The 72,089-nt window shown below is 37.3% G+C and overlaps 1 non-coding gene and 2 pseudogenes across 1 annotated transcript; all 3 read left to right on the top strand.

The window, feature by feature from the left end:
* Positions 1 to 21,553: 21,553 nt before the first annotated feature.
* LOC120268453 lies at positions 21,554 to 21,659 on the top strand. Its single transcript, XR_005538946.1, has one exon. It is a non-coding gene; the product is annotated as a small nucleolar RNA R71 (small nucleolar RNA).
* A 30,343-nt stretch (positions 21,660 to 52,002) lies between these two features.
* LOC120265159 lies at positions 52,003 to 52,337 on the top strand (annotated as a pseudogene).
* Positions 52,338 to 65,677: 13,340 nt separating this feature from the next.
* Positions 65,678 to 66,018, top strand: LOC120265153 (annotated as a pseudogene).
* The last annotated feature ends 6,071 nt before the right edge of the window (positions 66,019 to 72,089 follow it).

Here is a 72,089-nt window from a genome sequence, read left to right as displayed (position 1 = left end):
CCTCTTGAGGCACACAGCGTGGGTAATTTCCACACGCCCATGTGGATGTGTAGGATACAAAAGGCCACGAATTTTTTTCAATACCTATTTGCGCCTTTTCAAATCTAAATGCCTCCACACCAATGAACACATCCCTCTCATGCTCCCGACCTTCTCTTCATCTATTTAAAGTGACTTTGGGTTTTTTCCCAGCCGTATTCCAAGTTTTTGATTTCTATTTCATCAGTAAGCTTCTTCTTCCTTTTTCTTTGCCAATCTTCTATTCTTTTACTTGTTTTGGTCAATTTTACTTGGATTTCATGATTGGAATGCTTGTAAAGAAATGTAGAGTATGTGTAGAGGCTTTTAAGATGTATTGAAAATTTTTTGGAGCTTTGGCCTCACTGTTGTCGTGCAATGAAGATCCACAGGACCGTGTAGATTTCTACATAATTGGTTTTTAAGTTTCAATTGATGATTTCTTTTAATTTTTGTAGGAATGGCTCCCCGATTGAAGAAAGCAACAGGTAAACGCACCCATGAGCCCTCACTTGAGTAGCTTAAGTTCGCTATTCCCAAATATCAAGCACATTTTGAGCGTTTGTTGAAGCTAAAGTTTGGCTAGTCTCGATTTCCCAATTGGAGAGCATTGAGAGAGATACAGTTGGGAGACAAGATGGCATAGGAGGTCGACGAGTTGTTTTTTGTGGGTAGCTGGCATCGGTTATTGTTTATTAAAGTGCTAGCTATGCATTTTTTGACGTTGGAGGTACTCGCATCATTCGAGTTTGACTGATCGTACAACAGTTTTATGAGGATTGACGCTATTTAGTTTCTTTCTTTCGGTCAGTATCATAGCATAAGTGTGACGCAATTTTCTTTCTGATTCAGTTTGTATGATGAGGACTACATTGATACTGAGGAGTATGAGCAGTTAACAATAAATTATCCTCACAGTTTGACTCCACATCGCACATATAGGATGTTGTGTGGCTAGGGTTAGTACGAGCCAGGGATCTACAAGGCTACGTGCCTTTCTCGACCGGCCTACAAATATATCCAGGCCATTCTCATCAGATCAGCAAATGGATGTCATGAAAGTATAGGGGTCCTCAGTTGTTAGGAGCTATTATATTTGTATTCTATGGTATAGAGTGAGCCCCTCCACTTGGAACATATCATTGTCGAGTATCTGTGTCATCAGGGCCAATATGCAAGGGTTGGAGTGTTATTCTCAGGCTTGTACATTACTAGACTCATCATGGCGATGGGTTTACTTAATGTGATCAGAGAGGCTGAGAAGACCATTGTTCCATCCCCTCTCTGACTTGAGACTATGATATTGATGGGTATGGTGCGCAGATATGGACCGAGCACTTATGTGTTGATCATGGCATCACCAAAGGCGTCGGAGGGTGAGCATGATGAGATAGAGGGTTCTCAGCCTCTGCCACAGCTAAAGAAGGAGCCGATGGACACCGAGGCACCCCTTGTGGCACAAGAACCCCCTCTAGTGCGTATCTTCTCTCCATCTTGAGCCCATGATCATTTTAAGGCTCGAGAGTGATGTAGGGGTATTATAGACGGACTTGGCAGAGGTTCACGTGACTCAGGTTGCGAACCACGCTGAGGTGGTGGCACGTCTCACTACACTCTAGCAGATTCTTGAGTGAGACATGACTTCGCCATTTGTTATGCGACCATGAGCATTGCCATCACTATCATATCCAGTAGCACCAGTGTCACCTACAGCAGTACCACAACTACCAGCATACGACACTGATGCTTGAGGTGTCTTTATCATTTTGTTTCTTTATGTTTCTGTTATTTCATTTTAGTGTTTTATTTTAGACTTGTACTACTCAGAAAGGTTCTTCCTTTTGAGTTTATCTTATTGCTTTTTATGTGTATCAAGTTGTATTTCATTTTCATATCTTTATAGACTCAATTTACTTTGTTTTTAGATTGAGCTTTACTGAACCCCCTTGTATATAGGTCCAGATGGTCTTGTGAGTATTGGAATTGAGGATTAGTCATTGGCACGGTCATGTGGCATTCCATATGGCCGTGTGTGCTCCACAACCTATTAAAACTCAACTCTCCATGAATACGACTCCACCAATTGAACATTAGGAGTCCAGGGAAGTATTGTTTCAGTTGCCCATATTCACACACATGTTCTGATTGTTTTAAATCTTTATTGCGCTTGCATGCATACATTGAGGGCAATGTATATCTTAAGTGTGGGGGAGAGTTCACATTACACATGTTCTACACTTATGCATTCTATGTTCATGCTCATGTAGCCAATGGTGGTTCACCTTAGTTACAATGGTTGTATTATGCTCTAGTTTTACTTGAATTTTAAGGAATTTTTGCTTGATTATCTCTTGTTGCACTACTCATTCATTAAACTATGTGGAAACTCAAGTTCAACACTTAAGAGACTGTTTTAGCATTGTCTTAGTCTAAATTTCTGTGAAAAAAAGAAGTGGTATTTTGTTTGTGCATTGGGGGTGGAAAGAGCTACCACCTATGAAGTATGAAGCTACTCTCATAAGTCGGATACTAGTTATGCCCTAATGAAAGAGAGAGCTATCTAATAAGATGAGTGAAAGCTTGTACCATAGTAGAAAGAGCTACCACCTAGAAAGTGTGAAAGCCACCTTGGCGGCTGCCTAGGAAAGGGGTACCTTCGAGGATGTGTAAAGCTACTGCCATCTCTTTTTTTGTGTATAAATAAGTCCTCTTTAATAAGAAATTCGAGGAGTACATGTTGGGTTGACTTGAGTGAGTTTACACACACTTACACAATATCGTGTTTATTGTCCTTTTTTATTTAAGTTTTTAGCTAGAGCAATTACTTTTCTTATTTGATGTTTGCATTTTCCTTGCTTCTAGAATGCCTCTTTTACATACTTTTGGTAAGCTTAAGGCCAAGCACTTTGAATTTTTCTTCTTCGATGCTTAAATGTTTATTTTTTGCTTGAAGACAAGTAAAAGCTTAAGTGTGGGGGAGTTTGATAAGTGCTTGTCGATAAGTATTACGAAGCATACTTTTCTTACATTAAGCATCACTTTTATCAGATTTTATGGCTCATTTGTGTCTATTTGTGTTCTTATGTGCATTTAAGGTTGTGGAGACAAGTTTAGAAGAAAGAAAGCAAAAATAGATTATGGACACGATTTTTTGAGGGACCTCTTACATTGAACAAGGATCAAGGAACAAGTTGTGATTACATGCATGTGGGTGTTGCCAACCTCCAAAACTGTTCAAATGAATCTATAAATTGGAGGGGCACAAAGACAATCACACTCATATGTTCCAACTTGTGTAATATTGTCAAGAGCTTCATCAATGTGTTTGAAAAGTGAAGATATGACGTGAACTACCACGTGGATGTGTGCCCAACTGTGTGGCCTCTATGAAGAAAATAAATTCAGGAGTACTTTGGCAAAAGTGCTGTAGAAGTTTAATGTAGTAAATCACTGCAGCAAATTATCATAGCGATTACTGTTCACTGTGCGGAGAAAATGAGAAGCCTAGAAATTCACACGCCCATGTAGGATTTCCACATGGGTGTATGAAATCCTGATTCCAGCCCTTTAAATACCGCTTTGTGAGTTTGTTTTGGGGATCTTTTGCCTATCTTTTGGAAAGAGCACGGCTAGAGTTTGGAGAGATTTTTGCTGGGATTTTGGAGCATTTCTAAAACATTCGACATCGATTTCTTTCGGAGGAGAGTTATTGGGGGAGCTTCTGACGTCCTTGATTGGGTGGGGTGTGACCTAGGCTTGAGGAATGAGTCCTTGGAAAAGAAGAAGCGACTCCTTAAGACCATCGCCATGGAACGCAAAGGGGTTATCTTTATTGAGTTTTAGCATTCACATTTTGATGTCATCTTTGATTTTATATTGCTCCATGGAGAGCTAAACCCTTAGTGGATGCTTGGACTTGTAAACCCTAAGATAATTTGGTTTCATTGACTTTTATTATGTTTCCTTTAATTGATGTTTTAATTAAGTTTCAATCTTGTGTATTTATTGATTTGATTTTCTTTTAGAGTGACACTAGGGTTGAGAATTTATTTAAGTAATCCTTTGAATGGGTGACAACTTCATAAGTGTTAGACTTAACAAAATTGAACAGGGTTGAGACGGTGAGTAGAGAGGTAGCGGAACATCCCCTTTCCACTCGAACGTGATTTATCTTACCTCCATATTCCAAGAGTTCTTTGCAATCATGATAAAGTGAAGTGTTATTAGATCTTTTCCATTGGGGCTTAATTGCGCAAATAATAGAGTGAATTGTTGAGAAATCTTTAGTGTTGGGGCTTAATTGTGATTAGAGATTTTTCGCCTAGACCAAAGGGTTTGATCTACATTAGGGAATAAGGTTCATCGCTTAGAATCCCTAGAGCCTCAAGCAGTCCCACACAAAGTGAGGTTTTGAGAGTATCACTTTTCGCCAAGGCATAGTGTAGAGGGCTAGTCACGGTTGACCTTAGGTTTTTAACTGTGTGTCTTTGGATTTCCATGACTCATTAAACTCTAATTAGGAGGCATAATATTAGTTTTACACTTGAAACAATAGTCCTAGGATGAGCATTGTCTGGGTACCCTATTTTACCGTTGGTTACTTCCTCTAATTAAGCTTGCTTGCTCTCTTTTCTCTTTCACTTTTATTTATTGTCGTTAATCATTTGAATCATAATCACCAACCAATTTTCACTCTAGTTAAATAGCAATACTACTTGTTTCTAAGCATCTATTCCCTGTGGATTCGACTACCCTCCCGTTGGGTACTTTATTACTTCAACAACCCGTGCACTTCCGGTACACACACGCAATGAGGTGTGTCAAAGGCCTTCCAGCTTAGAATACCTCCATCAAAGATCAGGTATATTAGGCTAGTGAGGTAAAACAAGTGCTTCTTAGGAGACAACCTAAGTTTTCCATTTAGTTTAGACTATTTGCAAATTTTCATTCAAAATATTTCATGCGTTGAATGTCTATCCTTCAATCATTTTCAAATTAGTATTTTGGTGTTGGTTTCAAACTTTGGGTGTGTATAGAGTGTATTCCATGTGTTTTCTTCAGTTTAATATAGTGGAGTTACGATTTCTAGGTTTTTCTGTAGATGTACATAACTAGACACACGGGTGTTATGAGTGCCCCTTGTGCCTAAGAAATTGGCCAAAACTATAGTCAAGGATGACACAAGGGCAACCACATACCGTGTGACTGCTCTTGTGCCTCTTTGGAGCTTTACACTGGCTTGTACAAGCATGTGTGAGTGCTAGTGTGATGATTGATAAGTGCTTGTGTATTAGTAACACGAAGTATTCTTTTCTTACATTGAGCATATACTTTTCTCAGATTTTATGGTTATGCATGTGTATTTGTGTTCTTTTGTGCATATAGGGTTGTGGAGACAATAGTGGATGAAAGAAACCAAAAGTAGATCGTGGATGCAATTAATGATGAAGTCTTGGATTGAACAAATGTAAAGACACAAGTTTTGCTAAAAGTCATATGAGTGTGTGCCAACCTCAATTGTGCTCGAGTGAACATACAAATTGGAGGGGCACAAAGGCAGACACACTCATGTGTTCTGGCTTGTACTATACCAGCAAAATCTTCGTCAAATATGTTTTTATTGAAGTCGCAACGCGATCGACCACATGGATGTGTGCCCATTCATGTGGTCTCGATGAAAAGTGTGGATTCGGAAGTATTTTGGCGAAGCACTGTAGTAACTATTGTAGTAAATCACTGTAGCAAAAGTACTATAGCAGTAATTATTTACAGCTCGCAGGAATTCTATTCCTAGAAGTTCACACTGCCATGTGGAAATTCCACATGCATGTGTGCATGCTCAATTCGAGCCCAATTTAAGCCACGATTTCAGACGTTTTAATAGATCTTTTTCCCATCTTTCCCCCATCTTAAGAGGCGCTTGTAGCTAGGGTTTGGAGAGTCTTTGGCTAGGTTTTTGGAGTAGTTCTACAGCCTTCAACACCACGTTCACTTAGAAGATACTTGTTGGGAGAGCTTTCATCGGCATCGATTCGTTGAGGTGTGCCCTAGGCTTGACGAGGGAACCTTTGGAGAAGATACGGCTACTCCACAAGACCATCGCTACAGACTTCAAGGGGGTTTTACTTATGGATTGCATGTTTTTACTTTCAATTTCATTATTGATTGTATCTTGCTCCATGGAGAGCTAAACCCCTAGTGGGTGCTTGGACTTGATAAACCCTAGGATGATTTTTGTTTCATTGACCTTTCATTATGTTTTCTGTAATTGATGTTCTAATTTAGTTCCAATCTTGAATGCTTGTTGAAGTGATTTTCCCTTAGAGTGACACTAGGGTTGGGAATCCATCTTGGTAATCCTTGTGGATGAGTGACACACCATGAGGTTTAGACAAAGCTAGATTGGAGAGGGTTGAGAGGGTGTGTCGAGAGGTACTGGAACGTACCCTTTCCCTTTCGATGTGATTTATCCTACCTCCGTGTTCCAAGAGTTCTTTGCGGTCATAATAGAGTGAAGTGCTAAGAGAGGAACTCCGCTCAGGCTTAGTTGCACGAGTAATAGTGTGAAGCATTGAAGTAATCCTTAGTGCTGGGGTTTAATTGTGACTAGGGGTCTTTTCACCTGGACCAAAAGGTTAGATCTATCTTAGGGAATAGGGTTTATCACTTGGAGTCACAGTGTGAGGCGTCGAGAGTACTCCTCTCCGGCAGGGCATAGTGTAGGGTTAGTCACAGTTAGCCTTAAGTTTGGGACCGTGTGTTATAGGATTTCTAAGACTCATTAAACATCAGTTAGGAGATATAATGATTGGTTTTGCACTTGAAACAATAGTACTAGGCAGAGCAATGTCCGGGTGCCCCACATTCTATCAATTGTCTCTCCTATTATTCTCTTACATCTATTTCTTATTTTCTTTTATTTCTGTTAGCATTGATATTGTTCGCACCACTCTTGAATCATCTTCATCATAGTTAGAAATTCTTGTGTTTATAATCACTATTCCTTTTGTGTATGACTACCCATTCACCACGGTACGTTATTACTTCAACAACCCCTACACTTGTGGTACACATATGCAAAGTGTGTGTCAATGATTTTTTGGATGGATAACAGGTAACAAGGGCTATCACACGCCCCTGTGATAGCCTATAACTATATAAAGGGTCACACAGGCATATGAGGGTATGCATAAGAAGAGACTTCATCAGACACACCTCCTTGTCTCCCATAACCATTCCTTCATATTTTTATAGGATTCTAAGACTCCTCCAAACTTCAAAATCTAGCTTTAGCATCATTCTCTTATTCATAAGGTCTAACCCCTCTCTAAGAGACAATTTGTTTTTCTTTTGAAAATCTATCAATGATTTCTTGTCTATAATAGGTTTTACAAGTAGAAAATACCTTTACATTCTAGTATAGAGAAATTTATGGCCAATTTTTGAGTTTGTTGCCAGATCCAACTGAGGATCGGGTATCCACACTACATGGTACATGGTCATATGCCAATTCATGTGATATGGAGAGAAAACAATAAGGTTCACATGGCTTTGTGAACCATACACATAGCTTGTGTCCCTCTAAATAGGGTATATTTGATGATTTTGCTTGTTTTCTTCTCTGGAAATATGATGTACTCTTGACAAGCACATAGATCATAATAAATAATAAAGTGGTTGTGGTACCCTGTCTTGACAATTTTCAACCGCAGGCCTTTTTGACATAGCCCTTTTGCGTGTTAACCGCAAGTGCACGGGTTTGTCAAAGTAATAATACCCCGGTGAGAAGGTAGTTGAATCCTCAGGGAATAGTGCTTAGAAACACAAATATTGCTATTTAACTAGAATGAAAATGAGTCGATGGTGATGTCAAAACAAATTAATGCAAGTAAAAATAAGAAAATAAGAAAGAGGTACAAATAAAAGATAGGAGAGGCAATCGACAATAAATGGGGCACCTGGACATTGCTCACCCTAAGACTATTGTTTCAAGTGCAAAACCAATCATTAAACTTTCTAACTGATGTCTAACGAGTCATGGAGATCCTTAAAAACACGATCCCAAAACTTAAAGTCAACCGTGACTAACTCTACACTATGCCCTAGTGGAGAAATCTCAAATTGTGCTAGGTTGCTTTAGACTCTAGGAATTCCAAGTGATAAACCATATTCCCTAATATAGATCTAACCCTTTGGTCCAAGCAAAAGACCTCTAGTCACAATTAATCCCCAGATACTAAGGATTACTTCAATGCTTTACTCTGTTGCTTGCGCAACTAAGCCCCAGCGGAGTTCATCTCTTACCACTGCACTCTATTATGACTGCAAAGAACTCTTGGAACATGGAGGTAGGATAAATCTCAACATAGGGGAAAGGGGACGTTCCACTACCTCTCGACTCATCCTTTCAACACTCTCCAATCTAGCATTGTCTAACCCTTATAGTGTGTCACTCATCCATAAGGTGTACCAACATGGATTCTCAACCCTAGTGTCTCTCTAAGGCAAAAATCAACTTAACAAGCATTCAAGATTGTAACTCAATTAAAAACATCAATTAAGGAAAGCATAATAAAAGGTCAAAGAAATAATATCATCCTAGGGTTTACAAGTCCAAGCACCCACTAAGGGTTTAGCTTTCCATGGAGCAAAATACAATCAACAATGAAGTCAAAAGTAAAGAGATGTAATCCATGAATAAAACCTCCTTGGTGTTTCATGTCCGTGGTCTTGAGGGAGTGGTTGGATATTCTTTAAAGGTCCCCTTGTCAAGGCTAGGGCACACCTCACATGATCTGTGCCGACGAAAGCTCCCCCAATAACTCTCTTCCCAAGGAAACGCGGTGTCAAAGGCCATGAACCTCTCCAAAAGCCTAGCCAAAGCCTCTCCAAAACCCTAGCCGCAGGTGCCTCCAAAGATGGAGAAAAACATGCCAAAAGATGGGTAAAGATGGAAAAAAGGATACTGAAATGGGGCTGAATCGCGGCTTTATATAGGGTTGAATCTGGGAATCCACACGGCATATGGAATTTTCACATGTCTGTGTGAATCTATAGAGCTTGGGTTTTTTAGCGGCCTGTAAACAGTAACTACTATAGTAAATTACTACAATGATTTGCTACAACACCTGCTCAGTACTCCGCCAAAAACACTCCCGAATCCACATTTTTCATCGAGGCAACATAAACGGGCACACGTCTATGCCAGTAGATTGCGTCGCTTCTTCAATAAGGGATAACATTGACGAAGATCTTGCTAGTATTGCACAAGGAAGAATACTCAAATGTGACTACCATTGTGCTCCTCCAAACAATTTAATTGCTTGAGCGCATGGAGGTTGGCAAACATTAATGTATCTTCGAGCACAACTTGTGTCTTCACATTTTGTTCACTCCAAGATTCCATCAACAAAATGCAATCACAATCTACTTTGGCTTCCTTCCTCTATATTTGGCTCCACAACCCTACATGCACACAAATAACACAAATACACATATATTAGCGCTAAAATCTGATAAAAGCAATGCTCATCGTAAGAAAAGAATACTTCGTATTTCTAATACATAAGCACTTATCATTTTGTCAAATTTTTTTGTGCATGCATTAGGAGTAAAATGGTCATTTAGCACTAGTGGCATCCTTGCATGATTGTTGATAAGTGATTGTGTATTAGTAATATGAAGTATTCTTTTCTTACCATAAGCATTACTTTTATCATATTTTAGCACTAATACATGTGTATTTGTGAACTTTCGTGCATGAAGGATTGTTAAGCCAAATATGAAAGAATGAAGCCAATGTAGATTGCGATTGTACTTTGTTGATGAAGCCTTGGAGTGAACAAATGTGAAGACACAAGTTGTGATTGAAGATACATAAATGTGTGCTAACTTCCATGCGATCAAGCAATTACATGGTTTGGAGGGGAACAAAGGCAGTTACATTTGCGTATTCCGACTTAGTGCAATATTAGCAAGATCTTCACCAATATGGCATTTTATTGAATAAGAGATGTGATCTACGGCATAGACGTGTGCCCGTTTATATTACCTTGATGAAAAGTGTGGATTCGGGAGCATTTTGACGGAGTACTGTAGCCGATACCACGTTGTAGCAATTTACTGTAGCAATTACTGTTTACAGCCTGTAGAAAATAAGATTTCTAGAAATCTACATGGGCGTGTGGAATATCCACATGCCCGTGTGGATGCCCGATTCTAGCCCTTTATAAAGCCGCGACTTGTACCGATTTGGGGATCCATCTTTCATCATTTCTTCTATCTTTTCTCTAACTTTTGGAAGGCCTGCGGCTAGGGTTTAGAGAGGCTTTGGCAAGGCTTTTAGAGTGGTTCTATGACTTTGACACTGCATTTCTCTTGGAAGATAATTATTGGGAGAGCTTTCGTCGGCACCGATCCGGCGAGGTGTATCCTAGGCTTGACAAGGGGACCTTTGCAGACGACGAGGCTACTCCACAAGATCATTGACATGAATACCGAGGGGGTTTTACTATGAATTGCATGTTTTTTTACTTTTCAATTCTATCATTGATTGTATATTGCTCCATGGAGAGCTAAACCCCTAGTGGGTACTTGGATTTGTGAACCGTAGGATGTATTTGTTTCATTAACCTTTTATTATGCTTTACTTAATTGATGTCTTTAATTGAGTTCCAATCTTGAATGCTTGTTGAATGATTTCTTCCTAAGAGTGACACTAGGGTTAAGAGTCTACATTGGTAATCCTTGTGAGTGAGTGACACACCATGAGGGTTAGACAAAGCAAGATTGGAGAGGGTCGAGAGGGTTAGTCGAGAGGTAATCGAGCGTCCCTTTCCCCTCCGGTGTGATTTATTCTTCCTCCACATTCCAAGAGGTCTTTGCGGTCACAACAGAGTGAAGTGCTAAGAGAGGAACTCTGTTGGGGCTTAGTTGTGTGAGCAACAGAGTGAATCGTTGAAATGACTTTAACACCTAGGGCTTAATTATGACTAGTAGTCTTTCGCCTGGACCAAAGAGTTAGATCTACATATAGAAATAGGGTTTATCACTTGGAATCCCTAGAGCTTCTTGCAAATTTACACAGTGTGAGGTGTTGAGACTGGTTGATTTCTCTGCTGGGGCATAGTTTAGAGTTAGTCACGGTTGACCTTAGGTTTGGGACCATGTATTTAAGGATGTCCATGACTCATTAAGCTATTAGTTAGGAAGCATAATAGTTGGTTTTGCACTTGAAGCAATAATCCTAGGAGGAACAATATCCGAGTACCCCACTTTTATCGAATGCCTTTCCTCTCATTTTATTGTGCCTCTCTTTCTTATTTTCTTTAGTTTGTTTTCATCGATCTTTATCAACACCATAATTGTTTCATCTCCACTTAGTAAAGTAGCAATTTTGGTATTTCTATTCCTTATTCCATGTGGATACAATACCCAGCTCAAATGTGATTTATTACTTCGACAAACCAGTGCACTTGCGGGTCACATGCAAGGGGCGTTATCAATTGCACAGTAGGATGTGTGTGAAAATCAGTCAAATGCCAAGGGTAAAATGGTCATTTGGACTCATTTATTTCTATTTTCTATTATTAAGGGCATTTTGGTGATTTCTCTTTTGTCTTAAAAAAGGAAAAAGGAATTGAATGTGGATAAGAGAAGCAACGTGGCTGGCTTCTCATTCTCTCATTCTTTTCTTCTTCTTTGTTTTTATTCCTTCTTCTTCCTTTTGGCAGAACAACATCTTTGAAAAACAAAATTCTTCGGCGAGCTTTTTCAGCTAATTAAAGCTCCTATTCTCTTCCTCTCATTCTCTTGAGCTTGGTAAGGCTTCGATCCAAGGTTTTTCCTTTGTATTTTCTTCGTATTTCATCATTTTTGAAATCTTCAAAACACTAGAAATAAACCTTGGTTTGAGTTATTTTTAGGCTCAAATCAAAGCCAGTGTCATGGTTATTCATTTGTGTGTATGTTTCTAATGAAATTTTGTAATTTGATGTTGTAAATCGGCATGAAACCATTGTTTAAGGATGGTTTTACTCTAGCAGCACTGTATCAATCCCGAAATTATTGTAGCTTAAAAAAACTTGGCCTTTCTTGTATTTCTTTGGTCCAAATCGAAACCCTTCTTAATTGGTATCCATTGGAACTAGTTTTACTTCTTTTTGAGGTCGTTTGGGTCCAAAAAAATGTTGTTTAACCCTAAAACCCTAGAGTTACATGTTCGACATGTAACATTGCATTCACATGCATTTTAGTTTCGATTCTTGTGTTTATGGTTCTTAGATTCCCTTCTTGATTCTAGGTGGCGAGACATCTTTTAAGGGGAGAGAAACTGCAGACTAGTGAGCAGCGTCTCGAGACGAGACGACTGGTTCAGTGATTGGTTTGATTGTTAATTGCATAGATTTAATAAGAGTATTATAGTATTTCTTTACATGTGGTTTTATCATAAATTTGATTATAAATCATATTTCATTCGATTGATATATATATATATATATATATATATGGATAAATATATAGCATGGAGTTATCTGGCAAAGATGATGATAGTATACTTATACATATTTATTTTGAAAGAAACATGTCTACATGTAAACGTATTTACATGCATGAATATGGTTTGAGGTGTATATTTCCGTATTTGCAAATAATATGCTTGATTCCTCGAGTTGGAATTGGAAAGAATTGTATTGTGGCATTTGGATTTTGATGGTGATAGCGGACTTCAATCCGGCACTACAGTGTGGAGTTCCACGGTCTGGCCTAATTGGAGGTGGCGTGGTCATCCCTGAGTTTACCCTGGTCAAGAGGTGCTCAGAGCCATTCACTGGGGGTCTTGTATGTGAGAAACTCGGGGTCACCACACGGGAATCTCAGTGGCCAACACCAAGGAAGGCAGCGTTTTTGAATTTTAAAAATCTTAAAACACCTTGGTGGTCCCGTAGCTAGTCGTGGCCACGATTAGATTGGGAATTGTTTGAGACCAACCTGTATTTTGAGGAGTGCTCAATGTGTTGAAAATATTTTACTTACCTGTACTATTGATGAAACATTGTGTTATCTGTTAACTTGTTAAATACTTGGAGCTACGTTTATATGTTATTATTATTATGGTTACTACTATCGGAAATACTTTATTACTCTGTTATATCTATACTGACATTGACACACCCCTTGCGTGTGACCCTCAAGTGCATGGGTTTGTCGAGTAATAAATCCCAAGTGAGTGGGTTATCGTATTCACAGGGAATAGTAAATAGAAACACAACAATTGCTACTTAACTAAGTGAAAATGAAACAGTAATGGTGTGGATAAATTCAATATGAACGAGACTAAAGAGAATAAGAAAGAGACGCATGATAAAATGAAAGGAAAGTCAATTGATAGAAAATGGTACACTCGGACATTGCTCTCCCTAGGGTTAATGCTTCAAGTGCAAGACCAACTATTATATCTCCTAACTGATGCTTAATGAGTTGTGAAAATCCTAAAATATATGGTCCCAAACCTAAGGTCAACCGTGACTAACTCTACACTACGTCCTGGTGGAGAAATCACTCAGTCTCAACACCTCACATAGTGCAAAGTTGCAAGAAATTCTAGGGACTCCAAGTGATAAATCCTATTCCTATATGTAGATCTAACACTTTGGTCAAGGTGAAAGATCCCTAGTCGTGATTAAGCCCCAGATACTAAGGATTACATCAATGGTTTACTCTATTGCTCACGCAACTAAGCCCCAGCGGAGTTCCTCTCTTAGCACTTCACTCTATTGTGACCTCAAAGAACTCTAGAAAATAGAGATAGGATAAATCATACTGGAGAAGAAAGGGGACGCTCCGCAACCTCTCGACTCATCCTCTCGACCCTCTCCAATCTTGGTTTGTCTAAATCTCATGGTGTGTCACTCACTCACAACGATTATGGAACTCAAGTGTCACTATAAGGGAGAAATCGATCAACAAGCATTCAAGGTTGGAACTCAATTAAAGACATCAATTATGGAAAACATAATAAAAGGTCAATGAAACAATAGTATCCTAGGGTTTACAAGTCCAAGTACCCACTAGGGGATTTAGCTATCCATAAAGCAAGATACAATCAATAATAAAATCTAAAGTAAAAACATGCAATCTATAAGAAAACCCACTCTGTATTCGTGTCGATGGTCTTGTGGAATAGCCTCGTCCTCTCTAAAGGTCCCCTTGTCAAGCCTAGGGCACACCTCGCCGGATCGGTGCCGACGAAAGCTCCCCTAATAATTATCTTCCAAGAGAAAAATGGTGTCAAAGCCATAGAAGCACTCCAAAAGCATTGCCAAAGCCCCCTAAACCCTAGCTGCAAGCCTCTCAAAAGATGGAGAAAAGATGGAAAGAAAGATTCTCAAATCAGGCTGAATAGCGGCTTTAAATTGGGCTGGAATCATAAATCCACACGGGCGTGTGGAATTTCCACACACCCATGTGAATTTGCAGGAACCTGATTTTCTGCGGCCTGTAAACAGTAATTGCCACAGTACCTTCTATAGTATTCCACCAAAAACACTCCCAAATCCACATTTTTCATCGAGGCAACATAAACGGGCACACGTCTATGCCGTAGATTGCGTCGCTTCTTCAATAAGGGATGACATTGCTGAAAATCTTTCTACCATTGCACAAGTTGGAACATATAAGTATGACTGTCTTTGTGGCCCTCCAATTTACATATTCCATCAAGCATAATGGATGTTGGCACAACTTACGTCTTCTCGTGTGTCCACTTCAAGATTCCATCATTATAATGCATTTGCAATCTACTTTGGCTCCTTTCTTCTCTATTCAGCTCCACAACCCTATATGCACAAAAGAACACAAAAACACAAGTATTAGCTATAAAACCTGATAAAAGTAATGCTCATTGTAAGAAAAGAATACTTCGTATTCTTAGTACACAAGCACTTATGAGACACCACTTACTAGGTAACACCTGTTACTCACCACTCTTTTTCTTCTTTCTTAGACTGTGACGTTGGATTGGGTTATGCTGGGCAAGCAGTAGAGTGACCTATCATTTCCCCCTTATTTAGGTTTGTGTGCAGTGTGCATATAAACTTTATGGATCCACTAAACTTACATTTGGTTTCAACTAACTAAAGTGAATTGAAATAAGAAGGATGAAAGATAGGTAAAGACATATAAGATTTACTGATAATGAGAAGTAATGCCTCAGACTAATTCCCAAGTGCATTAGTGTACTGACTTGCTTCCAAAGATTATTAGGTATATTTCAAGGTTCTTATGCGTGCTCAAAAGTAATGATGTACCTATGGCTTTCCTACACGTCAAGTTTTGTAATTATGATTACGAGTCTCTTAGACATCAACTTTTGCACTCACACGAGATGAATACAACTATGGCAATTAACAAATGTCAAGTTTTACAACTACAACTTCACAAATCAAGCTTATCAAGTTATACAACACAAGATTTAACATAAAAACACAATAAAAGTCCATAATCATTAAGAACTAGTAAGTCAAAGTACACTAAGCAGCAAGGTTCATAGCCTATGGCACCGTAGAATGGTTAGCCCTTCATGAGTTCATATAACAAAAAGAGAAAAAGAGGTACAAAAACATAAGAAATCATGACTCAATCTTTCTAGCAAAATCTCCTCAATCGGACTCGAAGAACACCTCAAATTGGCTAGCTCCAGTCCTAAAACATGCCTCCAATGCTATCTTAATGTCCACAGAAGTTGCGGTGAAGACTAGTCTTGACCTTTGGTGTATATCCAAAAGTGGCTCTCCAAACCCTTGTCAAGCTCTCCTTAACAAAAACCTAGATCGGGGAAATAAAAGAACCTTTCAAGCTCAACACAACCTAAGCACGGGTGTGCTAAAGCTTTTCTTCTCTTACCGCTTTGGTGGAAATCAACTAAGTATCCAGGTAGAGAGGTGCATAGGGAGAGCACGATTGTGCTCTGGCGTGTTCAACCAAGCATGCTTGTGAAGGGAACATTAAACTTGTGCTTCAGCTAAGTGTAGAAAACCCTAGAAATCCTTAGAAATGCATGGGGAGAGCATGGTTATGCTCTAACTGTGCTCAGACCAAGCATGCTCGTGAAAGAGATATTGTAACTGCGCTTGACCTAAAAGGAAAAACCTTCCGAATCCATAAAAAAAGCAAGTGGAAGAAACAACCATGTGCTTCACCCGTACTTGCCCTGGAGCATACTCATGCTTGCGTTATAGCTCAACTATCCTGTAGACCATAATAAGCACTGGGCATACTGCTCTTAAGTCGTGCTTAGCTTGGACACTTAGAATAATATTATTCTTCTACCAATTTTCATTCGATTCCATTCCTATTACTTTTGAACCCTAGAATTCTGTATAATAAATAAACTATACCTAGAATAGCACGAAATATGATAAAAGAATACTTAATGACAAGATAAAATATAATTTGGAGCTATATAAAACATGATATGAAATGTACTCATCAAAATGGTACCATGCATAAAGCAAGTGGGCCACAAGTGAAGCATGCATGTTCAAAAGAGTGATTCCTGACACGCCCCTTGTGTGTGTGTACCGCAAGTGCATGGGTTGTCGAAGTAATAAAATACCCTATTGAGTGTGTAGTCGTATCCATGGGGAATAATGCTTGGAAACACAAGAATTGATATTTAACTATAGTGAAGATGATTCAAGAGTGGTGTGAACAATATCAATGCAAATAGAAACAAAGAAAATAAGAAAGAGATGCAATAGAATGGTAGGAGAGACAATCTATAGAAAATGGGGCACTCAGATATTGCTCACCATAGGACTATTGTTTCAAGTGCAAGACTAATCATTATGTCTCCTAACTGATGCATAATAAGTTATAGAAATCCTAAAACACACGGTCCCAAATCTAAGGTTAACCGTGACTAACCCTACACTATGCCCGATGAAAGGGAATACTTTCGACGCCTCACACTGTGCAAGATTGCTTAACTCTATAGGGACTCCAAGTGATAAACCCTATTCTGAAATATAGATCTAACCCTTTGGTCCAGGCGAAAGACCCCTAGTCACAATTAAGCCCAGCACTAAGGATTACTTCAATAGTTTATCCTATTGCTCGTGCAACTAAGTCCCCAGTGGAGTTCGTCTCTTAGCACTTCACTTTATTATGACCAGTAAAGAACTCTTGAAATGTGGAGGTAGGATAAATCACATCGGAAGAGAAAGGGAACGTTCCGCTACCTCTCGACTCTCTCCAACCAAGCTCTGTCAAATCCTAATGAAGTGTCGCTCATTCACAAGGATTACCAATAAAGATTCTCAACACTTGTGTCACTTTAAGGGAAAATCAAATCAACAAGCATTCAAGGTTGGAGCTCAATTAAAACATCAATTAAAGAAACATAATAAAAGGTCAATGAAACAAAATCATCCTAGTGTTTGCAGGTCCAAGCACCCACTGGGGATTTAGCTCTCCATGGAGCAATATGCAATCACAATGAGATCGAATCTAAAAGCATGTAATCCATAAGTAAAACCTAATCGTAATCCGTATTGACGGTCTTGTGGAGTCACCTCGTCTTCTCCAAGGGTTCCCTCGTCAAGCCTAGGGCACACCTCACCGAATCGATGCTGACGAAAGTACCCCCGATAACTATCTTCTGAAGGAATGCGGTGTCAAAGGCCGTAGAACCACTCCAAAGACCTAGCCAACACCTTTTCCAAATCCTAACTGCGAGCGCCTCTAAAGATCAGTAAAAGATGAGAAAAAGATAGGAAGAGATTCCTTCAAAATGTCAAAAATCACAGTATTAATAGTCGCTGGAATTTGGTATCCATGAAAAGCGTGAGGAATTTCCCGAAGTTGATTTCCTACAAGCTGTAAACATTAACTGCTACAGTGATTTTCGGTAGAATTAGTTGCTACAGTACTTTACCAAAAATACTATTAAATCCACACTTATCATCGAGTTCACATGAATGGGCACACATCCATGCGGTAGATTGCGTTGTGTCTTCAATAAAATCATATTGACGAAGATCTTGCTAGTATTGCACAAGTTGGAACACATGAGTGTGACTGCCTTTGTTCCCCTCCAAATTGTATATTCGCTCAAGCACAATGAAGGTTGGCACACACCTTTTCTTTTCAGAGAAATTAAAACAAGAAACAAACTAAAATAGTCCCTTTAAACGTGAAAATTGAGTTTCCAGAAGGTTTAGATGAGTGAGTAGTGCACTAAGTGTCAATCGGGCAAAAAGTTCCTAAAAATTAAAAAAACAAACTAGAGCATGAGAACATTCAATGTTAAAAATTTTCCTAAACTCAAGAATACAACTATTACAAATAAGGTGAACCTCTATTGACTACATGAGCATAAACATTAAATGCATAAGTATAGAACATGTGTAATGTGAACTCCCCCCCTCTCCCTCCCCTCTTAACACTTAAGATTTACGTTGCCCTCAATGTTCACATACAAGCACAATAAAGAAGTATAACAATCAAAAACATGTGTGGAGATGGGAAACTAAATCAATACTTCCATGAACGCCCAATGGTATGTTTGATGGAGCTTTATTCATTGAGAGTTGAGTTCCAACGGGTTATGGAGCACACACAGCCATGTGAATGTCACATTGACCGTGCCAATAACTATTCCTCAAATTCCAGACAGACAAGACCATCTGCACGTATACACAAGGGAGTTCAGTGAAGCTCAACAAAAATAAAATAACTCGAGTCTATAAAGAAATGAAAATGAAATACAACTCAAAACAACTAAAAAAAAAAGATAAACTCAGAAGGAAGATCCTTTCTGAGGAGTACAAGTCCAAAATAAGTTGCAGATATAAAAATACAAAAAACATAAAGACAAACAAAGGTAAAGACACCTCAAGCATCAATGTCCTGCTCGGTCGGCTCTATTGCTGCTATGGGTGGATCAACTAGTGCTAGTGGTGGTGGTGATGTAGCTGGTGGTGCTGGGGATGCTGGAGGAATCCGGGGTCTCCTCACAAATGGGGAGGTCGCGTCTCGCTCTAGGATCGACTATAGTGTTCGAGACACGTCATTACCTCTGCATGGTTCGCCGCTTATATCACATGAACCTCAGCTAGATCTGCTTGTAGTACCCCTACAGCACTATTGAGCCTCTCAAAATGATCATGGGCTTGAGAAGGAGAAAAGATCTACACTGGTGGTAGCTCCTGTGTTGTAGGGGGTACATCGGTCTCCATATGCTCCTGATGCGGCTCCTGCATAGGCTGAGATCCCTCGGCTGCAACTTTCCTCTTCCTTTGCCATCTCTGATGGGGGAATGACTATCACGTAGACACTCGGCCTATACCTGTGCACCATCCCCATCAATCTCATCGTCTCTATACCAATGGGAGATGGAAAGACCATCTTCTCGACCCCTTAAATAGCGTCCATCAGACCCATGCCCATGATAAGTCTGGTAATGTATGGGCCCGAGAAAATCAACCCGACACTGACTTACTGGCCTTGGTGTTGTAAATATTCGGCTAAAATGTGTCCCAAGTGAATCGGCTCACTCTGTACCATGGAGTACAAATATAACAGTTCATGTTTGCTCAAAACTCCGGTGATGTCGCCACGGCCGTTCACTGACTTGCTCAGAATGGCATGGATATATCTATATGCTGGCCGAGAAAGGCATGTGGCCTTGGACACCTCTGGCTCATACTGTCCCTGTCCACACAATGCCCTATAGGCACACTACTGCGATCAAACTACAGGTGTAGTCTTTCTGGAGCTGCTCATACTCATCTGTATCAAGAAAAGCCTCATCGTAAAGCCCCAGTCGGATAGAGAACTGAGTGACGCACATGCTATAGCATTGTCCAAATGCTCTGAACTGTATAGTATCGATGCTTGAGAAACTATTGTATGAACGATCGAAACTCGAATGAAGAAAGCACCTCTAAAGTGAGCATACGAATAGATAGCTCTCTAATCGACAGTAATCTACAATAGCCACCAACTGATAGGAGCTTATCAACCTCCTCAATCACCTCATCTCCTCACTAGATCTCTCTAAGTGCACTCAAGTCCAAGAAACGTAACTACCCAAACTTAAGCTTCCATAGACGCTCGAACTGAACCTAGTGTTTGGGGATGGCAAACACTAACTGCTCTAGTTCAGGAGACGACTCACGTGGATATTTGTCAGCCTATTTCTTTGTTCCGGGGAATATATCTGCAAGAATTAAAAATGAATCGCTCAAATAAGCTCAAGAATACAACTCGGCAGAAATCCACAAGCTCGTGTGGATCTTTGAGGTGTGAAAGCCTCATGACCAAGATGCAAAAATCCCAAAAATACATCAATAATTCATTCTAAATTATTTCTGAAAAGCAAACACCAATCATTTAAACATGAAATTGATTCAAAATCACTAGAATAATCGAAAGAAATAAAGATCGGGTGAAGGAAAAAAAGGAAAAGAGGCTTACCGACAAAATGAGAACAAAAATCCTTGAATTTGATCGGAAAACTCAACGAAATTCATTTAAAAAGATAGTGAGAGGTCGGCAGAGTGAAGAGAGACGATCCCAAGAACTTCTTATATTGCTCATCATTTTGGTCATTTTTCAATCTTAATGGATACGGGATTCTTGGCTTGTAAGGTGGGGGTGCCACCTCCTTCTCTTTGGCTATCTCCTCACCCTCCATGACCTTGGGTGACTCAACATTGGTCTTCTCACTAGGGAGCCTACTCTCAACTTCACAACCACTTCTCAAAGTGATTACTTTCACATGATTTCTTGGATTGGTATTCGTATTGCATGGCAAACTCCCTTGAGGTCTTTCCGAAAAAGTAACATCAAAATTTGGCCCACTTGGTTCTCCAAGTTTTGCGATGATATGGTGTGGTTGCAAAGTATGGCTTCAACCGATTGAAATGTTGTATCCGATGATTGAATGAACTTGGTCAAAGCCTTCTCTAAATCAGTCATCCGGTTCTCCAACCCTTAAACTCGATTCTCCATGTTTGGGGCTTGTTATTATTGTTGGAAACCTGGTGGTGCTGTAGTCTTCTATTGCCCTTGATTACTGTAAGAAAGGTTTGGGTGGCTCCTCCACCCCGGATTGTAGGTATTGCTATACGGATTTCCTTAACCTCTCATTGCATTGCCTACAAAATCCACCTGTTCCACTGAAGATGTACCGCCAATAGCAATCGGCCAATCAGATGAAGCATGTCCTCCTCCACACCTAGTGCAACTCATCACGGCCGAAACTTTAGGAGAAGTTAGAGAGTCTAACTTCCTGCTCAATGACTCAACCTAGGCCGCCAATGATGTGATTGCATCAATCTCATGAAGTCTGCCTACATTCTTTCTGTCTCGTGTATTCCACTAATAACTATTCATTATCATCTCTTTAATGAGATGTCGGGCTTCTTTAGGGGTCTTACTTCCAAAGGTACCGCCTACTGCTGCATCAAGCAACTACTTTGAGCTTGGATTCAAACCATTGTAGAAAGGTTGAATAATCATCCACTCGGGCAACCCATGCTGAGGACATTTCCGCAGGAGATCCTTCAACCTATCCTATGTCTCAAAAAGAGACTCCAATTCAATTTACACAAAAGAGGATATTCATTCCTAAGCTTCAGAGATTTTCTAGGAGGAAATTATCGGGCAAGAAAATCTTCTACCATCTCTTCTACCTATGTCTCAAAAAGATTCCAAGTCTCAGCTTAAATAGTGCTGGAATCGGGCCTCCACACGGGTGTGTGGAATTTCCACACGGGTTTGTGGAATTTCCACACGCCAGTGTGAATCTCTAGGAATTGAATTTCTGGGAGCTATGAACAGTAAATGCTACAGTGATTTACTACAGTACGCTGCTACAATACTTCACCAAAATTCTCCTAAATCCACACTTTTCATCTAGGCCATATGAATGAGCACCCATTCATGTTGTAGATCGCATTGCGTCTTCAATAAAATCACATTGATGAAGATTTTGCTAGCATTGCACAAGTCAGAACACATGAGTGTGACTGCCTTTGCACCACTTCAAATTATATATTCGCTCGAGCACAATGGAGGTTGGCACAGACTCACATGTCTTTGAGCACAACTTGTGTCTTCACATTTGTTCACTTAAAGATTTAATCAAAAAAATGCATCCACGATCTACTTTTGGTTCCTTATTTCCATACTTGTCTCCACAACCCTTCATGCACAAGAGAACACAAATACACATGCATAAGCAATAAAATTTGAGAAAATTAGTGCTCAACGTAAGAAAAGAATACTTCGTATTGCTAATACACAAGCACTAATCAATGGTTCACACTCTAGAGTTAATGGTTAAAATTTTTTGTCTTAAGATGGCTTCGAACACTAGGTGTCATCCTCACTCTAGTATTTATCAATTTTTCAAAAGTTTTGTCCGATTGTTTCATGATGCACTTCACCCACTCATTACAACCTTGTATAATCAAATTTTAGTTGAAAAGAGGTCTAGTTGTATGTTGAGTTTCTGAAAAAAAAAATTGTGCATATGGAGGCAAAAAAAGCTACCAAATATGCAATATGTAGTTATTCTCATAAAGTTAGGTACTATGTATGCTTAATGATAGAAAGAGTTATCTTATAGGATGTGTGAAAGCTTCCACCTTGAGAAAAGATTGTAGAAAGAGCTACCACTTGTAAAGCGTTAAAGCCCCTTGAGTGGCTACCCTGGAAATGACTACCTCAGAGGATGTGTACAATTACTACTATTTAGATACAAATTCTTTGATAGTTAAGTAATTAATAAGTCTCTTGTATTATAAACTTCAAGTAATGAACAAGGGGGTGACATGGGTCTAGTTCTCACACTCACGTTGTTTTATTTTATTTTTTGAAATGATTATTTTCTAGAGCAATGGTTTGTGATAATTGGTGTGAAACATACATCTCCTAGATTTTAGAAGTTTGCTTTTGTACCCTCTTGTAAACCATAGACCAAGCTTGTCTATATTTCATTCTTTAGTGGAGGTAGGTTGTGTGTAGGTCATTTTACAAGAAAGAAAGCAAAGATGGAGGTATAGAGCACTTTTGGAGCCTTTATAAAAGCCACAAGGGCATTTACACATGCTCAAGAGATTTACATGGGAGTTTCAGAGTAATTTTCCATAGCTAGAAGGACACAGGGGTGGTTACAAGGCAATGTACCAACTAGTGTACATTTTCCATAAGAGGAGTACAAGATTTTAGCAAGACAACACGCCAAACACCGCACCACACAACCATGTTCCAGGCCGTGTAACCACACAACCATTTGATAGGTCATGTGCCCCAATACGAGCATCCACACAGCCTTTACATGACTATGCCTCCACATAGATAGTCACAAAGGCACTCATGCTCCCATAAATAACCCCGATAACAAGTTATTCAATGAGTCAATTTTCATTACCACTACAACAAAGTTGGCCTATAGTGACTAATTTTAGCGGAAAATTCAAAAATTTGTCATTATAAATCTCTATAACGGTCGATTTTTTTATGGTAGACATTATAAATGTGTTTTTAGTGGAAAATTTTTGAATTAGCTACTATAGACTAAAGATTATTTATTATTTTTTAACAATAGTTTTATAGCAACAAATCCATGCATTAGCCGTCTATATATATGTTAAATTTAAAAAATTTATAATTAAGGGATCTTCGCTATTTTTTTTATCATTTATTTCATTAAAAATTATTAACGAAAAAATATATTATTCCAAATTTTATGGAGAATTTTATATTTCAAAAACTTTTAACGAACATTAAATACTTTTGAAATTTTTGCTTATTTATTTATTTATTTATTTTAAATATTTTATTATTATGTATTTTATGGATAATTTTTTATTTTAGTAAGTTTGTTATGCTGTCGGCGTATAACCATTAGGCTTTAAGAAATCCCCTAAATATATTTTTTTCAATTTATTTATATTATAACGATATTCTTTTCTGTATATAAACAATGGTTTTTATCATGTGTGTGTGCTCATATTGTCTGTATTTCATTCTTTAGTTCAGTTAGGTTGTGTGAGAGTTATTTTAGAAAAAAGAAAGCAAAGATAGAGGTATGGAGCACTTTTAGAGCTTTTCTACAAGCCAGAGGGGCATTTAGACAAGCTCAGGAGATTTACATAGGAGTTTCAGAGCAATTTCCCATAGCTAGAATGGCACAAAGGTGGTTACAAGGCAATTTACCAACCGGTGTACATTTTCTATAAGAGAAGTCCAAGAATTTGGCAAGACAACGTCACACATTGCACTACACAACCATGCGACAGGCCGTGTGCCCCTATACGAGCATCCACACAGCTTGCACATGACTGTGTGGCTCCACACAGATAGTCACACACGCACTTATGCTCCCATAAAGAACCCCGACAACAAGTTATAAAAGGAGTCAGTCTTTATTGTCAATATAATAAGGTTGGCCTATAGTGACTAAATTTAGTGGCAGATTTATAAATTTGTCATTATAAATCACTATTGTGATGGATTTTTTATATTAGCCGCTATAAATGTGTTTCTAGTGGCAAATTTTTAAATTAGCTACTATAGACACAGGTTTACTTATTATTTTTTTAACAATAGTTTTTATTGCTTAAAATCTGATAAGCACAACTTATATCATGTTTTTCTTACTCCCAAGTCATACTTTTGCTTGCCTTTTAGCACATTTTTTATATATTCGGTGTTGCTCTAAGTGTTTTCCTTCATAGTAAAGGAAATTAGGGCTTAATGCAATGAGGACTAAATTCGAGGATAAAACGAGGAAGGAATGAAAGATTTTTCTAAGTGTCCAAGCCTAGCATAGGAAAAGCACGATCGTGCTTTGCCTTAATGATTACTACTATCTAAAGTTTCTTGAGTAGCTGGATAAGTAAGGGAGTGCTTCCAGGGCATGCACTACTGAGACATGGTCATGTCTGCTCCCGTGGTTTCCTCTAGAATCGCAGCTTCATTTGCTCACAGGGTAAGCATGCCCCAGATGCTCCTTCCACGGCCTGCTCAAGCGAAGCATAGGTGAAGCATGATCGTGCTTCCTCCCCATGAATATCTTTGGTTGACACTTAACTGATTCACTTAGAGCCTCTTAGAGAAGCACGGTATGAGCACAACCATGATTAGACCGTGTTGAGCCCAAAAACACCCTTTTAACTACAACTTTTAGGGTTTCTCCTCATCTTTTGTTTGGGAATTCTTTTTCTCCACCGGGGGAGCACTGATAAGTATGAAGATTAAGCTTCACCGCACCACCTAAGGGGACCAAAGTAGAGTTGGAGGGTCAAGGGAAGTAAAGTTAGCTCACCCATGAAGTTCTAAAGCACATTTGAGAAGAGATTTGTTAAGAGGGAGATCATGATTTCTTCTCCTAGTTCTCCCTTTCCTTCTTCTCATTTGTATCAAATCATGAGGGGCTAACCATTTCACAGTGCCTCAGAATGTTCAATTATGTTGTTCTTGATGCTTTGAATACTTGCTATTTTTTCCCTATGGAGTTTTAATGCATTCTTGTGTTTTTTATGTGTTTGCATAACTTATGTGGTTGATTTGTGTAGATGCTTGCATAAAATTTGACGTGTGTGGATTGCCATTGTTGCGATTACCTAGCGTAGTTGCAAAACTTGATGTGTATGAAACCCGTAGTTACACTGGCAGCCCTTGACGTAATTGAGGGTCATAGATGCAACATAGCTTTTGAGCACCCACAAGTATTTTAGAATGTACCGTGGTCGGCATTATATCCAAATCAATATCTCGAACACATAGGAAACGTCCCGAGGCATTGTTCTCTTGTTACCAAAAACTCGATCCTAGTCTACCTGTTGATTCCACCTTTATCTTGTTATTCTTTTCCAACCTTTGTAATTTTTTAAACCAATTATGTGATTTGCTATACATTGGAAGAATAATTAGTACTAAAATTTCACTCCCTGTGGTTCGACAACCCTACTCCGTGGGGGGTACCACTCTATTATTTGTAACGATCCGTGCACTTACGGAGAGTACGTCAAAATCCATGCATTATCCGCTATATATATATATATATATTAAATTTAAAAAATTTATATTTCAAGTATCTCCACTATTTTTTTTATCATTTATTTAATTAAAAATTATTAACAAAAAAATCTATTATACCAAATTTTATGGGTGATTTTTATTTCAGAAAATTTTAACAAACTTTAAATACTTTTTAAATTTTTATTTATTTATTTATTTTAAATATTTTACTATCCTGAATTTTATGGATAATTTTTTATTTTAGTAAGTTTGTGATGTTGTCCGCACCTAGCCATTATACTTTAAAAAATCACTAAATATATTTATTTTATTTTATTTATTCATAAATAAATCATAACAACATAATAGAGCTGTCACTATAAGAAATCAAGGATAAAAGCAATGGAAATCTGCTATGGAAATATTCCATTGTTATTAGTAGATATTGTTGACGGAATTAGTGTATGATTACCATCAAACCAAGCAGCCCATATGTCATAGATATATACACACACACACATATATATATATATACTATTTCATTTAACCTCCGATATTCTATTAAGTAAAAATAAATAAATTGTTGTGGTTAGTATTTTATTTAAACAACAGTCTAACATGTCACCACACCTCTAATAGAATTAATTCATACAATTTAATTATATATTTTTTTTTTTTTAAATGTAATAATTCATAAAAATTAATTATAGATACCCCAATTTTTTATGAATAATATAATTACATCACAACCCCACCTACTCATTTTTATTTTTGCCATATATAGTTTTTGTATTTTTAAATAAAAAATTATTTATTTATATTTAGTAAAATATTTATTTATTTACTTATATTCCAATGACCAAAAAAATAAAAAGAAAGAAAAAGGAAAAGGCAGAAAGAGAAGAAGAGAGGAAGTGAGAGAGAGAGAGAGAGAGAGAGAGAGAGAGAGCAATGAGAGAAGGGAACAAGAGGGCTCTAGCTTGTTTCTCTGTTCCTTTAGGTGCTTTCTCCAACTGAGCCTTGATCTCATTGCCACATACGTTCTCCGGCAGCTCAAACCTCCGTGAGAAATCCCGTTCACTCTCTCTACTAAGTGAAGTGTGACACCGCCTCCTTCCCCTATCGCTACTCCTCTTTCGATGCCGGCGATTCCCCTCTAATGTGGAGTATGTTCACCTCGATATTTTATCTCGCCCTTTTTTGGGATCTCGCTTATAAATTTTGTATCAGATCTAGTTCATTTTGCTATTTTTTTCATCTTATTCTTTTGATACTAGTATCATGTTATTTGATCAGTGAACTAATGGAATTATTGTTGTAAATCCTTAATGATGCTAGTTGAACCTTAGATCATTGATGGTCTCTGTGTTTTTGAGTTGTTGTGAAGGATTTAGATTTTGTTTTGGATCTGGTTTGCAAATCATGAAAAATTTGTGGCGAACTGTTCATTCTTAGTTTGATTTGGCTTGGATCATAGATATGTTGATTATTTACTTGAAATTCATGTGATTTTTTCTCTATTTGAATTGTAGATAATAAAAAAAATCATCTCCCATGGTGATTTGTAAATATTTGTATTCATACATTGAATTCTTTGTTTAGATTAAATATAATTATGATTTCATCTTCAAATTGAGTTGAATTTTAAGTCGATTCACCAAATTTTTAGAAAGAAAGAATGATGTTTAAGTTAATAGTTAGCACGATATGAAAAGAATCGACTGATTAGACTTTGTAAAATGCTCTTCTTCCAAACTAGAACAAAGATGAGTAAGTGTGTAAGATGATGCTTGACCTGTCTGAAGGGCCATTTTCATAAACAAAATAATGCTTGTTTATCGTAATGCTTTTACAGCAACACGTGATAGATTACAAATAGCGGACTTAAGATTTTGTGGATCTAAAGAACAAAGCCTTGCTACATTGAGAGGGGCTCTTTCTCCAGGGTTTGTCATGTCTTTATTTAGTTCCTTTCTATTGTTGATTGAGAAAAACCATGTATGATAACTACAAAAAGATTGCAGATAAATTTACTAACAAGGCCTTTGAAGAGGTGTCAGCCCTTTTAAGTTATTTAAGAGTGTGGGGGATTGAGAAAAATATTCCTGCAGATGTACTCCTACCCCCTTCTAAAGATTATTATATGGATCTCTATTTTCAAGTGAGAGACTGTGCCATGCCCGCACCTTTTCCTTTATGGTGCATTATTTCTTGAAAATTTTCTTTTAGAAGATTATATAGCAATCTTCATTTTAGAATCAAGGACCATGCCCCTTTTATATTCTTATATAAATCCAAATGATGCATAGCAGGGCATGTGGTCATCTATTTGTATTCCTAGGAAGGAGAATGTTTGTTGTGTTGATGTCAACCTGGAGTTAGCTTGTGTTTGTGTCAGCATGAGTGTGACAATTTCATCTCAAAATTTCCCCATGTTTTCAGTCCTTATTTTTCTTAGTGTTACTTTGTTAGAAAATCTACCTTTTTAAAGGTTTGGTAACTTGTTATGGGAATATAGACTTGACTTTCCTTCTCCTTTTCCCTTTTAGCATGATTTTGAAGTTTAGATCTACAAGATGATTAGTATACTTTGTTTTTTTATGAAATGCGATAATGATGATATTGTTGGGTCATTATCTTTTATATTATCATTTAATTTTGCCATAATGCTATAAGCTATCAGTGCCTCCAGACAAAATTTGAGTTTATAAATAAAAAACCTATTTGAGATTGAGCTTTATGGGCATCGGATTAATATCTCTTGCATTTGCTTAGAGGATTAGTTGAGATCTAAAATTCATTAGAATAAAATAAAATCAGTTTAATTGTCCTTCAAAGAAATCAACGTATATGCTTGATTCTATTCCAATGTTTTTGTGTTTGAATGATTAAATTTTGCTAATAAGCTCTTAGAAAATGCTATATCTGGTTGTATACCATTAGCAAGAAGCATTGGTGCCCTCAATAACACTAGTGTATGGTCTTTCATGATTGAGACGCTATTTATCGCTTTTTCTTAAAATTCAGAATAAATCTTTATTTATATCAAGCAATTTCACAACCATAGGGATATTATAAGGATACTGAAATGGATATGCTTTATCCCTGTAAAATGATTTTAAAACCTTTTTAAAAAAAGATAAGTTCATTAAAAAAGCAAATGTTTAATTTTTTTAAAAACTAAATCTCCAGGCTGACTGTTTCAAAAAATAAAATAAAATCACCAAGCTGAGACAATTTTTTTTTTTCCTAAAATCTTTGATTTCAACTTTCTTTATTTCTTTAAATAGCTTATTGCTTTTGGAAGTTTTTCTGGAGCTGTGACAATATTTAAGCCATTACCATAGATAACAACTATAATAGGCACATAGCACTTTTATAATCTAGATTAGTAAACTGGGTTATTTTATATTATCTTTCAAAAGATATTCATTGAGGTGATTTTATCACATATGTTGAGATTGTTTTAGGGGTGGTAACTAGGTGTGGGAGGATGGGGAGGGGCCTCACCTACTTATATGTTAAGTCTTGAATGCCATTTATTATGCTTTATGCCATCTATTTGCACGTCTTTATTTGTGCCTATGATAGACCATTCTCTCTATTCAATTAAAACATAGGAATTGGGTATGAAAGAATTTGAAAATTTCTAGATTTAGCATTATATATTAATTATTGATCAGAAGTTTTAATGGTCTTTCGTAATAACATCTTAACTTGAAAATCCACCGATCTTTGGTCAAAAGAGTTCATTACTCATTCTAGAGAGAGTAAAGGTGTGTTCTTCAATATATTTTGGGTTCTTTATATCTATAGTATTATGTTCCATTTTTTTTATTTCTATAATTTTCTTTTCCCCATATTTTGTTCTTTCTTTGCTCTACTTTCTCTTTTATTCTATATTTGTTTATCGTGAAAGATATGAGTAAGTCCTAATTAGCCATGTTCCTGTGAACGTTGTGAGGTATTTATTCATATGGTCATAGCCCTTATTACTTTGCAACCATGACGCCCAAATTGCAAATTTTTTAATTAGGAATTTGGTGATTAAACAGCCATGAAGTACAACTCACCCTCCTCTATGGAAAATTTACAAGGATAATCAATGGTAAAGTTATATCTTTGGCCAAATCTAACATAAAATAGGTATGTCCAGTCACACTTACTTAAATAAGGACCAAAATATAAGTAAACAAAAATAGTTATATATATATATATATAACTCTACTTTTGTTTTAAAAGAATCTACAAGAAGTCTAAAATACTAGATGTACTCTCACATTTTTCAATTTCCTTTATAGAAAGATTGCTCTTTAAATGTAGTTGGAGATCAGCCTTGCGTTGGAAAAGATATTTCCTCATTCTTCAGTTGATAAAAGAAATTTCAGATTTGATCTCTCTGTTATCATTAAATCGATTTTCTCTTAAGTTTACTCACAACTTTCTGAAGAATTTTTACAACCTTCCACAATGTGATACAGATGTGAAAACCATATTTGTATGCTTGTCTGCTCAAAAGATGTTGGTGGGCTGCTGCAATAACGCATGGAAATTGTTGCGGAGTTGGTTGTTGCTTGCCCACAAGTGTACGTGGTTGCCAAGTAATACCTTGTGAGTGACACAGGGGTCATATTCCATGGGGCTATGGAGCTCCTATTACTCCTCCATTACTTACTTTGTAACCTTAAAACTTAAACATGGTATTTCACTCTAATACATGCAACAATGCTAAGAAATATAAGAAATAAATGAATAAATGGCACTCCCTAGTCCGAATGATGGTGAAAAAGAACAATGCCGACTGAATGACTCTTCCTCTAGCCCAAGGAATGCCGAATGTTCTTCCTCCCTTGATGATGAAGCTCTCCCCTTGAAGTTCAAGCCCTTGATCCCCTCCAAGCCTCAAGCTAACTCTCCCCAAGATGTTGTTTTTGTTTCTCCTCTCCGTCCAAAGTGTTGGCTGCCCAAGATCTCCAAAAGTCCCCAATAAATGGCCTCATAATGCTCTCTTATACTCCCGGTATACTCCCTCTCCAAACCAACCCGTATGCCCTCAAAATAGACTCAAAACACACTCAAAATGGCCTCCATACTGGTGGTATAGGACTCAAATTGGCCTCCATACTGCCGGTATACTGGCTCAATGAGCTCCTCATTGAGGCCGTTTGGGGTAGGCAAAAATGCACTCCAACTACAGTGATCAACCCGGGCTTGAAACACATTATATTCTTCTCTGGCTACAGTGATCAACCCGAGCTTTTAATCCAGGGCAACATTGAGTCCATATGCCATGGATCAATTTCTGACGTGAAAACTCTCCAAGTACTCCAGCTACAGTAATCTGCTACATTGAATATGCTATAGTACCGTAACCTGGTTTTCTTCTCTTTTTTGCCAAAATTGTATCTTCGTGTTCTCCATGGTGTTTATGTACCCTGCAAAGCAAATAACATAAGATTAAGCACAAAACGGGCATTAATCCTTATAGAAATACATGCTAAATACATCAAATATATATACTAAAATATGTACATTTTGATACTTATCAAATATAACCACACCTAAGCGTTTGCTTGTCCCCAAGCAAACAAATCATGAAGAACAAAGGACATGATAAGTGGCTAAATGTATTACCTCCGGCTCAAATAAGTACAAGACTCTTCATGCATTGGAAAATGATAACTAGATAATAAGTTACAACCATTAAGTACAACAAAAAAAGATACTGTCTCACCTCTTATATGTCTATGCTATATGTGTGAATCTTCTATCTCATCTGCCCTGAACTGGTCTAGCTTACTGACTTCAATCAGTGCAACTCCAGATGCTAATCACACCACATGCAAGAGTACTGAGTTTTAAAATGCTAAGTGCTACTTCAATAAACAAGTAAGATCCTTCTAAGTCCTGAACTTGAACTAAATCCCTTTTCTTTTTCAAAGCCTTTAGTAGGTAGTCAACAAGATCACTAAGGTTTTTATTTTCACTTCATTTCATCAAATTTTTTTTTCGTGGCCGACTAACATAGACTGCACAATGAAATCTTTCTGGAGGATGCACATGCTAGTTAGGCACAAGAGCCACCCAACTACTCGATTACAGTCTACATAGACGCATTCATGCTTCATTAGCAGAGGAATACTGACATAGACTCATTTTTTCTTTTTCTCTTTTCATTTTTTTTCTTTTTCATTCATTTTCATCATTTTTTTCACATTTTCTTTTTTCACATTCACCCTAGATCATGTCTTCAGACTACTATACATGCCACAACACTAGGGCTAGCTCAACATGACTTAGAAGTTCTTAAGAGTACATTGAAAGAAAGAACTTAGAATAGTAAAGCCAAGTACTCAGAGTTGTGTGTTAAGCATACAATAGAGTTAGAGTAGTCAAGTTGGCTATTCCCAGGGCATCAACACAAGATTCAGTGCACAAGACAATACTAAAGGTGAAACAAGATTCAATAGAGCACAATAACAAATATGTAACTCAAATCAATCATTAATCCTTGCTAGAAGAGTCTTACAATAATAACTAAGCCATCATGGGTAAACTAGCATGCAAATAATACCCTAGATCAAAAGATGCACCCATCCCCACACCTAGTGTTGTACATTGTCCCCAATGTACACTAGTCATGAAAAACATAATAATATATGCAATGAAAACAATGGAGGAGGGTGGAACGAACTTCCCCGGTTAAATCTTGTGCACACGGTAAGATGTGACCCGAACAAAAGGTGTTGCAAGCTGTACATGTCAGGTCTGGCTTCCATGGAATGTGGAAAGGCTCACCAAGCTCCCTTAATGCTCTGCAAGGCATAAAGGGGCATCATCATTCAAAATAAAAATTGAAATCACATAAACTAAATGCTAAGGAGTAGACAAACACAAACATACTAGATAAAAGAAATCAAAGTTCAACACAAGGTTGGTAGGGCATCCCCTTTCCAACTTATTAAAATCAAACAAACACACTTGCAACAAAAGTAAAGCAAAGAAACAAGTTGCAGAAATAAAAACAAGTATCCATGCTCAGAAGTGAAAGCTGTCATCAAAAGGTGCTGTAGATGGCGGGGCGATGGAGCAGGAAGCAGTATTAGCATGTGAAGATGATCCACAGGAGGAGATGACAAACTGCTGGAAATGCACTGTGAGCTGGCACTGACCCTCTAAAACCTAGTAAATCTGTCCTCGCATCTTGAGCTACTTGTGAAGGATAGCCTGAATGTCATCCTCCATAGTCTTGAATCTAGAGTCGAAGTCTTATGGGAATAAAGTGCCAGGATGGTCCTGAGTGGGTGCTCCATCAGATTCGGACTTTGACTCATCATGGTTATGCTGACTGGATTCTCCTGTGGTCAAGTGTGAAGCCAGTCTGCATATGCCACTCTTTTTCTCTAACAAACCAATTACTCGCAATACAGGCGCTCCAAGAGGTGCCACATCTCCGACTATAGTGATGCCTCGAGTGCGGTCCAATAAATTCATACCGCGGATTAATCTTGTGATATAGGGCCCTGCAAAGATAGATCCCAGAAGAACAAACTAACCCTGATGAATGAACGATTCAGCAACAAGATACCCAAGATGATTAGGATACTCCTCGAGGATGCCATACATGGTGAACAAGTAGGATTGTGTAACTACACCCGTGCTATCTTTCTGACCTCCAATAGAGCGGGAGATGAGAGTATGAATGTATCTATGGAGGGGGTTTACCATACAAGTAGCCTTCTGCGTATTTGTGGTGTCACTAGGCGCTAAGGACTTCCAATATTTGCTTGCACTCATGGCTAAATGGATAATCAATGCGGTGCCGATTAAGGAATGATGTGCTAATGAACTCATCATCATAAATTCCCATGTATTTTGCATAGTCCATGTGGTTCATTCATGAATCTTGCCAAAAGCTTGGAACCTAATGGCACCTTGTCATCAAATGAGAATACTCCTCTCATCTTTCTTCGCATCAAATATGCTCAACACCTCCAATGTGAGTTGGCGAAAAGTAGGTTCATCGATTGAAAATAATTCTGTCCAACCATTTTGAGCAAATAAATCTTTCACTTGCTCATCCCACCCGAGTTCTCCTAGGACATTCCAATCAATATGCTGAAAAGTACCAAATGGGTTGGTCTTTAAATTTTCATAGCGAGACTTGAGATGAGAACAATAAAAACGGGGTTCTTCGGGGTGTGAGAGTCGTTCCTCGGCCGTTTAGAAGTGAGTTTTCTTGACGTGTGGCATTCCTACATCAATAATTATTCAAGTAAGAATTAAAGGAATCCAAGAGGGTGCATAATGTGGCATGAAACTAGATAAAAACATGATGAAACTCAAGAGAATAGGATCCATATGGGCATATGGAGCCTGTATGGATACTATTCAACTTGCAAGAGGCTCCCATCATCATTAATTCGATTTGTACATGAATTCAAGATAATTCAAAGACATGATGTTCATACCACACAATACAAGCTAAAAGCTTGAAATAATCCACACAAAAGCTCAAGAAAGCAAGAAGAAAAGAAGAGAAAATTTTCATACCATCAAGTTTCTTACCAACAAAAGCTTGAGAGCACTTGAGTTTAGCTTGAAGAAGAATACTAGATCTACTACCCAAGGAGATGAGGAGATAATTTAGAACAAGACTTGGTGAGATTCGGCCATGGTTTGATGGATGATAGAGGCTAGAGTTCGGTTGGAGAAGAAGAAGAATGGAAAGAGAGAAAAGGTGTCAAGGTTTTCATAAAAATATGACTCCATACGGCCCCAATGAGGTGCTCATTGAGGCCATTTGGAGTAGTGTAAAGTTGCTGGAATTTCCAAACAGCCTCAATGAGCACCTCATTGAGGCCGTTTGGCCTAGTATAAAGTTGCTGGAATTTCCAAACGGCCTCAATGAGGAGATCATTGAGGCCGTTTGGAGCAAGACAAACTTTATGGAAAAATCCAGACGGCCTCAATGAGCTCCTCATTAAGGCCGTTTGGACTTAAAATCATGCATTAAGGCTTTGATTGCTTCTCCAAACACATGGTCATGGCTACAAGGTGTTCTAAAATCATCTCCAACATGAAATAATGGTTCAAAATTTTGATCTAATGCATGAAATGATAGCTCAAACAAGTGCTACTCAACAATAAAAATAAGTAAACAACCACATGGACAATGATCATGACACACCAAATAATGAGAGCATGGACTTATTCAAATTAATAAATCCAAGATAATACGAAAAATAACAAGAACATAAAAACAAATAAAACACAAACATCAAAATAAACCCCCGAATGCTTGGGTTGCCTCCCAAGAAGTGCTTATTTAACGTCACGAGCCTGACGTACCTTGTCACTTACCTCACGGGGGTTTGAATAATTTGAAATTCCCCCGGTCATCTTTGAATTGTTGTTATTAAAATATAGTTTCAACCTCTGTCCATTCACCTTAAAAGTGCCTTTTTCGGGGTGAGTTACTTCAACTGCTCCGTGTGGAGAAACTTGAGTGTCCGTATATGGACCAGACCAACATGACCTAAGCTTTCCTGGGAATAGTCTTAGTCTGGAGTTGATTAGTAAAACTTGGTCTCCCACATTAAATTGTTTAGGGTTCTTGATATACCTATCATGCTACTCCTTCACCCTTTCTTTGTAAAGTTTCCTCTTCTCACCTACAAGAGTAGAATCAAGTTTTAGAAATTTAATAGCCCAATAAGCTTTGTGTTCAAGTTCAACAGGTAAGTGGTAGGCTTTTCCATAGACTAATCTGTATGGAGTGGTCCCTATTGGAGTCTTATATGTAATTCTGTATGCCTAGAGAGCATCATCCAAGTGATCTGCTCAGTCTCTTCTATTCTGAGCAACATTTTTCTCCAATATTCTTTTTAAATCCTTGTTGGAAACTTCCACTTGCCCGCTAGTTTGTGGATGATATGGCATTGCTAGTTTGTGGTAAACATTGTAGCGCTTTAGAATTTTTGCAAACTAAGTATTATAAAAGTGAGTGCCTCGATCACTAATGATTGCCCTTGGTGTTCCAAACATGGAGAAAAGTTTCTTTAAGAATTTTTCCACTACCCTTGCATCGCTTGTTGGTAGGGCCTTAGCTTCCACCCATTTAGACATGTAATTGACTACCACGAGAATGAACTTGCAACCATGTGAGATGGGAATGGCCCGATGAAGTCAATCCCCCACACATCAAAAATTTCACACGCTTGATTACAATTCTGGGGCATCTCATTTCGGCGAGAAATGTTACCCACCCTCTGACATCTATAACAAGATTGTATGAACTTTTGGGTGTCTTGAAATAATGATGGCCAATAGAAACCTGAATCAAGAATCTTCTTTGCAGTTCGATTTGCATTGTAATGGCCCCTAGTTGGTCCTGAATGATAGTGTTTCAAGATACTTAGACCCTCAGTCTACGATACACATCTTCGAACAACCTGGTCTGAACAAATCCTAAAAAGGTAACGGTCTTCCCATACATAGTGCTTCAAGTCTGGAAAAAAAAATTTTTGTTGTTGATGTGTAAACCATTTTGGGATGACACAACCAAATAAATAGTTGGCAAAATCGGCAAACCATGGTGGTTCACACTCTTCTACTGTCCGAATATTGTACAAGTGTTCCTCAAGAAATGAATCATTGATATCTTTCTCCCTCAAAGATCAAGATTGGGATTCTCTAAATAGGATAGATGATCTACTGCGAGGTTTTCAGCACTTTCTTGTCCTTAATCTCCAAATCTAATTCCTAGAGCAATAGGACCCATCTAATCAAGCGTGGCTTGGCATCAGACTTGCTAAGTAGATATCGTAAAGCAGAATGATCAGTGTATACCACCACCTTGGATAGAACTAGATATGATCTGAATTTATCAAATGCGAACACAACGACAAGTAACTATTTGTCTATTGTGGTATAGTTCTCCTGGGCATCTGTCAATGTTTTGCTAGCATAGTATATAGGATGGAAATGTTTGTCTCGTCGATGCCCAAGAACTGCACCCACTGCAAAGTCACTTGCATCACACATTAATTCAAATGGAGAATCCCAATCTGGAGCTACCATTATTGGTGCTTGAGTGAGTTTTTCTTTGAGCGTGATAAAAGATTCCATGTAATCATCATCAAACATGAATGGTACATCTTTTTCCAGCAATTTTGTTAAAGGTCTGGCGATTTTGGTGAAGTCCCTGATAAACCTTCTATAAAAACCTGCATGCCCAAGAAAACTCCTGATATTTTTTACTGAAGTTTGGGGAGGTAATTTCTCTATAACCGAAATTTTTGCTTTGTCTACCTCAATTCCCTCCTTGGAAATTTTGTGACCCAGAACTATCCCTTCTTGAACCATGAAGTGGCATTTCTCCCAACTGAGTACAAGGTTGGTCTCCTCGCATCGAGTAAGAACATGCTCGAGATTCCTTAGATATAATTCAATGGAGTCACCAAACACAAAAAAATTATCCATGTTCACCTCCATGAAGTCTTCCATCATATCCTCAAACGACATTCGGCGATATGCAAATGTTCCATAAAGACATGTGAATGTGGTTTTTCCTTGGTCCTTTGGAGCAATGGGGATTTGAAAATATCTTGAAAAGCCATCTAGAAAACAGTAATATGAATGCCCACCAAGCCTCTCAAGCATCTGATCAATAAATGGCAGTGGGAAATGGTCCTTTCGGGTAGCATCATTCAATTTCCTGTAGTCAATGCAGACATGCCATCCTGTGATTGTTCTTGTAGGAATCAACTCATTCTTCTCATTGGTGATCACAGTCATCCAACCCTTTTTAGGAACTACTTCCACCAGGCTCACCCATTCACTATCAAAAATTGGATAGATAATGCCTGCATCAAGAAGTTTGATGACTTCAGCTTTTACCACTTCCTTCATGTTTGGGTTTAGTCTTCTTTGTGGTAAGGCTAAGGGTTTATGATCATCCTCCATCAAGATTTTGTGAGTGCAGAACGAAGGATTTATTCCCTTGATATAAGCTATCTTCCAAGCAATTGCTTTCTTGTCCTTCTTTAAGACCTTCACCAAATCACTCTTCTGTTCGACCGTAAGGTTTTAGGCAATGATGACAGGAAGCTAAGTTCCTTCTCCAAGAAATGCATATTCAATGTGTTCAGGCAACTTTTTCAATTCTAGTGTGGGTACTTCCTCAATTGAAGGTCGCAGTTTTTTATTCAACAGCGCATCACTTTGTTTTGGTTCATCTTCTTTTACAGATACGGAGCTTTCATCTGAACTATCACTGATGCCATACACAGGTTGCACATTATCCTCAGCATTTTCCCTTTGATCTCAGCTGTGTTTAGCTATCGGAATTGACTGACATGCTTGCATTTTTGCTATGTCCAATGCAGGTATGTCAGTGGAAAGATTGACTTCTTCCTTCATTGGAAATTTTCCATAATTCATGAAGTCTATAAGCATGGCTTTTCAAAAATTATCTTCAGCTGCTGTAATAGTGCCTTCCCATGGCTTGAATCTGTATATTGAATTGTCGTGTATGTGGAATAAATGATGTATAGGTTGCTCATTCCCTTGTGTAAATTCCAAACATGCCATAATAAACCTTCTCCTATTTCACTCTCATGTGCAACTAGGTTTGATAGATTTGCTCGTGTCATGCACCGTACCTTGCAAAGTCAATAAAGATAAAGAAAGTTAAGCTCAAAAAGAAGTAAAACAAATGAAAAGAAGAAAAAGAAAAGAAAAATAGGTTAGAGCAATAAGCTAGAAGTTTCCTAGAATTCCTTAATTCCCGGTAATGGCGCCAAAAACTTGGTTGTTGCATGCCCGCAAGTGTACGGGGTCGCCAAGTAATACCCTGTGAGTGACACAGGGATCGTATTCCATGGGGCTAAGGAGCTCCTATTACTCCTCCATTACTTACTTTGTAACCTTACAACTTAAACATGGTATTTAACTCTAATACATGCAACAATGCTAATAAACCACAAGTATATCAATTCCAAGGCAAGCAAGAAATCACAAGAGCAATGATGATGATACATAGGCCTAGGGATGAGGATCACCCATGAGGGGTCATCATGATATATGGATGCATAAGAACAACATGGCAAGGGTAATTTAGACCGATGATCTCAAAATTAGTTCAATCCCAATCTCTCGGCGGTTAAACCCTAATCCCATATGAATAATGACAAGGATCTCTCCCTAATCACATTCCTATGATTGCATTAAGCGAAGGAAGATCAAGGAAACAGGATACACTTAACCTAAGTCCATCCTTATAATTCGGAGGGGCTACCAACATCAAATTTCTCGGCATGTCGATACAAGAATACGCCCTTCTAGCTCATCCATGATCTAGTACATGTGAGTAGGTCACATCTACATGTACAACTCAATAAAAACTAAGGATCTCTCCATTTTATAGTTCTAGACATGAAGAACAAAGAGCCAAACCATAAATCACACCAATGCATTCCAAAATAAAAGTATAGCATCCACATTACATGATGAACCCCCCAAGGTTCACCTACATCCGGTGGCCTTGGGGCTCTAGTGTGCCATCATACATACAAGAATCATAATCTCAAAAAACATAACAAATAAAAGCATAAATGGCACTCCCTAGTCTAAATGATGGTGAAGAAGAACAATGCCGACTGAATGACTCTTCCTCTAGCCCAATGAATGCCGAATGTTCCTCCTCCCTTGATGATGAAGCTCTCCCCTTGAAGTTCAAGCCCTTGATCACCTCCAAGCCTCAAGCTAACTCTCCCCAAGATGTTGTTTTCGTTTCTCCTCTCCTTCTAAAGTGTTGGCTGCCCAAGATCTCCAAAAGTCCTTAAATAATGGCCTCCTAATGCTCTCTTATACTCCCGGTATACTCCCTCTCCAAACCAACCCGTATGCCCTCAAAATAGACTCAAAACACGCTCAAAATGGCCTCTATACTGGTCGTTTAACATGTTAAATTGGCCTCATACTGGCGGTATACTGGCTCAACGAGCTCCTCGTTGATGTTTTTTGGGGTAGGCAAAAATGCACTATAGCTCAAGTAATTATATCTATACTGGCTCAATTAGCATCACATTGAGCAAGTATGCCTTCAAACACATTATCCTCTTCTCTGGCTACAGTGATCATCCTGGGCTCAATCCAGGGCAGCATTGAGGCCGTATGCCATGGTTCAATTTCTGACTTGAAAACTCTCCATGTGCTACAGTGGCAGCTAAAGTAATTTTGCTACAATACCTGTACTACAGTGTCACTGCTACAGTACTCCAACTATAGTGAATATGTGATAAGTGCTTGTGCGATATGAATGCGAAGCGTCCATTCCTTATGTTGAGCATTACTTTTCTCAGGTTTTTACGTTAATATGTGTGTTTTTATGTTACTTTTACGCAGGTAGGGCTGTGAGGCCGAGTATGAAGGAAATAGGCCAATGTGGATCATAATGCACTTATTTTTGGAGGAGATCTTGCTAAAGTTCAAACGTGAAGACATAGGACAGGTGTGGGATGCTAGAGTGTGTGCCAAACTCCTCGCATTCGAGTGAGCACATCCATTTGGATGGGCACAAAGGCAGTCACACTCGAGCATTCCGACCTATGCATATAAGTACAAGAACCCCACCAACATGTATATCATTGAAGAAGCAAGTGATTCAAGACGTGAACGTGTGCCCGTTTGCGTTACCCCCATGAAAGTATGGAATTGGGAAGTTATTCAGGTCGAAGACTGTAGCGGAGCACTGTAGCAGCACTGTTCACAGCCGGCCGAGAAATCAGAGAAACAGAGAATCCACACGGTCATGTGGAAATTATCCACGCCCGTGTGAAAATTCCGCACGGGCGCGTGTACCGTCCACACCCGTGGAGTCGCCCGATTCCAGCCCTATTTAAAGCCGATTCAGCCCCGATTTTGGTATTCTTTTCTCCATCTTTTCCCCAACTTGCGAGATGGCTTCGCCTAGGGTTTTGAGGGGTATTTTCCAAGGTTTTGGAGAGGTTCTACGGCTCCGACATCGTCATTCCTTAGTAAAAAGGTTGGTAGGAGAGCTTCGATCGAGGCATATCCTATACCGGACGAATGAATCCTTGGACGACGAATAGAGGACTTTCCACAAGACCATCGACATGACTATCGAGGGGGTTTCTTTATGGATTCATTCCTTTTACATTCAATTTCTTTGATTGTACTTAGCTCCATGGAGAGCTAAACCCCTAGTGGGTACTTGGGTGATTGTGAACCCTAGGATGTATTCGTTTCTTTGAACTTCTTTATTATGCTTTCAATAAATTGATGTTTATTGTGAGTTCCAACCTTGAATGCTTGATTATATGAACATTTCCCCTAGAGTGACACTAGGGTTGAGAGTTCTTATTGGTAACCTTGTGAGTGAGTAACACACCACGAGTGTTAGACAAAAGCTAGGTTGGAGAGGGTTGAGAGGGTGAGTCGAGAGGTGCAGGGAGCGTCCCCTTTCCCCTCGGGACGTGATAGATTCTATCTCTGCTCGAGTTCTTTGCGCTAATAGAGTGAATGGTCTAAAGGATGAACCTCGCGGGCCTAGTTGCGCAATGGAGTGAAGCTGAGGTGATCTTAATATCTGGGGCTTAATTTGGCTAGGGACCTTCCGCTGGACCAAAGGGTTAGGGTCTAAATCTAGGAAGAGATTTATCACTTGGAATCTCTAGAGCTCATTGCAACTCTATGTGAGTGCGAGGTGTTGAGATTGTTCGATTTCTCCTCCGGGACATGTATAGAGTTAGGCATAGTTGACCTTAGATTTGGGACTATGTATGTTAGAATTTCCACGACTCACCATTGCATTTATTAGGAAGCATAATAGAGAGTTCTTGCACTTGAAGCGATTATCCTAGGTGAAGCATCATCCGAGTACCCCATCATTATCGATTGCCTTACCTCCTCCTTACTTTTGCTCTCTTACTTGTTGCTTTTAATTGTTGAGAATTGAATCATTATCACACTTATCATTGTTGATACTCCACGTAGCTAAGAATCGAATTAAGTGTCTTTACTCCCTACTCCCTGTGGATTCGACCCAGCTCACGCGGGATTATTACTTCGACAAACCCGTGCACTTGCGGGATATACGCAAGGGAACCTTGTCAATATGCTACAGTATCGTGACCTGGTTTTTCTTCTCTTTTTTTACCCAAAATTGTATCTTCATGTTCTCCATGGTGTTTTTGTGCCCTGCAAAGCAAATAACATACGATTAAGCACAAAACGGGCATTAATCCTTATAGAATTACATGCTAAATACATCAAATATATACACTAAAATACATACATTTAGACACTTATCAGGAGTTATGGCAAACTAATTTGAAGGTCTACTGAATCATTCACATGAAACATATCAGACAATTGTTTCCCAATGAAAGTTACTATGGTTTATTTCCCTTATAACTTAAAAACATCTTAATTACAGGCAAAACTTGTTCCTCTGTTAGACCCAAGTTTAACTAAACAATATGAATATGCAAGTGAACATGATCTCAAATGCCATATTGTCATAATTGAAGTTAGTCTATCTCAAACAGGTCTCGTAAATGTAATAATTTTCTTCTTCCTATAGGAATGACTTATGTTATTATTTTCCCATTGCTAGATGTATTATCTTCAAACAAATGATATAATTCATAGCTTCTGAAGATTGCGAAGGTGTTTGTCTCATTTGCTTTCTATATACTCTGTGGGGCCTGCATTTAATTGATTTAAATCATGTGGATAGCTTTTCTGACATACTTACAAAGATCGAGAAAACCAGCGATTATAGTGCCGTTCTAATTGAAGTTGTAATTTATTATCAGGTTATTTGAACTATTTAGAAGCTTATTTATTATATTTCGACCTTGCAGGTACATTAATATCTGTGTTTGAGCTACTTTCTCAATAATCCACAAGTTATCGTGTGCAAGTTCATTATTTTGAGCTGAAGAAGGAATCGGAGGTTGATCGGAAGCAGCTTGGAAAATTTTTGACAGAAGCAATATCTGCACAATTCAAGAATCTTCCAAATTGGAATTTATCAGATCCATATTTCTTAGGTATGAACCCTGAAATCTATTTGTTATTTGGATTAGTTAAGAGCTTGTCTGATGGACTCATATCTGTGTCAGTCTATTTGATTGATATTTGTGTTACATACAAAATTTCTGACTTTATTATGTTAAAGACCATGGCTAGTGTTTGCTCCCCAACAATGCAAGCCAAACATTGGTCTTGTTATGACCAATGATGTTTCAAATACAAACCCTAAAGAAGTAGTTCCTTGCATAGCACTTTCAAAGCATGATTCTTATGTGATGTCTGCTTGTGGAGGAAAGGTATCTTTGCTCAATATGATGACTTTCAAGGTAAGCTACTATTAAAAAAATACTAAATGAAATTTCTTGATGAGTTATCATTAATTTCATGTGATCATTGTCTTTGAAGGTGATGACGACTTTCATGCCGCCATTCCCTACTCCAAATTATTTAGCCTTCCATTTACTGGACAATAACATCATCACTATTGGAATAGAGGATTCTACAATCCTCCATTCCAATAGTGATAACTGGCTTAGCTTTCAAAAATAATCTTAATATTGTAGTATCTTTAGGTGTTGATGCTTAGGTATGAAGCAAGTTACTTTGTTATCGTTTCTTTCTATATTATTTACCTTAGAAATTCAGCTGTTGTACCCCATAGTTTCCATTAGTAACATGCATGTTTTGTGTCCGAAATCTGTGCCCATATCCAAGAAGTATTTTATATTGTAATTTTTTACAATAGTTATGCACTTATTGTTGTGATTGCAGCTATGTATTTGGAACACTGATTCCTGGGACAGAAAGAAATCCAATGCAATTCAATTGCACGTTGGGAAGGCTCCTTTTGGTGATACTAGAGTTTAGTATCTGAGGTGCCTAACTTTGCCATGCCCCTCTTTGCCAAATGAGAAAGCGCATGTTTTTAGATGAGATATCACTGTAGAAAAGTTTTAGCCCCCGTGGCCTCATGTGCTTGATATTGTGTATATATTTTCTTGTTATGATGAGAGACTAGTAATGTGCGTGTGTGCATATGTTTGTGTGTTTGCTTATAATATGTATATTGATTATAAAAAAAAAGTTGTTCTTTCATTAATAAATTAAAATATTAATGTTGTCTTTCATGTTATCTCAAATATATATATATATATATATCTTTGTTTGTTTATATTAAAAATAGATTTGATTAGCTATTAAAGTATCTACTCAATTTACAAAGGGTTTAAACGGCAAATATTTTCCGCCGCTATAGGTTACTAAACAATTCTATAGGACATATAGTGGCAGAAATGTTCCGTCACTATAGAATTTATAATAGCAAAATTTTTTGTCAATATATGGATGCTAAACAAATCTAAATCAATTATAGCAGCAAAAATATTCCACTGCAACATAATTTATAGCGGCAAGATTTTCCGTCACTAAAAACATATAGCTACTAAGGATTTAGAAGCTAATTTGGATATTTCCTACTATAGTGAGCATTAGGACTAAAATGAGGCTTATAGCAGCTGATTTTTCCCACCGCTATAATACTTATTCTTTATAGTGTGTTTGATGAGTGAAACTCATATCATGTTTACTTGCTCTCAATTCATGCTTTTGCTTGCCTTTCAGCACATTTGTGTATTCATTTAGTGCTATTCTTGGTATATTTGTCAATGATACAGGAATTAGGGAGCTCGAAGCAATTTGGATTGAATCAGAATACAAAATGAGTGAAGATTGGAGAAATTTCTAAGTATTCAAGCTCAGCACGAGTAGAGCAAAATCATGCTCTGTCCCCCTAAATATCCCAGCCTCATGATGACCGAGTGATAAAGCTTGCAAGGGAGTGTCACCAGACCAAACACGATTGGAGCATGCTCGTGCCCCTCCCACGGAAATTTCTGGCTGAAGTTCTTTTATACTTAACTTCCTTTTTTTTCCATCTCCCCTCTACTCTTTGGATATGGCTCAATAGGGGAAGCACGCGCTGGATGCTCCTAGCAAGATCATTGATAAGTGCTTGTGTATAAGTGATACGAAGTATTGTTTTCTTACATTGAGCATCACTTTTATCAGATTTTATCACTTATGCTTGTGTATTTGTGTTCTTTTGTGTATTTAGTGTTGTGGAGATAATTTTGGAAGAAAAGGAAGCAAAAGTAGATCATGGATGTGATTGTTGATGAAATTCTCGGATTGAACAAAGGTGAAGATACAAGTTGTACTCAAAGACATGTGGGTGTGTGCCAACCTCCATTGTGTTCAAGAGAATATACAAAGTGGAGGGGCACAAAGGCAGTCACACTCATTTGTTCCGACTTGTACAATAATAGCAAGAGCTTTGTCACTGTGGTTTCATTAAAAAAAATGTAATCGGGAGTATCTCGGTAAAGTATTGTAGTAGTACCATAGCAAATTACTGTAGCAAAATTATTGTAGCAGGTATTGTTCACAGCTTGCAGGAAACAAGTTCTAGAAATCCACTCGGCCGTGTGGATGCTCGATTTCAGCCCCTATAAATATCTCATTTTGAGAGTTATTAAAGGATCTTTTTCCCATCTTTTGCCAATCTTTGGAGGCGCTCGGGCCTAGGGTTTGGAGAGGCTTTGGCTAGGTCATTGGAGTGGGGTCCTACAGCCTTTAACATCGTATTCCTTTGGAGGAGAGTTATTGGGGGAGCTTTCGTCGGCATCGATTCGGTGAGGTGTACCCTAGGCTTGACAAGGGGACCTTTGGAGAAGATGAGGCAGCTCCATAAGGCCATCGATACGGACTACAAGGGGGGTTATCTATGGATAGCATGCTTTTACTTTCGATTTAATTGTTGATTGTATATTTGCTCCATGGAGAAGTATACCCCTACTGGGTACTTGGACTTGTAAACCCTAGGATGATTTTCTTCCATTGACTCTTATTATGCTTCTTTAATTGATGTTTTAATTGAGTTCCAACCTTGAATACATGTTGAATTGATTTTCCCTTAGAGTGACACTAGAGTTGAGAATCTAAATTGGTAATCCTTGTGAATGAGTGACACTTCATTATTATTGAACAAAGCTAGGTTGGAGAGGGTCGAGAATGTGAGTTTAGAGGTAGTGAAACATCCCTTTTCCCTTTCGGTGTGATTTATCCTACCTCCATGTTCCAAGAGATCTTTGCAGTCACAATAGAGTGAAAATGCTAAGAGACAAACTCCATTGAGCCTTAGTTATGCGAGCAACAGAGTGAAGTGTACAAGTAATCCTTAGTGCTATGACTTAATCATGACTAGGGGTCTTTCGCCTGGACCAAAGAGTTAGATCTATATTAGGGAATAGGGTTTATCACATGGCATCCCCAGAGCATTAAGCAACCTTACACAGTATGAGGTGTTGAGAGTATCCCTTTCTGCCGGGCATAATGTAGGGTTAGTCACAGTTGCCCTTAGGTTTGGAACCGTGTGTTTTTGGATTTTCACGACTCATTAAACATCAGTTAGGAGACATAATAATTAGTCTTGCACTTGAAACAATAGTCCTAGCGTAAGCAATGTCTGAGTACCCCATCTTTCTATCGATTACCTCTCCTTATTTCTATTGCGTCTCTTTATTCTTTTCTTTACTTTCATTTGCATTGATATTGTTCACTCAAAAATCACAATTTGGTTTTCATTATAGTTAGATAGCAATACTTGTGTTTCTGAGCACTATTCCCTATGGATACAACTACCCACTCACTAGGGTACTTTATTACTTTGACAACTCGTGTACTTACGGTGCACACATGCAAGGGGTGTGTCAATCATACTCAAGTGAAGCACGTCCAAGCAGGGTCGGGCTTCCTCTTACTGGAAATTCCAGGCAAGCACTTAACCAATTCACTCAAAACTCTACCATGGAAACACGGTCTAAGCATGATTGTGCTTAGCCCGTGTGGAGCTCAAAGACAAAACTCCAATTTCTAGGGTTTGCTTTCATCTTTGTTTGGGGATTCTAATCTCCACCTGGAGAAGTTTGAAAAGAGCGAAGATCAGGCTTCACCACACCTTCTAAAGGGATCAAGGATGAGTTGGAGGCACAAGAGAAGTGGGGTTAGCCTACAGAGCTCGACGAGGAAGATTATCGTGAGGAGAAGGGAATTATGTCTTCTTTCTCTAGTTCTTCATCTTTGTTTTCCTCGTTGTACCCATCCCTGAGGGGCTAACCATCCACGATACCCCAGGATATGAACTATGTTGTTTTGTATGCTTTGACTACTTGATTTTAATGTTTACAGAGTTCTTTCGGTTTCTTGTGTTAATCATGTTCTTGCATAACTTGACGTGTTTGATTTGCATAGTTGCTTAGGTAATCTAGTTAACCTAGGAAAACTTTGTGTATTTGAGAACCATAGATGCAACATTGCTCTTAAGCACACACTTGAACCATAGAATGTACCTGGTAGGCTTTAGGATCAAGTCAGCATGCTATAACTCATAGGAATCCTCCCGGGCATTGCTCTTTTGTTGTTGTATTCTCAATCCTAATCCCCCTGTCACCACCATTGTTTCCCTTCTTTGTTGGTTTCTTTTATTTCAACCTCAATCCAATCTTTGTTTAACTAAACATTAGAAAATAAATGAGTACTTTAATTCAGTCCTTGTGGTTCGACAACCCTACCCCTCGCAGGGTACCACTCTATTACTTGTGTGTGATCCATGCACTTGCGGAGAACACGTCAGTGTTTTAGTATCTTTTGGCATATGTTAGATTCAAGAAGGTGGCTAGGGTTTGGAGACAGGATCTTTGTATTGAAGAAGAGGTTCCTACATCAATCTTCATCAATTCCATCATTGTGAAAGTCATCAACGGAGTCACCTAGACTATAATCGAGGCTCTGCACCTCTTACTGATGAAGCGATTCTTTTGAGCTTAAGAAGCTATTCATCGAGCCAATCACTCACAGATTTTGAGAGGCTTTCTTCTATGGATTTTAATTGCATTCATTAATTATTTTGATTGAATTGTATTGCTTTATGGAGTGCTAAACTCTTTCGTGTACTCAGATATATGAACTCTAGGATTTATTCTTCGAATGATATAACTTTTACTTTCTTTAATTTGATATTGATGTTGAGTTTCAACCTTGTCTTTTAATACCATGCATTCCATTCTAACGAGAGCTCTACTATTTGTTTTAATCACACTAGTGATGTGTCAAGAGACCTGCTAGGGTTAGATTCACCAAGGTTGAAGAGGGTCGAGAGGGTGAGCTTTGAGGTAGAAGAGTGTGCATTTCTCCTTCTGAATTAATTTTCCCTATCTATGTATTCTACTACGTTTCAAGAAATCATATGAAATTTAGCAAAGAGAAAGATCAATGCCATGGTTTGTATGGGATTAAGCGTCAAGTTTCTTGAGAAAGGAATTCATCTAATTTTAGGATTCTGGTAAATCTAATTGGGATCCCCAAAGCATCATGTAGTCATATGTGATTTAGGAAGCATTAGTTAAATTTTGTATTTCCCGAAAAATCCTAGGGGGAAGCATTTCTCTGTTGCCTATTTCAAATTTGTTAGATCCTTTCAATTACTTGCGTAATTTTTCACCAGACTACTTGATTATAGTTAGAAAGCAAAGAATTGATTCAAGATGACTCAAACTGTGAGTCATCCTGAGTGAGTTGTGCACTTGCGGTACATGGAAGGGGTGTGTCACAAATCCACCCAAGGTTTCATCAATACCCAAGTATCATCAAACAACCAAGTACTCATTCTAAAGATGTTCACAATACAATCAAATGAAGATAACATCAAAAGTAAACCAATAAAACACCCTTGATTTTTCCAAGTACAGTGATGGATTCTTCTTTACACCCCAATCCCTTGCTAACACAGATTGAGAGAAGAGAAATAGGCTAGCTATAGATATCTCCAAATGATTCCCTTAAATGCTTCCTTATTGGCATGGAACCTCCAAGATGATAATGATGCTTGTTAACAAACCCTAGATTTCGGAGGAGGTGGTCAGTAGGAATTCTCCTTGTGTTACTGCATGAGCTTACCTAAAAGGGCACCAAAAATGTTTACAAACCCTAACATTCTAGCCTTTAACAACTATAGAAATTGAGCCTCTACATGGCAACCACAAGAGCAGTGATACCTTGAGGATTCTTCTGGAGTTGTTATAGAAACTTACAATGACACCCTTTTGCTACAGTGTGCGTCTTTGATGTTGATTCATGCGCCATCCACAGGCATGGATAAGGCCATGGATCTCTTAAGAAATCTCCAATTTAGCTAAGTTTATTTCAAGAAATGACTGATGACTCCACAATGGCATCCACTATTGTGGATCTTGTAGGAAAGATCATTTTTGGCTTAAAATTATTCTAAATTACCACAAAACAATTCCTTATGTTCCCAAAATGTTCCAATAGGCAGGAATTCATAAGAAAAATAAAAACCAATTTAACAACTAAATAGAGTAGAAATGAGATGAAAATTGCATGCAAATGGTAAAGATTGTTTGTGAAAATATGTGTAAATTGGCACTCATTAGGAGAATAATTATGTTTTGAAATATGAGGAGCTAGACTAATTTCCTTTCAATGAAATAAACTTGCAGGCTTTTTAATGCTAAACAAGCAAAGGGCCCTTTTGATGCTAAATGATCATGGGGCCCTTTGATAATTAAGGAAATGGGTTTATGGACCTTTTTGATAATGAAATTGTTTATATAAAAAAATAATAAATAAATTAAATGTATTTCCTAAGTTAAACAAAATACTCAAAATATTCAAATCTCAAGACTAGTCGAGAGCACCGATCTCAAGACGGTCTAAAACACTCAAATCTTAGGATCAGCTGAGAGCACCGATCTCGAGGCAATTCAAAATATTCAAAATGCAAAAATCTCAAGATCAGCGATGAGTAGCGATCTCGAGGGAATCCAAAATATCCAAAATACCCAAAATACCCGAATCCCAGATCAGCCGAGAGCACAGATCTCAAGGCGATCTAAAATATTAAAATCTCAGGATCAGCCGAGAGTACCAATCTCGAGGCGATCCAAAATACATAAATCTCAGGATCAGCCGAGAGCACCGATCTCGAGGTGGTCTAAAATACTCAAATCTCAAGATCAGCCGAGCGCACAGATCTCGAGGCGGTCTAAAATATTAAAATCTCATGATCAGCCGAGAGCACCAATCTCGAGGCGGTCTAGAATACTCAAATCTCAAGATCAGCTGAGAGCACTGATCTCGAGGCGGTCTAAAATACTCAAATCTCAAGATCAGCTGAGGGCGCAGATCTCGAGGCGGTCTAAAATATTAAAAAAATATATATATATATAATAAATAAAATAATATATATATACATATAACAACAAATCAATTAATCAAATCAAGTAAAACAAAGAATAATAATATAATATATATATCTTTAAAAAATAATAATAATAAAATAAAATTAAATACATATCTTATAAATATATATATTATATACAAAAATAAAATCAGATAAAAAAGATAATATATATAATAATGGCAATAAATTAATAATATAAAATATAAATAAAATAACTAAAATAATAAAATAATAAAATAGAAATAAATAAAATAAATATCATATATACGTATATAATATAACAAAATATAGATAATGTAATACATATATATATATATATATATGTTTAAGAGAGAGGAAGACGTGGGGCGGTTCATGAGAATGTGGTGGTGTGGGTGTGCAGTTGCCCCATGATGGCAGCGGTTGACGGGAACTACGACATGAAGAGCAGTTACCAAAAATGTTTTAAAAAGAGGAAGATCGAAGGAGAAGACGAAGAGGAGGAGAAGACAAAGAGAAGGAGAAGACGAAGAACGAAGAGTGAAAGAGAAAGACGAAATAGAAGGTTGTTATTTTCCTCCAAACCTATATTCATATATATATATATATATATATAAAGTTGCTGCCTACCGTCGATTGCCGTCTGCCGCCGTTGCTGCCTGTTGCTGTCACGCCTATCGCCGTTGCTGATCGCCATTGTCGTTGCCGTAGTTCGTCATCAACATCAAAGAAGTATATATATGTATATTGGAGCCGTTGCCGCCATCACCAACTTGGTCGACGCAAATATCATTGCCCATTTGCTTGCTGCTTTGTTCCTGACGAGATGCCGTGAAGACGAAGGAGCCTGAAATCTGGAAGTTGTAAAGACGAGGGAGTCAAAGCATGAAGATGGAAGAGCTTGAGAAGCCACCGACCACGCAGTAACGGATACCCTAGCGTCGCCATCTAAAGCCGTATTCATCTGAAATATTTCTCCTCTCGGCGTCGATGAGAATAGCGATACCATTCTCTGAATTTTCTCTGTGCTTGTGATTTCAAGATGAAGGACGCCCTCACTATAATCAAGAACATTGTGACCTATGCAAAGAACAACAAGTACGCAGTCTAATCAAAAACAATCTTGCCATCTCCAGAAGCATCATCAAATCAAAAGCCCTCCTTTGCTTCGTTGTAGTGCTAAAAAAATGGACAGAATAGGTGCGTTGCTCTGGCGCTGGAGAAAATTACCAAAGTCATGATGCAAGACTTCAACCTTTGCTGATCTGCACTCAAGCTCACAATCCCCGATATCAAATCGCTCGGATGCCGATCACGAATATTCAAGGATTATCGGACACTTGGTGAATTTCCTGGATGATAAAGAAGAGATGATGATCAAAGAGACAACGGTGGTGCTGACTAAGTCCTTGTGCACTGAGCACTATCCCTACTATGATCATTCCAAAGCTATATTCAAGATTGGAGAAATGAAGCACCTCGTTCGGCATGAGTAATTCGGAGGACAAAGTGTTTAAATGATGCCACTCATTTTGTTCTACATAAAAGAAAGTACGAGAGAAAGAGAGAGAGAGAGAAAGAGAGAGGCCATGAGCACTATGAAGTTCTGCTGTGAATGCAACAACATACTGTACCCGAAGGAGAATAAGGAGCAGAAAATCCTCCTTTTTGCTTGCCATAACTGTGAACACCAAGAGATTTCTAATAACAACTGTGTCTATAGAAATGAAGTTCTGCATTCTGTTGGTGAGCGTACTCAAGTTCTGTAGGATGAGCTGATCTAACTCTTCCTCATACCAAGACTATCAGATGCACAAAGTGCAATCATTCGAAGTTGTCTTCTTCGAGCTCTGCGAGAGGGAGGAAGGTATGACTGTTCTTCGTGTGCTGCGGTCCGGATTGTGGCCATCGGTGGAGGGATTAATATGCATTTAGGATGGCTGAAGTTCAAGTTAACATCTACTGTTGTGTTCTTCAAACTTTGAATAATGTTGACATAGTATATTATCCACGTCATCGTGTCTCATAGTGGTTCAGAACCATCTCTTGGCTAGTTGCAGTTAAACACTTTTGAGCTTCTAGTTCATTTACTACTTTGTTGTGTTAGAAACCATGAAAATTATCAAAATCGAATTTTAAATTTAAAGGACATGAAGAGAAGCATTGTTTTAATGGAAATGAATAATAGAGAACTGGGAAAGTAACTACTATGTTACATAAAAAAAAAGTAGTGGGGAATTATTGCTTGGCAAAGGATTTCTTAATTCATGCAGCATGGTGTATGCTGTTTTCCCAGGAGGCCAAAAAGAGACATGGCCAGCCCTTCTATTTGAAAACACTTAAATGGAATTGATCCCTTACGAATCAATAATAACCTTGGTCACCAACGTAAACTATATGGCTTAAATACTAATAATAAATGAATTAATAAGTAAGTTGCATGGAATGGACGTGAGCTAATTGCCTCAAACTTACTTCAATCGAATGATGATCAAATCTATACCGTTCATCTTAAATTGCCTCGAACATAAGCTATTTTCGCTTGATGATGATATCACAACCTTCCAATCATATAAACATCTATCTTATATATGGTGATCAAATCTGAGTCATTCCTGTTGCCTCGAACTTAAACTATTTCTGCTTGATGATGATATCACAACTTTCCAATCATATAAACATCTATCTTATGGTAATCAAATCTGAGTCATTCGTGTTGCCTCGAACTTAAACTATTTCTGCTTGATGATGAAATCATGGCCCTCCAATCGTATTTCCTGATGATCGAATCAGAACCATTCATCTTAGATTGCCTCGAACTTAAGCAATTTTTTGCTTGATGATGAAATCACAACCTTCCAATCATACAAACATCTGAATCACTCATGTTGCCTCGAACTTAAACATTTCTTCTTGATGATGAAATCATAGCCCTCCAGTCATACCTCCTAATTATCAAATCAGAACCGTCCATCTTATATATTGCCTCGAACTTAGGCTATTTCTAATTGATGATGAAATTCTAGCTATCCAACCCTATGACCTTATGCTAAACATAATGATATAATCATGATTATGGTGATGCTATCATGAATGAAAATGATGAGAAGCATGAAATGAGAAGCATGTTATTGTGTGCTAACCATGATAATGATAATGCTATCAATGATGATCCTGATGTTAAACATGATGATATAATGATGATAACGATGATGCTATCATGCATACGTGAACTAAAGAGAAGAATCTAAAGGCGGGTTCCACCATTCAAAAGATACCCATGGGATGAGCATGGATTAATATATTAAGATGCATGGACCGGACTACATTTAATGTTATATTGTTGCACATGTTTTGCAACTTCGAAGCTTACTAAGTATCAACCCGAGTGAAGATTGGAGTTATCTAGAATTGATGTATCAATCCAATGCAGTGAACTCATCCCAAAGCAATGGCATGAAAGATTATCTCGAGGCAGCGATGATATCTAAAATAAATATATAAATTTCAAGGCAGTAATAAGTTCTATATTTTAAGCAACAACGAGGCATGCAAAATTTATAAAGTTATATATATATATATATACATATAAAAAGTTATATGTTGTAGTGAATATATATATATATATATATAATAAATAGCAAAATTTATAATTCATACATTTTCTTCCCTTTTACTTGTACTTGAGCCCTTAATCGGAGGTTCCTAAGACCTCTGTCTACGGTAATTAATAATGGTGGCTTGCCTCTATTAGGAATGGAAGAACCTACAAAAATACAATAAATAAATAAATTAAAACTATTTGTGATTCGATATATCGCCTGGTGTCTTTTCACCGACACGATGCCATGGCGTATATTTTCGATCCCACAAATATTGGCACGCCCGGTGGGGACCTTCTAATTCCTCCTCCCATCTTTGAGGCTCAAGTACAAGTGAAGGCATTACTTTTTATAACTCATATATAAGAAAGTTAATATTATTGATATTTTTATTGCAGGTGAAATGGCTTTTAAGAGTTCAATTGCACCTGGAAGCCCAAGCTCACTATTTTCCTTGGAGAAGGATCGGAATTCCAACTACCCAACTGTGTTTTCAACACTGGAGCTGCTGGAGCTGAAATGAGGTTCGGCACAATCTCCAAATCTATACAGTTCGTGAAGAGAACATCATATCTTGAGGAATACCTGACGGTCCCACGTTTGCCATCTAGGGGTCGTCGCCCAAATGTCATTGTTCCTGCATTTGAGAAGAATATTACGGATGAAAAACCAAGAACCTCTGTCTTACAGAGGCTATCATGTCCGAAAAAGATAGTTTCTACATATGATGATGATGACGAACCCACTTTCACTATTACTCCCAAAGGGAAGAAAAGTGGGATTTTCCAATCTGAAGAAGCTAAGCCAAGGAAAAGTGTGTTTTCAAAGATTACACCCAAGAGAGTGAAAACCCCAAATCACAAATTAAATTTTGTGACATTCCAAAACCAGAAGGATAATCGAATGGGATTCTTTAAAAACTCATTTGGACCACTTAATATGGTGAAGAAAAATGCAACCACCGCAGAGCTGCGTTACCAGCCATATAATAGGAAAGACGGTAGACCCCCAAAATCTTATAAAACTTCCTTCGGCAAAAAACTCTATAAGATATATGCAGAATCAAAGAAATTGCAATCAGACAAATTGAAGCCAAGGGAATTTTATCAAAAGAAGAAGCAGTTAGTGCTGAAAGCACGTAAAATTGTTTTTGATCGAATCGCTTTACAAAATGATCAAGTTTCACAACTCCAAGCTTCACAGGGTCAAGCTTCGGTTTCTTACTCAAAGTTTGACCAAAAGAAGAGGAGTGAAGATTAATATATGTCTTATGGTGATATTGAAATACACACTGTCCGAATGATTACCGAAGCTCGAGGAGATCCAACGGTGAAATCAGAACAACCCCGACCGATCACAAGATCACGTGAGCGGGCACCGATTCTCAAAAGTATGGTTAGAGAGGAAGGTTCAAGCCATATTACCATGATACACCAAAAAGATTACAAGGGGGCTACCCTCCAAATGAAGATGATGAAGATGAACCAGGTTTTTGGTTTAGACCGATGACAACATTATGAAGAAATTCCAAGAAATGGAAAATAGGAAAGCAGAATACAAGAAGATGAATGAAAATATGATGGTGTTAATGGATACAGTGTTCCAGATGCAAAAGCAGATGGCATCCTTAATGGCAAATGGGCCCGAACAGGTACAGAGGCCAAATAATCCAATCCTTCAACCAAAAGAGACTGCTCAAGCAGTGGGGCCAGGAGGAGCAACAAGTACCCCAATCTAAGAACATTCAGTTGTAATGACTCGAGAGGAGATACAATAGATGGTGGCTATTGAACTCAAACATGCCAAAAATAGCGAGATAAGAGTTGATAGTGATCAACCTTATCCCGGCTATCATGATTTAGTACCCTATCCCAAAGGATACAATGTGCCTAAATTCAAACAATTCAATGGGATTGGTAATCCTGATCAACACTTGGCCCACTTTGTGACAACATGTGGAGATACTAGTGCAAAACCATCACTTCTCCTCAGACAATTTTCAGCTAGTCTCACAGGAGTTGCATTTGAGTGGTATGCAAGTTTGCAACTTGACTCGATTCAAAATTGGCAATAGCTGAAAGATGCGTTTCGAGTACAGTTTAGGGGTGTCAGTGATAAGATTACAATAGCTGATCTTGGAGCCACTCGCCAAAAAAAATGTGAGAAAGTAGTTGATTACATTATGAGATGGAGAAACCTGAGTATTAATTGTGAACAACCTTTGGACCAACCTCAAACAGTTAGATTGTTACTTGGGAACATTGATAGCTGGATGACACATTTCTTAAGTACATCTGGCATCACAACATTTCAAGAGTTAATCTCACAAGCCAACAAATTGGAAAGGACTAGCCCAAGGGTGTTGTCTAATTTCCAAACTTCCAGAAATAATAAACCTAAAAAAGCAGAAGGTGTCAAGTATATTGCTACGACCTTCAATGTTGATAAAGGAAAAAGCACTATAGAATCATATAAACCAGAACAAGCTAAGCCACTCAGCTTAGGTGCTCCTGGAATTGAACCAAGACCCATTCCTTCTCTGAAAGATAGAATGAACAAAAAGTACTCTTTTCGAAGATATAAAGTGCTAAAAATTTTTAAAGATGCCGTGAATAGAGGTCTACAACTGCTTGAGTGCAAAAGACCAGAAGAACAGAGCAAGAAAGATCATCCTAATTATTGTCCATACCACAGAGTGTTGGGGCATACAATTGAGGATTGCTATGTTTTTAAAGATTGGCTTGAGCGCCAATATCAAGAAGTGAAGATCACATTCTCTAAGAGTGTTCTCTTGGAACAGCCTGTTGAACATGTCCGTTATGTGACTACCCAAGACTATGAGGAATCATCCCAAGGGGAAATCACAGTGGTGGATAATAAAATAATGCTCCCGTCTATATTTGATGGTAAACCTCCTTCTGTTCCAGAAGAATTGTGGGAGGTATTCATATCCAAAAAAGTCGAAGAAAATGCTAAAGAAGTTGGCTGAGCTTCCAGGGATCAAGTGGAGAAATGTCGAGAAACCTCCTGAGGGACTTCCAGTAAAGCAAACCAAGAAGAAAAATAAGAAGAAAAAGCAAAAACGCGAGCACTAAAAACATAAGAAATCCATCATAGAACAATATATTGAATCACTTGAAGAATATGAACAGAAGGAAAGGGTGTTGATCACTCTTAAAGAGTATTTCCCTGAGGAAGTGAAAAAGCTACTTGAGGAATTAGATGAAGACAATGATGAAACGATGCAAGTGGAAACTTGCAGGGCTATTTCTGGAGGTGAATACCCCATGTATAACCAAAATGATGAAGATGATAGTTTTTCTGAGTCAGAGGAACTGCATGATCGCCATGGTCGGCCTTACATCAGTAAGAAGCTGAAAAAGAAAATGGCATTCAAAGAAAGAGTAAAAAAGGCAAACTCCAAACTCTCAGAGCCACGCCATTCAGAAAAGCCAAAGAATCAATACTATACTCCAAAGACACCGAAATATAAAATCCTGAGAAAAGTGATGTCTACTAAAGAAATCCCTACTTTCATTCAAAGAGTGACAGTGGAATCATTTGATAGGCTAATGCAACTGCATATTGCTCCAGAGTCGACAAGCGATAATATTGATCTAGAAATCTCTAAGGACAGATCCATTCTTTCAAATATTGAAATCAGAAAAGACAAAAGAAGAGAGCTTTTTAATCGAGCTATGGAAAAAGGGTTAGACTTACCCAAGCTCAAAAGGCCATTGCTTGATGCATTTTGACAGTCACCCAAATTATTGTCCATATCACCGACTTGTGGGACATACTATAGAAGATTGTCGGAATTTTCATGAATGGCTACAAAAGCAAGTTTCCATTGGAAAATTGAAGTTAACCGATGATTATTTTGACGCAAGAAATGTTTTGTTGTGCTATAAACATGTTTGGACGTAGTGATGATGAGCTGAACTTTCCAGATGAAGAAGGATGAAGTATCCTGCCATGTACATCAAATGCAACTTAGAACTGGCAAGTTACTCCAATCAAGACAAGCTTCTAGCTCCAATGATAAAAATAAAGAGAAGATGATGGAAGAGGAGAATGTCTTACAAAAGAAACCACTGAAGAAACCAGATTATAATATCTTGGCACACTTGAAGAAAGTCCCGGCTTTACTTAGCATGTATGATGCACTGATGATGTCCGCAGAAGTCAGGGAATCTTTAATACATGCCCTACAAAACCCTGAGGAGTATCAGGCTTGTTTTGCTGAAATTAATATGGCAGAAGCTATGTATGCAACACATACACTTTTAGTATCATTCACCGATGAAGACTTACTACTTGGAACTGCAGAGCATAATAGACCATTGTATGTGGCAGGGTCTTGTGACGGCATAAAGATCAATCGAATTCTTGTTGATCCAGGGTCTTCCTTAAACCTAATGATCCTCAATACTCTTCGAGCATTAGCTCTGGAAATATGTCATTTATCTCCAGAAAGGATCATTATTCAAGGCTTTAATCAACATAGCCAGAAAGCATTGGGATCTATAACCCTCCCGCTCAAGTTTGGAAAGATCATATCTGATGTGAAGTTCCATGTAATTGATGCTGATGCCTCTTACAAAGCTTTGTTGGGTAGGCCATGGATCCATGAAAACCGGATGGTCCCTTCAACCCTTCATTAATGCATGAAATATATGGTGGATGGAGAAGAACACAGAATTGATGGTGAAATTCAACCTTTTGGTGTCCATGAAATACATTATGAGGATGCAAAATACTACCTTAGTATCTCCAAAGGGGGCAAAACACCAAACTTGATGGAAAATACTTTGGCAAAACCATCTAATGCTATGTCAATATCTAAAAAGAAACAATCAACATTGCCTCACTATGGCAGTGATATTGAATCTTCAGCAGATGAAAGTGACACAAGTCAAACGAAAAGGTCTGCCCAAGAAAGTACATTGCATATCACAAGGGTCCCAGATGGTCTCTATAAATTCCTAGATGATTTGAAGGTTGATATAGTTGAGCAATTGAAGACATTCTATGTACCAGCTCGAAATGAGGATGAAAGAGGTATCCTCTTCTACAGAGTTAAAAATAACAAAATTTCAAATGATGACATTATACACATTGAACAAGAAGAGGATAGTGAAGTCCAACCTATAAACTTCCCAAGCCAGTACCCTAATAAATTCAGGAGGATAGTTGAAGAGTTTGGGGGCAAAATAAACTGGTCAAAGAAATCATATCAAATTTTTCATCAATTATGGAACCATTCCATCCTGACAAGAAAGGGGTAGGTAATTCAGAACCTTCCAGGCATTCGTGTTATATGATGGAGTCTAAGGAAGAAGAAGATGTTAAAATGAAAAGTGCATCACTTAAATTAGAGGATGGTGGTCAAGCAACAATTGATGAGTTAATTGAAATCAATTTAGGAAGTGATGAAGACCCAAGACCAACTTTTTAAGTGCACAATTGACAGAAGAACAAAAAGAATCCTTCAAGGCTCTTTTGAAAGAATATATTGACTGTTTTGCCTGGAATTACAATGAGATGCCAGGGTTGGAGAATGAAGTAGCTGTTCACAGATTGGCTATTGATCCCAATGTTACTCCAGTTAAGCAGGCCCCAAGAAAGATGAAATTTGATTTAGAAGAGAAAGTAATAGAAGAAACAAAGAAGTTGATAGAAGTGAATTTTATCAGGGAAGAAAAATACCCAAATTGGGTTGCTAGTATAGTACCTGTGAAGAAAAAGAATGGCCAGATACGGATATGCGTTGATTTCAGAGATTTGAACAAAGCATGTCCCAAAGATGATTTATCTTTACCAGTTATGGAGATCATGATCGACAACACCTCAGGGTATGAGATATTCTCCTTAATGGATGGATACTCAGAGTATAATCAAATCAAGATGCACCCAGATAATGAGAAACATACTATCTTCCGAACTCCTATGGGCATATATTGTTACAGAGTAATGCCATTTGGCTTGAAAAATGCGGGGGCAACATATCAAAGAGCTATGACCAAAATATTCGACGATTTGATTCATAAGGTCGTTGAATGCTATGTAGATGATCTGGTTGTGTAAACAAATTCAAAAGACAAACACCTGGAAGATCTGAGGACTGTTTTCATACGCCTCAGAGAATATAAATTGAAAATGAACCCAATGAAATGCGCCTTTGGAGTCCTATCAGGAAAGTTTTTGGGTTTTATTGTGAGGCATCAAGGGATAGAAATAGATCCTTCTAAGATCAAGGCAATTTTGGAAATGCCCCCTCCACAAACATTGAAGCAATTGCGTTCTTTTCAAGGGCGTTTGGCATATATGAGAAGATTCATTTCCAACTTATCAGGGAGATGCAAGCCTTTTTTTAAGTTGGTCAAGAAGAATACCCCTTTTAAGTGGGATGCTGAATGTCAGAAAGCTCTTGAAGATATTAAGTAGTATTTGCTGAATCCACCAGTGTTAGCGGCCCCAAGTTCGGGAAAACCACTAATCCTATATACTGCTGCCTTAAAAGGATCATTGGGAGCCATGCTAGCTCAAAACAATGAAGATGGCAAGCAAAATGCATTATATTACCTCAGCAGAATGTTGATAGGAGCTGAGAGTAAATATACACCCATTGAGAAGCATTGCTTAGCCTTGGTGTTTGCAGTGAAGAAATTGAGGCACTACTTGATGGCGCACAAAATTATCCTCATATCCAAAATTGATCCTCTCAAATATCTTATGACGAGGCCATTACTCACAGGAAGACTGGCAAAATGGGCACTGATCTTAATGGAGTTTGATATAACATACACTCCACAAAAAGTTATAAAGGGACAAGCACTAGCAGATTTTTTGGCGGCGCATCCTCTCCCTGATGATTCACCCCTTAATTATGATCTCCCAGACGAAGAAACGCTTACAATAGAAGAAACAGAATGGTGATTGTACTTTGATGGAGCATCGTCCATAAAGCCGGCACTAAGGTATGAGCTTCCACAAATCAAAGCCGGGATAGGACTTGTGTTTGTCACACTAGAAGGAGGAATCCTCAGATATGCACTTTCCCTTACAGAGTCATGCACAAACAATGAAGCGGAATATGAAGCTCTCATAGCTTGTTTGGAATTAGCAATCAAAATGAAAATTCAGTGTATCCATATATTTGGAGACTCACAACTCATCATCAAACAAGTCAAAGGAGAATACAAAGTATACAAAGCTGAACTTCTTAAATACTATAAGAAGGTCAAAATGTTAATGAAGAAAATTCCCCAAGTGCAGTTGAGCAGGTTTTCAAGATCAGAAATTGGAGAAGCTGATTCTTTGGCAAGAATAGCGAAAGAGCTGGCAAATCCAGATCATGATGAAGTTCAAATCACTATAAGAAATAGAAGACCCATAAGTATAATTCTCAGCGATGTTGAAGAAGAAAATATTGAAGAAAATATGGAAGTCTTCACCCTTGAGATGCCAGAAGAAGATTGGAGACAACCATTCATGGAATATTTGAAATATGATAAATTGCCAGGTGACAAATCAGAGAGCCTTCAAATAAAGCGAAGAGCTCTAAGATTCACCCTCATTAATGACACGTTGTACCGCAGATCATATGATCAGTTACTCCTACGATGCCTTTCATATGAAGAAGCAAAAGAAGTCATGCATGATGTACATTCTGGGATATGTGGTGCACACAAATCCGGACCCAAGATGCGACTTAAGATTAAGCATATGGGATATTATTGGCCAACCATGGTCAGAGATTGTATTGAATATGCCAAAAAATACCATATTTGTCAAATTCATGGGGATTTTATTCATCAACATCCGAATCCCTTACATCCCACAGTTTCTTCATGGCCTTTCGAGATATGGGGAACAGATGTGATTAGTCCTATTGAGCCTCCATCATCTTTCGGGCATCGATTCATATTGGCTGCAACAAACTATTTCTCAAGGTGGGCAACCTCTATTCTTTTAAGAGAAGTAAAAACTGAGAACATCATAAAATTCTTCAGAGAAAATATCCTATACAGATTTGGAACTCCAAGAAGAATTATCTCAGATTTGCACAACATCACAAAATAGACTGGAGGTATACCTCCATCTATAATGCGAGAGCAAATGGGTTGGCAGAAGCATTTAACAAAACTCTCTCAAAATTGCTAAAGAAAGCTGTGTCCAAAAATAAAAAGGATTGGCATGAAAGACTTCCTAAGATGCTATGGGCCTATCGTACCACATATAGGACCCCAACATAGTGCACACCATACTCTTTAGTATTTGGAACTGAAGCAATCCTACTCCTGAAAATTCAAATACCCTCATTAAGGAAGGCGTTGCAGAATAAAATATCAAATGAAGATAATGTTCGACTCGCCTAGATGAGTTAGACTCTCTGATGAAAAAAAGGATAGAAAGTACAAGAAAAATCTTGAAGTTTACAAAGCAAAAATGTCTCAAGCTTATAATAAGCTAGCCGATTCCTACATTTACAAAAGGAGAAATGGTTCTTGTCCTCGGGACGACCTATCATCACCAACAAGCTGGGCGGGGGCAAATTCAAAGCAAATTGGGAAGGTCCATATATCGTGGAGATCGTCTACGAAGGAGGTGCATACCAACTCATTGATGACAAAGGAGAAAGACCCATGGCACCTATTAATGGTCATTTTCTAAAGAAGTACTATCTATAATGTAGAATGTTTGTCTATGACGGAACGTCTGGTCCCTTAAAATTAAAAAAAAGGCAGACCGGTCATGTACTTCTTGAGGCAAACGTTAATTTTTATGAACTTCTGTCTATAATGAAATGCCATGTAATATTAAAGTTTCATTTTCATGAATCAAAAACATGTTCGCCAACGACATATAAAAAGTTTTGAAGTTCCTTCTTCTCTCACTCAATCTCACTAAATTTTTTTCTTGAGAGCAGTATGAAGGGGCAATTTGTTTATATAAAAAATAATAAATAAATTAAATGTATTTCCTAAGTTAAACAAAATACTCAAAATATTCAAATCTCAAGACTAGTCGAGAGCATCGATCTCAAGACGGTCTAAAACACTCAAATCTCAGGACCAACTGATAGCACCGATCTCGAGGCGATTCAAAATATTCAAAATGCAAAAATCTCAAGATCAGTCGAGAGCAACGATCTCGAGGGGATCCAAAATATCCAAAATACCCAAATCTCAGATCAGCCAAGAGCACAGATCTCGAGGCGGTCTAAAATATTAAAATCTCAACATCAGCCGAGAGCACCAATTTCGAGGTGGTCTAAAATACTCAAATCTCAAGATCAGCCGAAGGCACAGATCTCGAGGCAGTCTAAAATATTAAAATCTCAAGATCAGGCAAGAGCATAATTCTCGAGGCGATCCAAAGTACATAAATCTCAGGATCAGCCGAGAGCACTGATCTCGAGGCGGTCTAAATACTTAAATCTCAAGATCAGCCGAGAGCACAGATCTCGAGGCAGTCTAAAATACCCAAATCCCAGATCAGCCGAGAGCACCGACCTCGAGGTGATCTAAAATATCCAAAATATTCAAAATTCACAAATCTCAAGATCAGCCAAGAGCACAGATCTCGAGCCGATCTAAAAATACTCAAACATTCGGATCAACCTATAACAACGATCCTGATGCAACAACAGTACTAAGATCAACCGCGAAAATAAATCATGAGGCGAAAAAAAATATATACATATATATATATATATATCAAATATAATAAACTAAAAACAATAAAAATAATAATAATTAGTAAAAAAGAAATATGATAAAATGATAAAAAGGGAAAATAAAAATAAAGCAAATCAGTAAAAATATAAAATAAAATAAACATAATAATAAAATAATAAAATTAAATTAAATAAAAAAATACAAAAATAAAATACAAAAATAAAATAAAATAATAATAAAAAATATATATATAATAAGATAAATTAAAACAATATAAGCAATATATATATAAATATATAATTAAAATAAAATAAAACCCGATAATAAAATAAAAAATAAAAAAATCAATCAAATCAAATGAAATCAAATAATAGTCATAATGATAATAAAAATAATAAAATAAATTAAATATATATATATATATATATAATAATAAATATATATATATATATATATATATATATAACAACAAATCAATTAATCAAATCAAGTAAAACAAAGAATAATAATATAATATATATATATATATTTAAAAAAATAATAATAATAAAATAAAATAAAGTACATATCTTATAAATATATATATTATATACAAAATTAAAATCAGATAAAAAAGATAATATATATAATAATGGTAATAAATTAATAATATAAAATATAAATAAAATAACTAAAATAATAAAATAATAAAATAGAAATAAATAAAATAAATATCATATATACGTATATAATATAACAAAATATATATAATGTAATACATGTAGAGCATGTATATCTATGAGAGAGGAAGATGTGGTGAGAAAGTGGTGGTGTGTGCAGTTGCCCTCATGATGCCGCCGATTGACGGGAACCACGACATGAAGAAGCAGATTGCCAAAAAAATGTTTTAAAAAGAGGAAGATCGAAGGAGAAGACGAAGAAGGAAGAGTGAAAGAGAAAGACAAAACAGAAGGTTCTCATTTTTCTTCAAAACTATATATATATATATATATATATATAAAGTTGCTGCCTAACGTCGATTGCCGCTCCCGCCATTCTTTGTCGTCTTTCGTCACGCCCTATCGCCGTGTCGATTGCCGTTGTCGTTCTCGTAGTTCGTCATCAACATCAAAAGAAAGTATATATATGTAGATTGGAGTCATGCCGCCATCACCAACTTGGTCGACGCTAATATCGTTGCCCATTTGCTTGCTGTTGTGTTCCTGACGAGGAGCCGTGAAGACAAAGGAGCCTGAAATCTGGAAGTTGTAAAGACGAAGGAGTCAAAGCATGAAAATGGAAGATCTTGAGAAGCCACCGACCACGCAGAGAACGGATACCCCAAAGTCGCCTTCTAAAGCCAGTATTCATCTGAAAATGTTTCTCCGCTCGGCTCGATGAGAAGACGCGATACCATTCTCCGAATTTTTCTCCGTGCTTGTGATTTCAAGATGAAGGACGCCCTCACTATAATCAAGAACATTGTGACCTATGCAAAGAACAACAAGAACGCAGTCTAATCAAAAACAATCTTGCCATCTCCAGAAGCATCATCAAATCAAAAGCCCTCCTTTGCTTCGTTGTCCTACTAAAAAAATGGACAGAATAGGTGCGTTGCTGTGGGGCTGGAGAAATTTACCAAAGTCGTGATGCAGGACTTTAACCTTTGCCGATCGGCACTCAAGCTCACAATCCCCGATAGCGAAGCACTCGGATGCCGATCACGAATATTCAAGGATTATTGGACTCTTGGTGAATTTCCTGGATGATAGAGAAGAGATGATGATCAAAGAGACAACGGTGGTGCTGACTAAGTCCTTGTGCACTGAGCACTATCCCTACTATTATCATTCCAAAGCTATATTCAAGATTGGAGAAATGAAGCACCTTGTTCGGCATGAGTAATTCGGAGGACAAAATGTTTAAATGATGCCACTCATTTTGTTCTACACAAAAGAAAGTACGAGAGAAAGCGAGAGAGAGAGAGAAAGAGAGAGGCCATGAGCACTATGAAGTTCTGCTGTGAATGCAACAACATACTATACCCGAAGGAGAATAAGGAGCAGAAAATCCTCCTTTTTGCTTGCCGTAACTGTGAACACCAAGAGATTTCTAATAACAATTGTGTCTATAGAAATGAAGTTCTGCATTCTGTTGGTGAGCGTACTCAAGTTCTGCAGGATGAGCTGATCTAACTCTTCCTCGTACCAAGACTATCAGATGCATAAAGTGCAATCATTCTGAAGTTGTCTTCTTTTAGGCTGCTGCGAGAGGGGAGGAAGGTATGACACTGTTCTTCGTGTGCTGCGGTCCGGATTGTGGCCATCGGTGGAGGGATTAATATGCATTTAGGATTGCTGAAGTTCAAGTTAACATCTACTGTTGTGTTCTTCAAACTTTGAATAATGTTGACATAGTATATTATCCACGTACTGTGTCTTATAGTGGTTAAGAACCATCTCTTTGCTAGTTGCAGTTCAACACTTTTGAGCTTCTAGTTCATTTGCTACTTTGTTGTGTTAGAAACCATGAAAATTATAAAAATCGAATTTTAAACTTAAAGGACATGAAGAGAAGCATTGTTTTAATGGAAATGAATAATAGGGAACTGGGAAAGTAACTACTATGTTACATAAAAAAAACTAGTGGTGAATTATTGCTTGGCAAAGGATTTCTTGATTCATGCAGCATGGTGTATGCTGTTTTTCCAGGAGGCCAAAAAGAGCCATGGTCAGCCCTTCTATTTCAAAACACTTCAATGTAATTGATCCCTTACGAATCAATAATAACCTTGGTCACCAACGTAAACTATATGGCTTAAATACTAATAATAAATGAATTAATAAGTAAGTTGCATTGAATGGACGTGAGTTGATTGCCTCGAACTTACTTCAATCGAATGACGATCAAATCTATACCGTTCATCTTAAATTGCCTCGAACTTAAGCTATTTTCTCTTGATGAAGATATCACAACCTTCCAATCATATAAACATCTATCTTATGGTGATCAAATCTGAGTCATTCATGTTGTCTCGAACTTAAACTATTTCGCTTGATGATGATATCACAACCTTCCAATCATATAAACATCTATCTTATGGTGATCAAATCTGAGTCATTCAGGTTGCCTCGAACTTAAAATATTTCTGCTTGATGATGAAATCATGGCCCTCCAATCGTATTTCCTGATGATCGAATCAGAACCATTCATCTTAGATTGCCTCGAACTTAAGCAATTTTTGCTTGATGATGAAATCACAACCTTCCAATCATATGAACATCTGAATCACTCATGTTGCCTCGAACTTAAACATTTCTTCTTGATGATGAAATCATAGCCCTCCAGTCATACCTCCTGATTATCAAATCAGAACCGTCCATCTTATATATTGCCTCGAACTTAGGCTATTTCTAATTGATGATGAAATTCTAGCTATCCAACCCTATGACCTTATGCTAAACATAATGATATAATCATGATGATGGTGATGCTATCATGAATGAAAATGATGAGAAGCATGAAATGAGAAGCATGTTATTGTGTGCTAACCATGATAATGATAATGCTATCAATGATGATTCTGATGCTAAACATGATGATATAATCATGATAACGATGTTGCTATCATGCATACGTGAACTAAAGAGAAGAATCTAAAGGCGGGTTCCACCATTCTAAAGATGCCCATGGGATGAGCATGGATTAATATATTAAGATGCATGGACCGGACTACATTTAATGTTATATTGTTGCACATGTTTTGCAACTTCGAAGCTTACTAAGTATCAACCCGAGTGAAGATTGGAGTTAGCTAGAATTGATGTATCAATCCAATGCAGTGAACTCATCCCAAAGCAATGGCAGGAAAGATTATCTCGAGGCAGCGATGATATCTAAAATAAATATATAAATTTCAAGGCAATAATAAGTTCTATATTTTAAGCAACAACGAGGCATGCAACGTGGCGACAAGGCACAGGCAGCAGCACTGATATAATATATATATATATATATATAAAGTTATATATATATATATACATATAAAAAGTTATATGTTGTAGTGAATATATATATAATAAATAGCAAAATTTATAATTCGCACATTTTGTTCCCTTTTACTTGTACTTGAGCCCTTAATCGGAGATTCCTAAGACTTCAGTCTAGGGTAATTAATAATGGAAGAACCTACAAAAATACAAAAAATAAATAAATAAAAACTATTTGTGATTCGATATATCGCCTGGTGTCTTTTCACCGACACGATGCTAGGGCGTATATTTTCGATCCCACAAAAACACGTTTACAAGTCCTTTTTAACTAAAAAAAAAAGGGCTTGTGTATCTTTTTGATAATGAAACCAACTTGCATAGGCTTGGTGACTCTTTTGATGAAGAAATGTGCTAGTGAATTAAATACCCTTTATTGATCAAGTTGGAAAGAGTATTTGGACTTATTCATAGACTCAAACTTAGTTGAATGGGATTATTAATGAAATCAAATTAATTAATCTAAATCAATCAAATTAATTAATCTTTATCAATTAAATTGATTATATCAAATTCATAATAAAATCAATTTAATTAAATTGAATCAACTAAATTGATTATATCAAAATCAACTACTAAATAAAATAAAATTAATGATAATTATTTAAGTCAAATAAAACTATGTCAATCAAGCCAAATTAAATCATCAAATCCGAATTGGACATTTGTAGTTTGCCACATTCAAATCAAAATCTTGGTGCTTTAAGAAATTTCAAATTGGATGTTTATAATTCACTAAATCTCAATTAGACCTTTGTGCTCCATCAAATCTAAGTTGCACCTTTGAGGTTCCCTATGTTGAAGATTAGATTTTTGTGATTACTTAAGTTTCAAATGGGTTCATCATAATTTTTCAAATTATAAATGAAACATTCATGGTCCTTCAAATTTAAATCCAACCTTCACTGTCCATCAAATTCTAAATCAAACCTTCATTATGCTTCAAACTTTAAATGGTCTTCACAGTCTACCAAATTTAAGCCAGATGTCCAAATCATATTTGACTCTCATAATTTCCTAAATGCAAAACAAGATTGTTGTAAAAGCTTGAGTTTCAAAACTTGTCTCCATAGTTCTTCAAATTTGAAATAGAAATTTTACCGTCCACCAAATTCAAATCTAGCATTCATGACTCATCATATTCAATCTGAGCTAGCTGTCATTGAAATTTAAATTAGACCTTCACAGTTTATTAATTTCTAAACCAAATCTTTGCAGACTGCCTAGTTCAAATTAAATCTTCACATTTCTCCAAATATAGATACTCCTGTGGATTATTTGTTAGAACTTCTTGAAGCTTGACTCTATTCAAGATGAGTCTTTGAGATCCATCAAAACCAACATCTATAAAGACACATTCTAGACACAAAGCCAAATAATCAATAAGGCCAAAGTCAATTTATGAACCCGATTTAAAGAATACTGAAACTTTGTAAACACCAAAGCAAATTAATCCTTCTTCCAAAAACTTAAGATGGCCAAAGAACACTATAGAAAGGCATTTAAAAAATTATTCTTTTGTTTAAAATATTTTTAAATTTTAGTACTATAAAACTAGCATTATTAAAATCAACTCACATGTATTTTAAATGAAATGGTCGAATTCAACTAGAAGTCGCAAATTAATCCTTTTTCAAAAAAAATTAAGATGGTCAAAGCACACTATAGAAAAGCTTTTAAAAAATCATTCTTTCGTTTAGAATATCTTTAAATTTTAGTACTATAAAAATAGCATTATTAAAATCAACTCACATGTATTTTAAATGAAATGGTCAAATTCAACTAGAAGTCATAAGTCCACAATATTTGAAAGCAAATAAAACTCTACAAATTATGAATTTGTGACATAAAGTTATATTTGATATATTTTCTTAACTCTAAATATTGAGCCTACAAAAAATATAAGGATAAATTCTTAAATATACTTCATGTAATTCAATGCATGCATAATGTGGAGCACTCAACGCAATAACTAGCATTTAAATTAATACGGTTAGAATGGTAATCATGCCCTTTTGCCTATGTTCCCCATTATTTGGATAATTGAATGGGAGTAATGGTAATGATGGCCTCTCCCTCTCGTGGGAATCCTCATTCCCCCAACATGGGTTAGTGGGCATATTTAACTAATATATTTATCATTAATTAATATTTAATGATAAAAATTTATCTATTGCTAGTTACTTGTTTATTTTTTAAAAATTCATTAATTTTAGTATTTAATTGTAATAGTTAAAACTAATTATAATTGAAGTAAATTATTAATTTAAATATTTAACAATAATATAATATTAATAATATAAATTTAATAGAAAAAAATAACAACAAAAAGAAAATATATATATATATATATATACAACAACAACCCTTAATAAGGATATAAAGGAGCAATATCTTAGTTCATATCAAAAAAAAGAAAATTTAAGAATGTCTAGTTATCAAATATATGTTTTAAAATTTTTTATTGAATTATTTTTGTGTTTTGAATAAAAGGCGCTTGCTTCTTTAATAAAAGAAACATTTTTGAGTTATTTCGAATCTTATTACCTTTATGTTGGTGGGATATAAGAAGCGGAAGTTTGGTTCAAAATTCTCTATTACTGCCTTATTCTCTTTTCTTGCTTTTTAAATATCTAAACAATTTCATAAATTTTTCTTTGAATTTAAAAAACGGTGTGCAATGTAGCATCATGACATCAAAACTCACATTCCATAAATAAAATTATTTTAAGCATTAAACAATGGAGATTGAACAATGGCCAAAGAATTCATGGCCAGTGGCGTTGGTCCCACTAAAAGGGAAGAATGTGAGACATTCAAAATGTCTAGACTTTAAACTTTATTGGACTACAGGCTCCATTTTAATTCAAAAATCTAGTGTCTAATGCGAGATTCCATTTAATTCAAAAATCTAGTGTCTAAAAAAAGTAGATAGCGAGATTCTCATCAAGGCTTTTTGATAGACCCTTAATTTTTGTGTATTTCTCCACAAAATGCATGAGTCATAAGAAGTATTAAAAGTGTACCCGTATTTGGGGGTATTTGAATCCACACTAATTGTTGTCTAATTATCTAGCTGAAGGGATTTGATCAGTGTTGCTAATCCTAATTTAGAAGATTAAGAGCTAAAAAAGGAGATAATGAATTCAAGGTAGAATTAAGGAGATGAAACGACACCTCAAACTCATTCACCTCAAGACATCCTTGCATTCAATTTCTTGTATTGGTTATTGCTTGATCACTCTTGGCCCGTGGATATTCATAGAATAGTATAACCCTTTTGGTCCAGACAATTAAACTCTAATCCTATATGACAATGATAATTATCCTATGATTGTGCTAAAGCCCTGTGAATCCCACTATTAGGTTTAACTCTAATGAGTTTGACATGATACACCCTATCTCTAAGCGTGCACTCATCCTGTACCTCTTATGTGGGACCTAACATGATCAAATTTTCAATCCTAACCATATTTATCTAATATGCAATTGGGGCTCTCACGCTAGCATTCATAATCATGAAAAAACATACGAGATTCAACAGAAAACCAAGACCAGTAATAGAAAGAAATCAAATAAAGTTAGTCTTGAGAGTCATGGCATGAGGCACCAATGAAGGTTTAGCTTCTCATGGTGTAAAGAATCCTAATACAATCCAATACAAGTGAAAATATTAAAAATATAATGGGAAACTCCCTCAAACTTTTCTTCAAGTGAATTATGGTGGAAACTCTCACATTGGAGAAGAAAATGCTGTCTAGACCAATACACAATTGGTTAAAGGAGCAACGTCTTCTCATCTTGGATTAATTATCTTCAAAATCCAATTGGAACCCTAGCAGCACCTAGATAGCTTGTCAAAGGATCCCTCATAAAACCTAAATTTCGGCTTTTAAACTGTGGGTAACATGCTAGTGCACAATTGTGCTTCGAGTATGTTGGACTCATCTTGATTATTCCTAGTACTTAGGCTCGATTTTGTGTGAAAATCTGGCATCCAGAGATCCACATGGCAAACGAGCACTCTTGTGTTCTTCTTAATAAAACATGCAAAAGCTTATGCTTTTTAGATTCTTCTATCCAAAGTTCTGCATGCTCTTAACACACCAGTGTTAATGCTGTGCTTTTATATGGAATTGATCTTTTGTATTTGTTTCACTTAGAATCATGACAGTTTTGCTGTTTCCTTTCTCCCAACCCATGTTTACCTTGGCATTAAGCCCAAACTCCACCATATAGCACTAAAATAGAACAAATCATGCATGAAGACAAATAATACATGGATTTACAATACAAAATACAAGTATTTCATGCACTCATTAATATGATAATATAATAGCATGAATATTTTAATGCTTTATGT

This window comes from Dioscorea cayenensis, chromosome 1 (assembly GCF_009730915.1).
Source record: "Dioscorea cayenensis subsp. rotundata cultivar TDr96_F1 chromosome 1, TDr96_F1_v2_PseudoChromosome.rev07_lg8_w22 25.fasta, whole genome shotgun sequence".
Lineage (NCBI taxonomy): Eukaryota > Viridiplantae > Streptophyta > Magnoliopsida > Dioscoreales > Dioscoreaceae > Dioscorea > Dioscorea cayenensis.
This window is presented reverse-complemented; position numbering and strand designations above follow the sequence as displayed.